We start from the raw sequence: 72089 nt of genomic DNA, 5'->3' as shown, positions 1-72089 counted from the left end.
TGAATCCTTGTTTTCTAATGTCAAACCTAATGATGATGGTGTAATGGCCCATAGTGTAACTTGCCTTATTTGGAACCGTCTGTATGTGGGTCCATCTTGTCATTGCAATGAGAGTTGTATTCGATGGGGTATTTCATGTGATCATGTTTTGTTTCCCTTTGCATGCATGCATCCATTTCATTCCATGCTTTCATTGTGTTGTTGTTTTGTGAATCCATGGTGTGGTGATGAGGTGTGATGATATGTGATGGTATGTGATGTGTTGATGAGTGGTACATTTGAAGTGGGGTGCAATTTGAAAGTTTTCAAATAGGATTCGAAACTTCTTCCCCTCTATTTATCTCAAGCTCAAGATTCACTTGCTCCATCCCTGTTTCAAAAATGCTCATGTTTTAGTATGAATTGTGGTGGATGTGATGCTATGTTTTTAGTGTTTTGAAACTTCGTTTTAGTGGTGCAAATACACTAGTGGAAAACGGGCCTTTGGCCTGGACCCTTTAGTCCCGGCCTGCCTCTGGGCCGGAACTAAAGGACCGGCCACATCACCCCAAATCGCAATGCCTCCCACGAGGCTTTGGTCAACGCCCGTATGGAGCCTTTAGTCCCGTATTGTGTCCCAAACATGGACTAAAGGCCCGACCACGTCGGCGAAATCGCAATGCCTCCCTCGAGGCTTTAGTCCCGGCCCGTAAGGAGCCTTTAGTCCCGGTTTGTGTCCCAAACCGGGACTAAAGGGCTACGTGGGGTGCAGCCCGCATGTGCGCCACCTTTAGTCCCGGTTTGTGTCTCAAACCGGGACTAAAGTCCTCTGCCTATATATAGCACAGCCCCCCTCTCCCCTCTTGCTTGCATTTTTCTTGGATGGAAGAGTGTGGGTGTGTGCTAGATCTCCATTTTTTTATGCACTATAGGTGTTTCTTGAAATGTGTGTTAGAGAGATGCCACTTCAGTTAACCGAACACAACTACGATATGAGATGCCTGAGCCACGCTTAAACCTCTTCCTCTTTGTTTCTACTTATTTTAAAAGGTTAGCAACTATATTTCCTCGTTTAGACCGTGCGGTACTAATTTTTAGGATCGTGATTGTATTTGATATACTGTCGTATAACACAGATGAGCCATCCATGGATGTACGGTGATCGACGCACAGCCGCTTACAGAGAAGGCGTGCATCCTTTTCGAGATGCAGCCCATGCGAACAAACATGGTGGTGGCTTTATATTTTGCCCATGTGTTGAATGTCGGAATGAGAAGGATTACACTTCCTCAAGAGTCATTCAGAGCCACATGCTTCGGTCCGGTTTTATGTCGGGCTATAATGTTTGGACCAAGCACGGAGAAAGAGGGGTTATGATGGAAGACGATGATGAAGAAGAAGAGAACGATGATGACAACTATCGATCTTTGTTCCCTGAGTATGCTGATACCGCAATGGAAGACAATGAAGAAGAAGATCAGGATGAAGAACAGGAACCAGATGAGCCCGCTGATGATCTTGGCCGGGTCATTTCTGATGCACAGCGATGTTGCGACACAGAAAAGGAGAGGTTGCAGTTTGAGCAGATGTTACAGGACCACAACAAATTTTTGTACCCAACTTGTGAAGATGGCCAGAAGAAGCTGGGTAGCACACTGGAATTGTTGAAGTGGAAGGCAGAGACCGGTGTGACCGACTCGTCATTCGAAAAGTTGCTGGTAATGATGAAGAAGATGCTTCCAAGAAAGAACGAATTGCCCGCCAGCATGTACGAAGCAAAGAAGCTTGTCTGCCCTCTAGGATTAGACATGCAGAAGATACATGCATGCCCTAATGACTGCATCCTCTACCGCGGTGAGAAGTACGAGAATATGGATAAATGCCCGATATGCACTTCATTGCGGTATAAGATCAGAAAATATGACCCTGGTTATATTGAGGGCGAGCCACCCAGGAAGAGGGTTCCTGCCAAGGTGATGTGGTATGCTCCTATAATACCACGGTTGAAACGTCTGTTCAGAAATAAAGATCATGCGAAGTTGTTGCGATGGCACATGGAATTTATATTCAATAAACAGATCAATTAATTCTGTTTTATAAATATTTAAAGGCTCCCAAAATTCCTTTTACATTTTATTCATATGGGTCATGATTCCCTTATGACCAGGAACATTTTGTTTTATTTTTAGCTTCAAGAGTGAAGCCTGCGTATTTAGTTTTGTCCCTGTTATGTTTTAAATAGGAAAACACCAGTGAGTTTTCCTTTTAATTATCTGGTGCATCCAGGCGGGCCTTCTCCCCCTGGCTGGCCCAACTCCTCTTGCGCATAGCCTTTCCCTGTAGACGGCGTCTTCCTCCCTCCTTCTTCCGTCAGTTTCGTCAGAGAGGAGACGAGAAAAAGAGGTGACAGCGTCTCACGAACGTCGAGGTGGCTCCCTCGCCCCTCTATATAATCTGGGCGTCCGTGCTGTGGCCTAGGGTTCCTCCTCGGCAACAGGTAATCGAGCGCCTCCTCCGCCATGGCCGAGACGTGAGAAGCTCCTCGCCGTCGCTATTGTGCCCGTGCATCCTCTCCAACCCTTCGGCGAGCACACGGGACCTCCAGGGGACCCATTCCCACAGCTAGGAGGAGCAGATCGGGTCTGCTTCCCCTACCTCGTAGTGTGTGTTTTAACTAGCATGTGTAGGTGCTTGATATATGTGTTGTTGATGTGTGTGTGTGGGTATGGTTATGTGCTATGGCACACATACATGAGGTCTAAACCCTCATGTCACCATTGGTGTTGTGGAGATGTGCAAGTGCATGTGTAGGTGATGATCTAGTGAACACACATGTGATATAGCACTATTTACCTCTGTGTGATTCCATGTAGATTTTCCTTTCAAGTTTGTGCCTATTTGTTCTATTCAAGTACCTAGGTACTATATTTGTTTTTGGGGTAGAATCATCCCAGGAATCCAATGGTGGAATCAGATTCCACTTTGGAACACTTTCTGGAAATGTCATATTTCTGTTTTGTTCAATGTTTAGAGCTTGGTTCCATGTGATGTGATGAGCCCAAGAGGATGAATCCTTGTTGTGGCAGTAGAGGGTGAACCTCTCTACAGCATGGTGGTGTTGTTTCATGCTTAGGAGTTTATATGTGCAAGTTGTGCTTAGTCAAAGTAGGCATGTGGCTGAAATTTCAGCTTAGCGAAAATCTGTGATTTTCACTAAGTGTGAGAAACTGCTGATATTTTGTTCCCTTGTATTGTGCTTGCAAAAGTTCACGTTTTGGGAATCAGCTCTTGCAATCAACTGGAAAGTTGTAGATTTTGTGTTTGTCTAGCTCTCTATCTATTTTCAGTCCATTTGACTTCCTATAGATATTGTTTTGGGTGCTGTCAAAATGCTTCAGAGCATAAATTGCTAGTGAGAATCTGAGAATTTCACAAAGTCCCTGAAAACTGGTATTTTTGGCCAAGTTAGCAGCTATAGAACTTTCTGTGTGAAACACCTTTGTATTATCTTTTTTCTCATGCTTGTAGAGGTTTTGAATAGCTTCTGCCACATATCTTATTTGGCACATTTGAGTGGTTGTAGGTGCTTTGCATGTAGCTCTCAAACTGCTATGTTGCTGCTTAGGACAGATTGTATAGTTTTGGTGTTTTGCTGCTTGTGAGTCCATAGTTGACGGTGTGGTAAGTTTCTTTGCACAACCCCATCTATACTTGTTTATTTTGTGATCTGGCAACCTGGGAATATCAGAATTATGCCATTGGAGTGTGCTAGTCGTAGAATTGATCCGTAAAACTCCATTTCTTGTTTCGTTGTTTCCGGTTGATCCTTAGCTCCGTTCGTAACGTTCTTTATATGCTTTTGCATTGTTTTCTTGTGATGCATATGTTCATGTCATCCTCATGCATGTCAAGATAGCTTAGGGTGAAGTTCTGTCCAGAAGTTTGTAGTTTCTTCTCATGCATACGCAAGTGACTAGAATAGAGATGCATATTCATTCTCATCTCATGCATCTTGTGTTTGTTGCATCATGTGGTGTTGTTGTTCATTGGATACTATTTTTTTATGTTGGGTAGAACCGGGATCGGAGAGCGAGTACGTGGATCCGGGAGAGTACGTGCAGGACGAACAAGAGCAGTTCCAAGCCGAAGACATCACAGACAAGATGACATGACCTTGATACCATCTCTAGACTTGTTGGGCCTAGGTTCACGTTTCCTTCGTCATATGCTCGCTGCCTCCCACTGAAACAATTGCCTCCTGATATTGCCATGAAACCCAAACACTTTCCCCCTCCTAGCAAATATGGAATGGCTAAGTAGGCTTGCTCAGCTTCTAATGTTAGCATTGCTAGTTGCAGGTGTATTTGTCTCATGTGATAACATGAGTTTGATATCATTATGTTAAATCTGTTATTTAATTAATGCACCTATATACTTGGTATATGATGGGAGGCCTAGCCTTTTGCCGGGTCTTTTATTCCGTTATTGCCGCCATAGTTTCCGGCTACCGGTGTTTGATTCCATAACTGATCGCTCCTAACACGTTCGGGGTTGTTATGGGGACCCCCTTGATAAATCGTGTATTGTTAAGACTTGTCCGGGAGGACCCAACATTGGTGTTAATTTGCTAATCACTTAATAATAATCTGCATAGGGAATAGCTACCCCGAGGAATTAATCAACAACCCGGGCCAGTGCTTCTCATGAGTGTTGGTCCAAACTAGAGCACCGTGCGGGGCCATCCCGGGGCAACTTGGGAGATTTCTCTAGCCACTATACGCTTCGCTTATCCGGCATGTCCTAAGACTGAGATACGCGGGTCTTATCAGGGTCGTCGGGAGGTCCTGCTAGTCCTGTCTTACCTTAGCCATATATCTTGCGTATAGGAATCCCGGTGAAGCTTTGGTTCTCCTCAGAGTTGAGGTTTTCCTCTAAGGAATCCGACGAGATCACGAGATTCGTGATAGAGGATTACTTTGTGGCCCATGACCGTTTGTGATGGACTAGTTGGAGCACCCCTGCATGGTTTAATCTTTTGGAAAGCCGTGCCCGCGGTTATGTGACAACTTGGAATATTTGTTAACATCCGGTTATAGATAACTTGAACTTAATCTAATCAAATTGCCAACTGTGTGCGTAACCGTGATTGTCCCCTTCGAAGACCTCTCTTTGATCGGGAACACGGCGTGGTTATGTTTGACGTAGGTAGGTGTTCAGGATCACTTATTGATCAGGTAGTCTTCGCCCTCTAGCATAGAACACCATCAATAACTTGTTCTACGTAAGTTAGCCACCATATATGCTTAGGATGCTGCAACCTAAACACTGAACCTTCCTTACCTAATAACTTGACTAGTTCTGGCACCGAGGTCATAGATTGCTGAGTCCCCATGTCTCATAGGTTACTTCAACACCCCAGCAGGTACACGTACGCCCGACAGAGGTGATCCCGATGGCACGCAGCTGGCATGGCAGTACCATGAGGAGAATGACCGCCTGTACGTGAACTATCCAGAAGACTGAGGCGTGGTCGTCACCGTGGGCAAGCATGCATGGTAGCATAGCCTTTTGTCTTCTTATGTAGTCTGTAGTGGAACTACCTTCTCTGAATTAATGTGTGATGTAACTCTGATATTATCTATGAGATGGGAAACGATTCCCTATTTGTCATTATATTATTATGTATGTGCTATGTTACCGTGCTTGCAAAACGCTTAGATGCGCTTCCTCCCATTTTGGGCCTCGCCCCTAAATCGGAAAGGACCGTATCTTAGTCGTTACAGATGGGGCTGGATATGAATCCACTTTGGTTGAGAAACACCCCAATGATTCAGAGTCTATCTATCTCGATGTTAAAAGCATTAAAAGTGGAGTAGAGGATATCAAAACTTTGAGTAGTAATGATGTTACTACTTTGGATTTCAATGAATTCAATTATGATAGTTGATCTTTCATTGATGCAATCCATGCTAAACTCTCCACACGCTTATAGCCAAAACAAGGCCTTTACCAATCATATCGTTGATGCTATGATGAAATCTCTTGAAGAGAAACTTGAGTTGGAAGTTTCTGTCCCTATAAAACTTCATGATGAGTGGGAACCTACTATCAAAATCAAGATCAAAAACTATAAATGTAATGCTTTGTGTGATTTGGGTGCTAGTGTTTCCGCTATTCCAAAGTCATTATGTGAAGTTCTATGCTTCAATGGGATTAATGAGTGCTCTCTTAATTTGCATCTTGCGGATTCTACTGTTAAGAAACCTATGGGAAGGATAAATGATGTTCTTATTATTGCAAGTAGGAACTATCTACCGGTAGATTTCATTGTGCTTGATATTGATTGCAATCCAACATTTCCCATCATTCTTGGTAGACCTTTCCTAAGGACTATTGGTGCTGTCATCGATATGAAGGAAGGGAATCTTAGATTTCAATTTCCATTAAATAAGGGCATGGAACATTTTCCTAGAAAGAAAATAAGATTGCCTTATGAATCCATGATGAGGGATACTTATGGTTTGAGCACCAAAGACGACGATACGTGATTCTATCGCCTTATGCCTAGCTAAGGGCGTTAAACAATAGCGCTTCTTGGGAGGCAACCCTATGAATTTATCTTTTATTTTTTGATTTTTTGTTGTGTCCAAACCATCATAATTCTGTTATGATTGTGTCTTTTGTGTTCCTTTTTGTGTTTGAGCCAAGTAAAACCTTTATGACTAGTTTTGGTGATGGTTGTTTGATCGTGCTGAAAAAGACAGAAACTTTTCGCTCACGAAATTATTTTTCATTCCTATCCAGAAAGAGCTTTTGAGTTGATTCCTTTTTCTGCTGGTTGATATGCCAATTGACCAAATTGTCGTACTTGTTCAAAAAATTTGAGATACCAGAAGTATACAAAGTATACAGATTTCTACAGACTGGTCTGTTTTTAACAGATTCTATTTTCGTTGTGTTGATTGCTTATTTTGATGAAACTATGGATAGTATCATGGGGGGGGGTACTAGCCATGGAAAAGTGAGGACACAGTAATCTAACACCAATATAAATAGAAATCAAGTTTGCTACAGTACCTAAAGAGGTGGTGGTTTGTTTTCTTATGCTAATGATATCACGAGTTTCTGTTTAAGTTTTGTGTTGTGAAGTTTTCAAGTTTTGGGTGATGTTCTCATGGACAATGGGATAAAGAGTGGAAAGAGCTCAAGCTTGGGGATGCCGAAGGCATCCCAAGCCAAATTCATGGACACAAAAAAGCCTAAGCTTGGGGATGCCCCGGGAAGGCATCACCTCTTTCGTCTTCAATCCATCGGTAACATTACTTGGAGCTATATTCTAATTCACCACATGATATGTTTTTTGCTTGGAGCGTCGTGTATTATAGGATTATTTTATTTTTGTTGTGTCGCAATCATCCTTGCTGCACACCATTTTGAGAGAGACACGCACGCATCATGAATTTGCTAGAATACTCTTTGAGCTTTGCTTATATCTTTTGAGTTAGGCAATTTAGCTCGCATGTGCTTCACTTATATCTTTTGAGCTAGATAAATTTGCTCTAGTGCTTCACTTAGATCTTTTTATAGCATGGGAGTGTCATATTTTGGAGAAATAAGAACTCTCGATCTTAGCTTATATCTTTTTGAGAGTGCTCTCTCTGAGTAACTTGGTAATTGGCTTGTGCTATGAAAGTAGTCCTAAAGTTGATAGGCATCCAAAGAGGATACAATAAAAACTTCCATATTCATGCGCATTTATTAGTAAGAGAAGTTTGATTCCTCTCAATTAGTTTTGAGATATGGATATGGTAATATTAGAGTTATGTTAGTAGGGTGTCGTGAATCTAGAAATACTTGTGTTGAAGTTAGTGATTCCCGTAGCATGCACGTATGGTGAACCGGTATGTTAGGAAGTCAGAGCATAATTGATTTATTTATTCTTATCCTTTGTCTGGCGGTCGGGATCGCGCGATGGTTAACACCTACCAACCCTTCCCCAGGGAGTATGCGTTTAGCATTTTGTTTTGATTACTAATAGAACTTTCGCAATAAGTATATGAGTTCTTCATGACTAATGTGAGTCCATGGTATAGATGCACTTTCACCTTCCACCATTGCTAGCCTCTCTAGTGCTGCGCAACTTCTGCCAGTGCACAAACCCACCATATAGCTTCCTCAAAATAGCCACCATACCTACCTATTATGGCATTTTCATAGCCATTCCGAGATATATTGCCATGCAACTTCCACCGTTCCATCTCATGACTTGTGTCGTCACTTACATATTACCATTTTATGATCGTAAGATAGCTAGCGAGATGTTTCAACGTCATACGCCAAGCTAGATCGTTGCACATCTCGGTACACTGCCGGAGGCATTTCCTATAGAGTCATCATTGCTCTAAGTGTTGAGTTGTGAGTAAATAAAAGTGTGATGATCATCATTATTAGACCATTGTCCCATGTAAGGAAAAATTAAAAGAGGCCAAAGATGCCCACCAAAAAAAAGAGAGGAGAAAATGAAAAAAAAGAGGCCAAAGAGCCCAAACAAAAAAAAGAAAAAAAAATGAGAGAAAAAGAGAGAAGGGACAATGCTACTATCTTTTTCCACACTTGTGCTTCATAATAGCACCTTGTTCTTTATGATTGAGAGTCTCCTATTTTGACACTTCCATATACTAGTGGGAATTTTCATTATATAACTTGGCTTGTATATTCCAATGATGGGCTTCCTCAAAATTGCCCTAGGTCTTCATGAGCAAGCAAGTTGGATGCACAATGCACACCGACTAGTTCCCCTTTTGACCTTTCACACACTTATAGCTCCATGTGCATCGATTGCATGGTAATCCCTACTCATTCACATTGATATCTATTGATGGGCATCTCCGTAGCCCGTTGATACGCCGAGTCGATGTGACCATCTCCTCCTTTTTGCCTCACAACCTCCACCACACTCCATTTCACCTATAGTGCTATATCCATGGCTCACGCTCACGTATTGCGTGAGAGTTGAAAAGGTTTGAGAAAGTAAGAGTGCGAAAACAATTACTTGGCCAATACCGGGGTTGTGCATGATTTAAATTCTTTGTGTGGGGATGATGGAGCATAGCCAGACTATATGATTTTGTAGGGATAACTTTCTTTGGCCTTGTTATTTCGAAAGTTCATGATCACCTTACTAGTTTTCTTGAAGTATTATTGTTTTCATGTCAATAGCAAACTATTGTTTTGAATCTTACGGTTCTGAACATCCATGTCACATGAAAGAAGTTACAAAGGACAAATATGTTAGGTAGCATTCCACATCAAAAAATCTGTCTTTACCACTTCCCTACTCGAGAACGAGGAGGAGTTAAGCTTTGGGATGCTTGATACGTCTCCAACGTATCTATAATTTTTGATGGTTCCATGCTATTAACTTGTGAAACTTTGGCTGTTTTGTATGCATATTATATCTATTTTGGGAGTAACTTATTAACTCAATGTGAAGTGCCAGTTGCTGGATTTTCCGTGTTTTTGATCTTTTTCAGAGGAGGATATAAAATGGAGTCCAAACAGAATATAACCTCCGAAAAGATTTTTTTCGGAACAAAAGATACGCAGGGAGCTTGAGAACCAAGGCAAAGGGTCCCGGGGGAGGCTACAAGCATCCTAGCCGCGGCCTGGGGGCGCCTAGCAGGCTTGTGGCCCCCTGTGGCTCCTTTGCCCTAATTCTTCCGCCTATAAATCCCCGAAAATCCTGAAACCACAGGAGAGAGCCACGAAAATACTTTTCCTACGCTGCAAGCTTCTATCTCCGCAAGATCCCATCTGGGGCACGTTCTGGTGCCCTGTCGGAGGGGGATTCGGACACGGAGGGCTTCTTCATCAACACCATTGCCTCTGCGATGATGCGTGAGTAGTTCACCATAGACCTTCGGGTCCATAGCTAGTAGCTAGATGGCTTCTTCTCTCTCTACGATCTTCAATACAAAGTTCTCCATCATCTTCATGGAGATCTCTCTGTGTAATCTTATTTTTCGGTGTGTTTGTCAAGATCCGATGAGTTGTGGATTTATGATCAGATTATCTATGATTATTATTTGAGTCTCCTCTGATCTCTTATATGCATTATTTCGTATCCTTGTAATTCTCTTCGAGTTGTGGGTTTCGTTTGGCCAACTTGATATATAATTGTAGCAATGGGAGAAGTGCTTGGTTTTGGGTTCATACCATGCAGTGACCTCCCAAGTGACAAAAGGGGTAGCAAGGCACGCATCGTGTTGTTGCCATCAAGGGTAAAAAGATGGGGTTTATATCTATTGCATGAATTTATCCCTCTACATCATGTCATCTTGCTTAAGGCGTTACTCCGTTTGTCATGAACTTAATACACTAGATGCATGCTGGATAGCGGTCGATGTGTGGAGTAATAGTAGTAGATGCAGAAATTATCGGTCTACTTGTCTCGGACATGATGCCTATATGTATGATCATTGCCTTAGATATCGTCATGACTTTGCGCGGTTCTATCAATTGCTTGAAAGTAATTTGTTCACCCACCGTATTATTTGCTATTCTGAGAGAAGCCTCTAGTGAACACTATGGCCCCCGGGTCTACTTCACATCATATTTTCAGCCTTACACTTTTACTTCGTTGCACTTTTCGCCTTCAGATCTCACTTTGGAGATGAAGACAGTATTGGTTTACTTGTCTCGGACGTGATGCCTATATGTATGATCATTGCCTTAGATATCGTCATGACTTTACGCGGTTCTATCAATTGCTCGACAGTAATTCGTTCACCCACCGTAATACTTGCTATCCTGAGAGAAGACTCTAGTGAACACTATGGACCCCGGGTCTAGTTCACATCATATTTTCAGCTCTACACTTTTACTCTGTTGCACTTTCCGCCTTCAGATCTCACTTTGCAATCAATCGTGAAGGGATTGACAACCCCTTTATAGCGTTGGGTGCAAGTTTTTTGTTTTGTGCAGGTACTTTGGAGACATGCCTTGATACTCCTACTGGATTGATTCCTTGGTTCTCAAACTGAGGGAAATACTTACTGCTACTGTGTTGCATCACCCTTTCCTCTTCAAGGTAAAAACCAACGCAAGTTCAAGAGGTAGCAATGGTGGGCAACAACATAGGTGGAAATGGGCGGCGACCCTTGGAGCGTAGGAGAGTCAGGCCCCCGCGCCCTCCCTATAAAAGAGGGAGGGGTGTGGTAGATGATGCTCATCCATCCTTCTCCTCTTCTCCAACCTAGGGATTTCCAGTTTGCTATTGTCTTCTGGCTCTTTGAGGTGGCTTCGGTTCTTGGCTATGGTGGGGAAGTGTGGGAATTCCCCCATCTTCTGTGGGGGCAGCAAGAGCTTCCCGTTTGGATCATGAAGCCCCTTTTGTCGTGGTGCCGGAGGTTGGCAGTAGTGCTTGAGGTAGGGGTGCTCGAAGGGCCCGGGGCCATCGAGGAGCTCGCGGCGGACGAGGATGGAGCGTTATGCCCGTCCCTCCTGTGGTGACGTCGGCGCTCCCGTTACCAGGGCACACCGAAGGCACGACGCTAGAGTTCGTCGTCAGGCAGCGCAGTCCTTCTCACGACCGTCTGCGCCTCCCTCACCCTTTCGCTAAGGTGATGGAGGTTCACAAGCCCATGAAGTGTGGCTCCGCGTACACGGTTGCCACGATGATGCCGTGTACAACAACGTTGAATATCCAGCGCCTCGTGTCATGTTCTTGAGGCACGGGTGGAAGACCTTCACGCGTGCCTATAACTTCATGGTGGGGCATGTTCTGTTGGAAATATGACCTAGAGGAAATAATAAAGTGGTTATTATTATATTTCCTAGTTCTTGATAATTGTCTATTATTCATGCTATAATTGTATTAACCGAAAACCGTAATACATGTGTGAATATATAGATCACAATGAGTCCCTAGTGAGCGTCTAGTTGGCTAGCTCGTTGATCAATAGATGATCATGGTTTCTTGATCATGGACACTGGATGTCATTGACAACATGATCATATCATTGGGGAATGATGTGATGGACAAGACCCAATCCTAAGCATAGCACTAGATCGTGTTGTTCGTTTGCTAAAGCTTTTCTAATGTCAAGTATCATTTCCTTAGACCATGAGATTATGCAAGTCACGAATACCGTAGGAGTTCTTTGGGTGTACCAAATGTCACAACGTAACTGGGTGATTATAAAGGTGCACTACGGGTACCTCCGAAAGTGTATGTTGGGTTACATGAATCAAGACTAGGAAGTGTAACTCCGTGTGACAGAGATGTATCTCTAGGCGTACTCGGTAATCCATCATTATATTGAGCTCAGTGTGACTAAGGAGTTAGCCACGGGATGATGTGTTACGGAACGAATAAAGAGGCTTGCCGGTAACGAGATTGAACAAGGTATGGGGATACCGATGATCGAATCTCGGGCAAGTATCATACCGGTAGACAAAGGGAATTGCATACGGGATTGATTGAATCCTTGACATCGTGGTTCATCCGATGAGATCATTGTGGAACATGTGGGGACCAACATGGATATCCAGATCCCACTGTTGGTTATTGGCCGGAGAGATGTCTCGGTCATGTCTGCATGTCTTCCGAACCAGTAGGATCTACACACTTAAGGTTCGATGACGCTAGAGTGGTAAAAGGACTAGTATGTGGTTACGGAAGGTTGTTCGGAGCCCCGTATGAGATCCCGGATGTCACAAGGAGCTCCGGAATGGTTCGGAGGTAAATATTGATACATAGGAAGTTTTGTTTTGGTCGCCGGAAAAGTTTTGGTCTCATCGGTAGTGTACCCGGAGTGCCGGGAGGGTGCCGGAGGACACCCGGGAGGGGTGTGACGACCAAAGGAGTTCATGGGATGTGGGGACCCCGACTAGCAAGTTGAGTTCGACGTGCCCAGTGACCCCAAGGATCAATGTTCACTGAACACAGATACTGAATAATAGAGTCTTACATCCAGGTACCAAACTATTACATCAAACGACCAGAAGGTCGGGTTCGAGAGCAAGGCCTAAATCCAAATAAAGGGATACATCGAGTAGCGGAAACTCGTAAGGGCTAAGTGGTGCCCATGCCATCAAGCCTACACCGACAGGGATTCTGACTCGGAAGCGTCCTAGATCGCAGGTCCGTCTCCGACGGCGTACTCATCGCGAAACTCCGGTCCTTGCATGTCTGGTCAATAACATAACCAGTGGCAAGCCAATGAGTACTTTGAATGTACTCTCAAACAGCCCATGACATATTATATGGTAATGAATAACAGTAACACATACCTCGATTGGAATGCGATGTGGTGGTATGATCAAGTATATGCAACAAGTTAAAGAACTACTTTTGAAGAACAGGTTACAGATATCATCATATCTGCTAAGGGTTGAACACACCGGGTTCACCCTATATGCCAAGTCATCGGACTTGTCATAATCTCAAGGTATTAATGAGGGCTAAATCATCTGGGTTTACCCTATATGTCAAGTCACCGAACTTGATCATATTATTGCGATTATCATGATTATAATGACACCTTTTTAACACCACACACACACACTTGGTTTATGCGGAAACTCAGGACGTAGTTTAAGCAGCACCACCCAACTGTCCTTGACCGTGGACACGGCTATTCGAATAGTTTACACTCTGCAGAGGTAGTACGCTGGACCCACGAGAAACGGAATACTTCCGTGTCATCCACGACTCGCGGTATATCACATATACCCGAGGTAAGTATCCGATCATCATCTTTCCCCTGACGATACTAGACAAAGAGATCCACTTGATTGGTACCCAGCCCACATGTTGTACGTCTTACGAGAATCGACTCTGATCTGTAACAACCATGCAGTGACCAACGGTGTGCCTGGAACTCATAATAATGGCATAGTCGTCCTATCTGGCACGACCCCATCACGAGAGTGACACCAATCACTCCCGCCGCTAGTAATGTGGCTCTTTGCTAGCACCGACCAGAGTAATCAACAAAGCCCCATCCCATAAAGGGGTATCGTGGTCGTACTGGGTAAGGTTGGGATGGTCGACACATCATAAATCTAATCCATTTCCGAAACCATAGTCACACCAAAATCACCGGTGCCTCACTTCACCAAAAGTGATTACCAACTCATCATCACCTTCGGGCATTAGTGGCACCCGACGGGGTTTTCATAAACTCTTTATTTAACTCCACATCATGCTCATGATAGAATGCTCTATTATTACTTGTCAACATGATAATATCATGACCCTCACGGGGTCAAGCTCAATGCAGTGATTCTACTCTACTAGCCAACATGACAGTAGCATGATCCTCGTAGATGGTAGGATCAAGCTCATCATGTTTGTGCTCCGAGGAGCCATGTGAATATCACTACTATAATGCAAGTGCTTCGAAGAAGTCTTCGGTACCATCACATCGGTGATGAACCGGCATCGTGATCACATGCAACGGAAAATACTTGCTATACTAGCATGCATCATTTTATTTACTTAAGTCATGGCAAAAGGGCATGCTTGCCTTGGTCAGCTAGGTATCCGGGGTCTTCGAGGTCTTCCGCTCCGGATCCTCCGTCACTCGGTAATTCTACCGTCGAGAAAGGAATAAATAAATACTAGCTTTCACTAAAACAGTTCACAAAGTGCTTTTAAAAATGTTGCAAGGCTTGAATAAATTCAGGTAATTATTTTGAAAAATGTTCCCTACTGTTTTATTAGCTAAGCATATTTATTTAAAAGCAAACAGAAGCAAACAAGTGCTTTTCAATATCATTTTATTATACCAAAATAGTTTCCGTTATTGATAACTGTCAACTATTACACAATCAAATACTACTCATTTTTTGAAAAATGGTGGTGGAAGAATTATATTTTTCTACTCTCTAAATCTTTTTATAAAAATCATTAAGTTTGCTGGATTAAAACAAAAGGAAAAGGCCAGGGAAACAGATCCAGCCGGCCCAGCCAGCAGGCCTGGCCACCAGGCGCGCGCGGGCCAGGTTCAAACCTGACCTGCGGGCCCCTGGGGTCAGCGTCAGCGGCTGCGCGCGCTGGTTGTCCCAGGAAACCGACAGGTGGGCTCCACCTGTCGGGTCCTTCTCCTACCTCTGGCTAAAGAGGTGGAGATGGACGCCGGCGAGGCTGCCGTTCTCCTCAGGCCTAGCTAGGAAGGGGAACGGGTTCCTCGTGCCTTCGCCTACCCGCTCATGGTCGGGACGTCACCGGAGGTGGTTAGGGTCGCCGGCGACGAGGTGTTCGTGGCGGAAGGGTTTCGGGTTCGTGTTGAACTAGGGGCTAGAGGTATGGATTTTCTCGGGAGAGTTAGGGGAAACGTTCCTGGTGTCGAGGGGAGTGTAATGAGAGGTCGGGCAGCGCAGGAGCCGACGTGTAGCCGGAGATCGACCGGATCTCCGAGCTGGAGGGGCCTCGGTCGATCTCGAGCACCGGGGCTCTACGAGCTCGATTGGGTGGCTAGGGAGTTTCTACTGGTTGTGCTGAAGCTGCTTGGAGGGTGCTGGAGTGCCGGGGGGTCTATTTATAGGCCAACGACGGTGACCCGACTCGGGCACGCCGGTGACTCACCGTGGCACGCGTGCAAGCACAATGAGGTGCTGGCCGCGAAACCACTGGTTCGGGACGTGGTTTAGGGCCTCCTGATGCAACGGGCGCAGAGGGAAAGTGAGTGGGGATGAACTGCAGCGACCGTGCATGCTCGGCCGTGTCGGGCGCGCACGGGCACACGTCGCCTGAGCTCTTGCGCGAGGGGGAGAGGGTCCCTGGGTAGCTTTGCAGAGCGCTGTCGGGGGAGGGGGATGCTGGGACCGGCCGGAGCGTCGGCCCCTTGCGGGTGGCTCTCTGCAGTGCGCCCAGCTCGCAGTTTTGGCATGCCACGGCATGCTGGCTCGCTCTGGGGCACTTGGGACGTGTCCTCCATGTCCTGAGTGTTGCTGGGAGTGTGCCTAGCTGCTGTGGTTTAGTGGGAGCTCTAGCTGGTCAAGGGAGCAAGGAACACTAGTGTAGCCAGTACTGTCCTGTAGGTTAGATTGGAGTTCTTGTCACTTGTGCTTGGAATTGGGGAGGGGCTGGTTGACTAGGTGCTCAGGGTGTTCTGGTGCTCTAACCCACCATGTTTGGGGCCTTGACATTGGGTAAAACAGTGGCTAGGAAGGTTTTTACCTTCCTGTCGGTAGGTGTTCGACAGTGACTTGGGGTGCTTCCACTCCACCACTATAGATGAAACTTAACAGGTTTGGTCTTGGGGTAAAAACTTGGGGTTCCACCAAATATGAGCTCCATTGAACAAGTTTGGCTTTGCAAACTTGAAAATGTCTCAAAGTGACGAGTACTGTCCCTTACAAAGGAAGTGTGGTCAAACAGAGTCTCACAAATCCCATTTTTGGTGTGGAGTCCTCATTTGGGGTGTCAAACACCTCTGCAAAGTTTCAGCTCCATTGGAGAAACTTTGCAATGTAGAGTTGTTCCAACTCTACTCTGGACAGAGAGGGTTTTCGGCTCTCTAAGTGCACTTACCCACCTTGGATCAAGGTGAGATTTTAGGTGAGCACCTAATATGGTTTGGGAGGGCTCCTGTAATTTTATGGGAATTTACTGAGATACTTTCCTTTGAAACATCTCAAAAAGCTAAAATAGACAGAAATGGTTGTCAGGGTTATACTCAAATAATATTAATATAAAATAGGGTTGAAAATCTTATGTATGGAAAATATATGTCCTTCTGAGCTTCCATGAATTTACTCAGAATTTTCTAAGGCAGGAAAGAAATTTTCCTTGTGGAATTATCATTACTGGCCTTAGAAATAGATATAGATATAAAATAGGAAAATAATATTTTAAATCACCAAAAAATGTTTTTAATGAGTGAAAATGATATTAGGATCAGATCACCAACTTTAGTTGGAAGTGCCACTTGGCTTCATGATCTAGTAGTGTATCCCAACATGATGAAGATGATCTTGATGCAAGAGAAAAAAGGTTTTTGATGAGAGCAAAAATAATAAGTTTTTCATCGGTTTGAGTCATCACACAAGCAAGCATACACTCAAACAAGGGTTGACATTGCACTCACAACATTAGTTGAAAAAGTTTTAACTAGCTCTGATTTTTGCAACACAGAAAACTTGGGATGAAAAACAGGGTGTGACAGACCTATCCCCCTTACAAGAATCTCGTCCCCGAGATTCCTAAGCTAAGCGTTAAACAACTCGGGAAATTCTGATCGGAGATAGTCTTCACGCTCCCATGTGGCTTCTGCTTCGATATGGTTTCTCCACTGAACCTTGAAAAACTTGATGGTGCGGCTTCTGGTGCAACGCTCTGCTTCGTCCAAAATGCGGATCGGTCTCTCGCGGTTGGTAAGATCCGGTTGAAGGTCAATAGCTTGATGGTCAATGTCCTTGTAAAGATCGGGACGGTTCGGCACTTGCAAACACTTCCTGAGCTGTGACACGTGAAACACGTTGTGCACACCCGAAAGTTCAGGAGGTAGCTCTAACTGATAAGCTACTTCCCCGCGCCTTGTCGTGATCTTGAAGGGTCCAATGAACCTTGGAGCTAGCTTCCCCTTGACGTGGAAGCGCTTGGTCCCCTTGAGAGGCGTGACTCGCAAGTACACTTGGTCTCCAGGAACAAACTCCACGTTTCGGCGGCGAGGGTCCGCATAGCTCTTCTGCCTTGACTTAGCTGCCTCCAAGTTCTCTCGGACAAGCTGAACCTTGTCCCCTGCTTCCTGCAGTGCTTCTGGCCCGAAAACTAGCCCTTCACTGGTTTCGGACCAATTGAGCGGGGTGCGGCATTTCCACCCATATAATGCTTCGAATGGGGCCATTTGAAGACTAGACTAGTAACTGTTGTTGTAAGAGAACTCAGCAAATGGTAGGCAGTCTTCCCACTTGGCACCATGGGCCAAAACACAAGCGTGGAGCATGTCCTCAAGTATCTGATTTACCCTCTCGGTCTGTCCGCCCGTCTGCGGGTGGAAAGCCATACTGAAGAAGAGTTTGGTTCCGAGAGCTTCTTGAAACTTCTTCCAGAATCTAGAGGTGAACTGCATGCCGCAGTCGGACACAATCTCTTTGGGAACTCCATGGAGACTCACCACTCGATGAATGTACAGACTGGCTAGCTGGCTGCCGTCGTAAGTGGTATTAACGGGGATGAAATGGGCCACCTTGGTCAAATGATCAACTACAACCCAAATGGAGTTATGACCCTTATTCGACCGGGGCAACCCGGTGATGAAGTCCATGCCGACTTTGTCCCACTTCCATTCTGGCACTTGAAGAGGTTGTAGAAATCCAGCGGGTCGTTGGTGTTCAGCTTCGACTCGCTGACATACATCGCATTTAGCGACATAGGAGCCAATTTCCCTCTTCATGCCATGCCACCAGAATCGTTCTCGGATGTCTTGGTACATCTTGGTACCACCTGGATGTATAGAGTACGGTGTGTCATCTGCCTCTTGCAGGATCAAGTCGTTAAGTTCGGCCTTATTGGGCACGCATAAGCGTTTCCCATTCCACAATACTCCTTGCTCATCAATCGAGAATCTTGGGGCTTTGCCTTCTTGTACCTTCCCCTTGAGGCCTTCGATACTCTTGTGCCCCTTCTGGGCTTCCTTGATGTCGTCTGCGAGAGTAGGCTTGACTTCGAGGTTGGCCAGGTACCCTGGTTCGACTATCTCAAGTCCTAAGCCCTCCATCTCTTCATACAAGGCGGGTAACCTTTCCTTGAGTGCGACGTTCAAGGAGCCTGCCTTCCGGCTCAGGGCATCGGCTACCACGTTCGCCTTGCCGGGATGGTACTGAATGCTGAGGTCGTAATCCTTGATTAACTCAAGCCATCTCCGCTGTCTCATGTTCAGCTCTCTCTGGGTGAAGATATACTTCAGACTTTTGTGGTCTGTATATATCTCGCATCGCTTTTCGAGAAGGTAATGTCGCCACGTCTTAAGAGCATGCACTACTGCTGCTAGCTCGAGATCATGGGTGGCGTAGTTCTCCTCATGCGGTCGCAGTTGCCGTGACAAGTATGCCACGACCCTGCCATCTTCCATCAGGACTCCACCGAGCCCGGTTCCCGAGGCATCACAATATATCATGAATTCCTTGTTGATGTCTGGGGTAGCCAATACCGGAGCGGTAGTTAGCCTCTTCTTCAACTCCTGGAAGCTTGCTTCACACGCCGGTGTCCACTCGAACTTCCGGCCTTTCTTCAAGAGTTGAGTCATAGGTCGAGCGATGCTGGAGAATCCCTCGACAAACTTGCAGTAGTATCCCGCGAGCCCGAGGAAACTCCTGACATCCTTCACGTCCTTAGGTGATTCCCAGTTGGTCACTGTAGAAATCTTGGACTGATCCACGGCTAACCCGCGTGCCGTCAGGGTATGACCCAGAAATCCAACTTCGTTCAGCCAGAACTGACACTTGCTGAATTTGGCATAAAGTTGGTGCTCTCGAAGCTTTCCCAGAACTAGCCTCACGTGTTGCTCATGCTCTTCTTCGGACTTGGAGAAGATTAGTATGTCATCGATGAACACGACGACAAACTTGTCCAAATATTCCATGAAGACCTTGTTCATGAGGTACTTGAAGTAGGCTGGGGCATTTGTCAAACCGAAGGGCATGACGGTGCATTCATACAGACCGTACCGGGTCACGAATGCAGTCTTGGGTATATCTTCTGGTCGGATCTTCAACTGGTAGTATCCCGATCGGAGACGATCTTGGAAAATACCTTGGCCCCGTTTAACTGGTCAAACAGATCTTCGATCTTGGGAAGCGGGTACTTGTTCCTAATTGTTACTTCATTAAGGGAACGGTAGTCGACGCAGAGTCGAATGGTACCATCCTTCTTTGAAACAAACAAAACAGGTGATCCCCAAGGTGACGCACTCGGACGAATGAATCCTTTCCTGAGTTGCTCATCCAGCTGTTTCTTTAGCTCTGCCAACTCCTCGGAACCCATCCTATAAGGCTTTTTATAAATAGGCCTCGATCCGGGCATAAGCTCAATGATGAACTCAATGTCTCAGTCAGGAGGCATTCCGGGTAGCTCGTCAGGAAAGACGTCCGGGTATTCACAGACTATAGGCACTCGATCAAGCTCTACCTCGGAGAGACTGTTGATTCGAGGTGCGTGAGCCGATACTGGTTCGGAGACAAACTTGACCTTGACCCCTTGGTTGCTTATCATTGTGATGGCTCTGTTGGCGCAGTCCAAATGACTCCGGTTCTTGGCCAACCAATCCATACCGAGGATTACTTCCACACCTTCTGATTTAAGCACAATGAGGTCTGCCAAGAAACTCGTCCCATTGATAACTATCTTGACCCTTCTACTCCCTAGGTTGGACCTTAATACTGCTCCCGGGGTGTGAATTGCCATCTGTCCGCAGAGTAAAGTGGGTTTTAAACCGCATTTCTCCGCAAACCCTTGAGTAACAAAAGAATGCGAAGCACCACAATCAAACAACAGTGTTGCTGGAGTTGAGTTGACGAGGAACGTACCCAGAATGCAGTCTGGGTCTTCCTGTGCTTCTTCCGCAGTGATGTGATTAATCCGGCCCCTACCATTGAACTGTTGGTTGTGGGGGGGCTAGTTCCTCCCTGGTGCACCTTGACCGGGGTTGGGTGCATTGGGACGCGGTGCGTCGGGCTTCTTGTTGGGGCACTGCCTGGAATAGTGCCCAGTCTAACCACACCCAAAGCAGGTGACTTGCCCTGGAGGGTTGGTCTTGACCCCACCGTTGTTCGGCGGTTTGACTACTGGCTTGACTTGCTGCTGAGGCAGATAATTCTGGCGGAACACCGGGTACTTGTACTGTTGCTGCTGAAAGTTGGGTCTTGTAGGTGCTGACTGCCACGGTCTTGGTCTTGCGTTACCGGGTCCTCCACTGCCTATCAGCTTGCGCTTGCGGGTGTCGTCCATTGCACGACGCTTGTCTTCCAGCATAAGCGCTTTGTTAACCAACTCGCTAAAAGTCTGGCAGTCGCAAACCACCAACTGGTATTGCAGGGACTGCTGCAATCCTTCCATGAAGCGTTCCACCTTAGCGGCCTCAGTGTTAACATCTTCAGGTGCGTACCTTGACAAGAGATTAAACTTCTACACGTACTCCTTAACAGTTCCACTGCCCTGCCTCAAGGCTCGGAATTCCCGCTTCTTAATGGTCATCCGTCCAGGCGAAATGTGAGCCGCACGAAATCCTTCCTTGAACATATCCCACGTGATGACTTGCCCTTCCCGCATGATCTGGAATCCATCCCACCATGCCCTAGCGGTGCCTCCGAGATAGTGAGAAGCATAAAGGACCTTCTCATGATCATCGGTGCACTTGACCAGCGCAAGGAGGTCTTCAATGGTGCGAGCCAGTCATCAGCGTCCAGGGGTTCAGTCGATTCCGTGAATATGGGGGGCGTAGTCCGCATGAACACAGAAAGAGTAGAGCAACGACCGCCATACTCATTCTGCGGCGGGTTGTCCACCAGGACTTGGGTCAGCTGCTGGATAGCGGCATTGCTGGCTTGATGCTCCTCTCGAAGAGCTTGAAGGAATTGAGCCATCGTCAAGTTCTCAGGAGGACGTGGTGGCGGAAGGTCTCTAGGTTGCTCGTGGTGACCTCCAGCGTGAGCTTCTCCTTCGGTTCCCTGCGGCGTCCCTGAGGAGCCGGCGCCGGGGTTGCCGAAGGTGCTGTTGCGGGTTGCATTCACCATCCTGTCATAGAAACAGACAGGTCAAAATGCCACCTTGCTCGGGAGTACAAGGATTTGCTCCTAGTAAGAGGGGGGTCCTATACGTGCATGTGCCAAGTTTTTAAAACCAAAGTTTTTGACAAACTAGAAATTGCATTCATGACAACTAGGTGACGTAGTCACTTACAGAATTCCCAAGGCAATAGGTGACATACATAAAGCACACATACGCAAATTAAAACGGGTACAAGGATACCCTATACTCGGGTACTCTGATTGCCTACGCTAAAGCGTACGCGGCGGACTGCTCAGTCTCAAAGGCGGACTCAACAGGATCCTCATCTTCATCAACATCCTCTTCCTTTATAGGAGTGGAAGAAAGAATCCTCATGTCTCGGCGTCTCTTGGGCGAGGCGGCGAATATCTCAGTGTACTCTTCCACTTTCAGGCAGCGACTCTGAAGAGGGACTGCCCGGATGGGTAACACACCACCCCTAGTGGCAACAACTGCCCTCCCTTCAGGTGCGCTTGCCTTCTTCACTTTGCGGTTCTGCATCTTCTCGGTGTGGAGCAGGCCTTTGACTAGGTGCAGCTCTTGGCGAAGCTTGACTGATTCCTTAACCAGGAAGTGTGTCAGGGTGTCTGACGAGAGACTAAAGTAGGTCTAAAACCTTAGTGGCATCCCATCCTCCGTGGCGGGGGTGTGTGTCCAACTCCCATCCACTCCTTCCTTAATGAAAGGTAGATGACGAGTGACAGGCTCATTAGCCATCTCAGGGAGGATGCTGCGGAGTTGCACGAGCGCCTCTCGTGCAGCCGTCTCCACTGCCAACATCAGCTCTCCCATCTGTGGTCCTTCAAAGAACCAACTAGACGGGGAGTCATTAGCCTTCACTACCACGTCCACGTGATAGTCCTTGGTGTCGGCGTTGACCCAGTGCTCGTGGTAGAGGAAGATGGGCGTGCGTCGTACGTGGCACTTCTCGAGACAATCCATCAGAATTAGTGGAAAGCCGGTCTCCAGAAGCGTCTCAGGTACAGCCGCCATCTACAAGGCATAGGAGAGAAGTCAGGAGGTTGTATGTGCAAGAGTCTTGTGCAAGGCTGGCGTCCTAACGTTCTCGGTTAACATCCATGCTATCTAAAGCTTCCTATAGTTAGGATGGCTCTGATACCAGTTCTGTGGGGACCCCGACTAGCAAGTCGAGTTCGCCGTGCCAAGTGACCCCAAGGATCAATGTTCACTGAACACAGATACTGAATAATAGAGTCTTACATCCAGGTACCAAACTATTACATCAAATGACCAGAAGGTCGGGTTCAAGAGCAAGGCCTAAAGCCAAATAAAGGGATACATCGAGTAGCAGAAACTCGTAAGGGCTAAGTGGTGCCCATGCAATCAAGCCTACACCGATAGGCATTCTGACTCGGAAGCATCCTAGATCGCAGGTCCGTCTCCGACGGCGTACTCACCGCCAAACTCCGGTCCTTCCATGTCTCGTCAATAACATAACCAGTGGCAAGCCAATGACTACTTTGAATGTACTCGCAAACAGCCCATGACATATTATATGGTAATGAATAACATTAACAGATACCTCGATTGGAATGCGATGTGGTGGTATGATCGAGTATATGCAACAAGTTAAAGAACTACTTTTGAAGAACAGGTTACAGATATCATCATATCTGCTAATGGTTGAACACACCGAGTTCACCCTATATGCCAAGTCATCGGACTTGTCATGATCTCAAGGTATTAATGAGGGCTAAACCATCTGGGTTTACACTATATGTCAAGTCACCGAACTTGATCATATTATTGCGATTATCATGATTATAACAACACATTTTTAACACCACACACACACACACTTGGTTCATGCGGAAACTCAGGACGTAGTTTAAGCAGCACCACCCAACTGTCCTTGACCGTGGACACGGCTATTCGAATAGTTTACACTCTGCAGAGGTAGTACGCTGGACCCACGAGAAACGGAATACTTCCGTGTCATCCACGACTCGCGGTATATCACATATACCCGAGGTAAGTATCCGATCATCATCTTTCCCCTGATGATACTAGGCAAAGAGATCCACTCGATTGGTACCCAGCCCACATGTTGTACGTCTTACGAGCACCGACTCTGGACTGTAACAACCATGCAGGGACCAACGGTGTGCCTGGAACTGATAATAATGGCATAGTCGTCCTACCTGGCACGACCCCATCACGAGAGTGACACCAATCACTCCTGCCACTAGTAATGTGGCTCTTTGCTAGCACTGACCAGAGTAATCAACAAATCCCCGTCCCATAAAGGGGTATCGTGGTCGCAATGGGTAAGGTTGGGACGGTCGACACATCATAAATCTAATCCATTTCCGAAACCATAGTCACACCAAAATCACCGGTGCCTCACTTCACCAAAAGTGATCACCAACTCATCATCACCTTCGGGCATTAGTGGCACCCGACGGGGTTTTCATAAACTCTTTATTTAACTCCACATCATGCTCATGATAGAATGCTCTATTATTACTTGTCAACATGATAATATCATGACCCTCACGGGGTCAAGCTCAATGCAGTGATTCTACTCTACTAGCCAACATGACAGTAGCATGATCCTCGTGGATGGTAGGATCAAGCTCATCATGTTTGTGCTCCGAGGAGCCATGTGAATATCACTACCATAATGCAAGTGCTTCGAAGAAGCCTTTGGTACCATCACATCGGTGATGAACCGGCATCGTGATCACATGCAACGGAAAATACTTGCTATACTAGCATGCATCATTTTATTTACTTAAGTCATGGCAAAAGGGCATGCTTGCCTTGGTCAGCTAGGTATCCGGGGTCTTCGAGGTCTTCCGCTCCGGATCCTCCGTCACTCGGTAATTCTACCGTCGAGAAAGGAATAAATAAATACTAGCTTTCACTAAAACAGTTCACAAAGTGCTTTTAAAAATGTTGCAAGGCTTGAATAAATTCAGGTTATTATTTTGAAAAAAATTCCCTACTATTTTATTAGCTAAGCATATTTATTTAAAAGCAAACAGAAGGAAACAAGTGCTTTTTAATATCATTTTATTATACCAAAATAGTTTCTGTTATTGATAAATGTCAACTATTACAGAATCAAATACTACTCATTTTTAGAAAAATACTGGTGGAAGAATTATATTTTTCTACTCGCTAAATCTTTTTATAAAAATCATTAAGTTTGCTGGATTAAAACAAAAGGAAAAGGCCAGGGAAACAGATCCAGCCGGCCCAGCCAGCAGGCCTGGCCACCAGGCGCGCGCGGGCCAGGTTCAAACCTGACCTGCGGGCCCCTGGGGTCAGCGTCAGCGGCTGCGCGTGCTGGCTGCCCCAGGACATCGACAGGTGGGCTGCACCTGTCGGGTCCTTCTCCTACCTCTGGCCAGAGAGGTGGAGATGGACGCCGGCGAGGCTGCCGTTGTCCTCAGGCCTAGCTAGGAACGGGAACGGGTTCCTCGTGCCTTCGCCTACCTGCTCGTGGTCGGGACGTCACCGGAGGTGGTCAGGGTCGCCGGCGACGAGGTGTTCGTGGGGGAAGGGTTTCGGGTTCGCGTTGAACTAGGGGCTAGAGGTATGGATTTGCTCGGGAGAGTTAGGGGAAACTTTCCTGGTGTCGAGGGGAGTGTAATGAGAGGTCGGGCAGCGCAGGAGCCGACGTGTAGCCGGAGATCGACAGGAGCTCCGAGGCGGAGGGGCCTCGGTCGATCTCGAGCACCGGGGCTCTACGAGCTCGATTGGGTGGCTAGGGAGTGTCTACTGGTTGTGCTGAAGCTGCTTGGAGGGTGCTGGAGTGCCGGGGGGGGTCTATTTATAGGCCAACGATGCTGACCCGACTTGGGCACGCAGGTGACTCACCGTGGCACGCGTGCAAGCATAGTGAGGTGCTGGTCGCGAAACCACGGGTTCGGGACGTGGTTTAGGGCCTCGTGATGCAACGACCACAGAGGGAAAGTGAGTGGGGACGAACTGCACCAACCGTGCATGCTCAGCCGCATCGGGCGCGCACGGGCACGCGTCGCCTGACCTCTTGCGTGAGGGGGAGAGGGTCCCTGGGGTAGCTTTGCACTGAGAGGCTGTCGGGGGAGTGCTTGGACACTACTGGGGAGGCTAGGACCGGCCGGAGCGTCGGCCCCTTGCGGGTGGCTCTCTGGAGTGCGCCTAGAGCGCAGTTTTGGCATGCCACGTCATGTTGGCTCGCTCTGGGGCACTTGCGATGTGTCCTCCATGTCCTGAGTGTTGCTGGGAGTGTGCCTAGCTGCTGTGGATTAGTGGGAGCTCGAGCTAGTCAAGGGAGCAAGGAACACTAGTGTAGCCAGTACTGTCCTGCAGCTTAGATTGGAGTTCTTGTCACTTGTGCTTGGAATTGGGGAGGGGTTGGTTGACTGAGTGCTCAGGGTGTTCTGGTGCTCTAACCCACCAAGTTTGGGGCCTTGACATTGGGTAAAACAGTGGCTAGGAAGGTTTTACCTTCCTGTCAGTAGGTGTTCGACAGTGACTTGGGGTGCTTCCACTCCACCACTGTAGATGAAACTTAACAGGTTTGGTCTTGGGGTAAAAACATGGGGTTCCACCAAATATGAGCTCCATTGAACAAGTTTGGCTTTGCAAACTTGAAAATGTCTCAAAGTGACCAGTACTGTCCCTTACAAAGGAAGTGTGGTCAAACAGAGTCTCACAAATCCCATTTTTGGTAGGGAGTCCTCATTTGGGGTGTTAAACACCTCTGCAAAGTTTCAGCTCCATTGGAGAAACTTTGCAATGTAGAGTTGTTCCAACTCTACTCGGGACAGAGAGGGTTTTGGGCTCTCAAAGTGCACTTACCCACCTTGGATCAAGGTGAGATTTTAGGTGAGCACCTAATATGGTTTGGGAGGGCTCCTGTAATTTTATAGGAATTTACTGAGATACTTTCCTTTGGAAACATCTCAAAAAGCTAAAACAGACAGAAATGGTTTTCAGGGTTTTACTCAAATAATATTAATATAAAATAGGGTTGAAAATCTTGTGTATGGAAAATATATGTCCTTCTGAGCTTCCATGAATTTACTCCGAATTTTCTAAGGCAGGAAAGAAACTTTCCTTGTGGAATTATCATTACTTGCCTTAGAAATAGACATAGTTATAAAATAGGAAAATAATACTTTAAATCACCAAAAAATGTTTTTAATGAGTGAAAATGATTTTAGGATCAGATCGCCAACTTTAGTTGGAAGTGCCACTTGGCTTCATGAGCTAGTAGTGTATCCCAACATGATGAAGATGATCTTGATGCAAGAGAAAAAAGGTTTTCGATGAGAGCAAAAATAATAAGTTTTTCATGGGTTTGAGTCATCACACAAGCAAGCATACACTCAAACAAGGGCTGACATTGCACTCACAACATTATTTGAAAAAGATTTAACAAGCTCTGATTTTTGCAACACAGAAAACTTGGGATGAAAAACAGGGTGTGACATGGGCTCCATACGCAAGGCCCCGGCAAGCCCTCCTTGACGGGAAGATTCCCAAGGCCTCGGCAAGACCGCTTCGCCGGGAAGACTACCTGAAGATTAGCAAGACCCCGGCGAGCTTCCCTTGCCGGTAAGACTCGCACAGCCTAGGGAGGCCCCCGGCAAGCCCTCCTTGCCGAGAAAGTGTTCAAGGCACCCGGAAAGCCTTCCTTGCCGAGGAGGTGATCAAGTCACCCGAAGGAGGCTCAAGGCCAGCAAGCCCTTGTTTGCTCGCTAGGTGTCCCCACCAGTTTCTACCACAATCCGACCGGTCCACCACACCCCTCTTGTACCAGCGCAAGGCCCAGGTGTCGATTCACCTTGGTACGTGTCGCAACCGTCTTGCGGAAGGTAAGGGGCCAGATAAGGCATTTACTGCCCCCAAAACCATCGAAGAGGTGGAGCGGTGAACACTGTTCACTGTGCATCACGTGAGCACACTATTGGTGAACCCTTTGCCTATAAAAGGAGGACCAAAGCTCATTCTTAGGGGTTGGACCTTTTTGGGATCAGAGACTCCCTAATCATCTACTAAGTTACTGTAGCAAATCACCGTATAGTAAGCCCACAATACAAACTAAGCAGGAGTAGGGTTTTACGGGCCAAGCGGCCCGAACCGTGGTAAAAACAACCTTTCCAGTGTTGATCGCTAGTTTTGCTCTCGGCGCATACCTCTCTCCCCCCGCCAAATGACCAAGGGACTCCTCGAGGTTCCCGTAGGTGTTGGTTTTCCCCGACATATTTGGCACGCAAGGTAGGGGGGCGGCGATGCTTGAGAGCTTCTTTGCGGATTTAAGCAAGTTTCGCGTCAGATCTTCAGAGATAGAGCGCACAACTGCGGTCCCTCTAAATAGGGCGCATCGGTGGTCGCTCTACTTCGCCAACGGCCTCCTAGCTCCTACGCAAGCGCTCTGCTGCGCGAGCGCGGGCTAGGGAAGACAAAGACCTCGAGATGGAACGCGCCAGGCTGACGCACCGCTCCGGGACAGTGCGCTGGTATCGAGGGTGTGCCTGGGGGCTCCGGTGCATACTCCAGCCCATGCACCTCCACGGAGAGGTACATAGCCCTCGAGAATGCACCTACGGGCCCCGGAACCCAGGCACACACTCCAGTCGAACGCTTTCCTCCCGGAAGCACCGCGTCTTCGCCAAAGGTGCACTCGGGGGCTCCGTCAGCACGGCCTGGCAAAATAGGAAAAGGAGTTATGCTCCGGCAACCTCCCCCCCTCTATACGACAGTCGAGAACTATCGGCAAATACCTTCCCAGAGGGGAAGTTGCCGGAAGGCTATAGTATCCTGCTTGTCGGGGGTCTGAAGCCCTAGCAAAAGACCCAAGCGTCGCGGGGAGAAGTGCTGCGACACGACAGATAAGTGATAAATATTTTAGATTGAGATTTCAGAGTAGATAGGTTGTTCCCTTTCGGAAAGATCCCGAACCTTGCTTGAGAAACCCTGCGCGTAGATGTAACCTTGTAAAGATGAGTGTGCCTTAGTTCTGTTTCGAACTAGTTCAACGACCTGAATGGCCATAGAGCGCCTTCATACTGTTTCGTACCCGTTGAACAGTCTAAGTGGCTGCATAGCACCTTATTTCGCCCCGAGCCACGCTCGACGATCTAATGGTTGCAGTGAGTGCGGCAAGGAGCCTTGCCGGTAACGACCCCTCAAGTGAACTGCTCAGGATCCGTTCCTCAAAGCACTAGCGGAAAGACCAGTCACGCCGGCAAGCTTCCGAAAAACCCTAAAGACGAAAGGGAAACAACATTTCATTCATTTTGTTTGAAACAAACTCAGACATATTACATGAATAATTTTTGCTACTCTAACCTATTACACTGTGTTTTGGCGAGGGACACGTCTGCCGGGCAGAAGTTCAAGAAGACAAAAGGCGGAAAGGCCCCCGGCGTGGCCAGTACTGGTCCTTCCTGAACCAACATTGCGCAGCCGAGAACGAGGCCCGCAGGGATGGCGGGAACGGAAACCAGGCAATCCCGCGGTATGCGGCAGCGTCAGTTCTTCCGGCCCGTTGTCCCAGGCTCGGGAGGAGGAGGACCGTAGACTGACGGTGATGGTTCGGCCAATGGTCAGTCCGAGGTCAGATCCTCGTACCCAGTCTTATCCTACCGAGGGTCTGACCCGTACTCGCCGTCGCTACCATATGACGCGTCCTCGTCGCTCTCCCGCGAGGAAGTGCTGTCGGTCCCGCTCGAGCTCTCTTCGCAGCAGCCGAGGCACACATCCGATCTCCCGTAAATCTTGACGGAGAGGAGGTTGTCCTCCATCATCTTGAAGCAAAGAACGTGCTCATCCCAGAGGTTATATGCACGGGCGAAGCTCTTCCACCCGCGGCCAAGGAATAGGAGCCGAGGTCCCGGCTGCTCCATAGTCACCGGGACCGCGCCATTATCGCCGCTGTGCACCTAAAGCCGCAACATCGGGGTCTTCTCTTTTCTCATCACCTTGGCGAAGGCGATGGGGGGTTGAAGCTGGGTACAAATACGACCTTGAGGTCTGACGAGGAACTCCAACGGGGTTCTTTCAATGGGAGTTCCCCCGGGAGCAAGGCCAGGAGAAGGAGGAGGTGCTAGAGTAGCACTCCGCCTCCCTCGGCCACGAGCTCCGCGGCGACCACGGCACCTCACCCCTCCGTCACCACGGATGCTTGTGCCGCCCGCCGCAGCTGCACCCCCTGAAACTGTGGCATGATCTAAGTGGGATCCCCTTTGCTGCCCTGGCGGCCGATGGTGGCGTCCCTCGTCCCCTAGCCATGATTAGGGAGAGCGCCACTTGGAGTTAGAAAAGAGTCTACAAGATGCAAGTTAGGGGTGGGAGATATTCCAGGAGCTGATGGATGAGCAGCCCCCTCCCCCCCCCCCCCGCAAACTCCCTAATTTATAGGACGAGGTGCAGGGGGCTAGCTCCCCTCACTCCAGAAACCGCCGCCGCTTTCGCCCAATCACCTGTGATCACGAGCGAAGAGGGAACCGCCCCGCTGCACAAGTGCATGCGAGCGCGGACCCTGCCACGACTGCCACCGTTATGGCCATGGACACCACGTGCCTGACCTTTACTGCGCATGCCTCACGCGTGGGAGTAACGCGTCAGGAGGTGGGGAGGCTACGATGCGTGCGTCTCTCCACCTCGCGCGTTTGACGCACGACGGGGGGAAGGGACGCCTGCAACGGCTCGAAAGCTATAGATTTCCCTGCTAAGGAAGCCCGTTCACTACTTTGGGCCTAGCACAGCAATGCCCCGCGTGCGTACATGGCCCAGGACTGGGGGCTCCTTTCGGTGCACTAGAGACTTGGGTCCCTTGTGCCCAGACTTGTGCACGGGCATCGGCAATGCCCCCGACAGTAGTGAACCGGGAAGAACAGCAGGGAGGCAATCCAAGACCCACCAAGGCCATGTCATTCCCTCGCCAAGAGGGGCGTGGGATACAAGGGCTCCAGACGCAAGGCCCCGGCAAGACCTCCTTGCCGGGAAGATTCCCAAGGCCTCGACAAGACCACTTTGCCGGGAAGACTACCTGAAGATTAGCAAGACCCCGGCGAGCTTCCCTTGACGGGAAGACACGCACAGACTAGCGATAACCCACAAGTATAGGGGATCAATTGTAGCCTTTCTCAATAAGTAAGAGTGTCGAACCCAACGAGGAGCTAAAGGTAGGACAAATATTCCCTCAAGTTCTATCGACCACCGATACAACTCTACGCACACTTTACGTTTGCTTTACCTACAACAAGTATGAAACTAGAAGTACTTTGTAGGAGTGAGAGGATCGGTTTGCAAGAAAATAAAGACCGTGTAAATGAAAACTAGGGGCTAGTTGGATAATAAAACAATTACGTTAGTTTAAAGAGTGTGGAAAAGTGGTGGTAGGAGTTGCGGAATTGTCCTTAAGCAATTGACTACGTTACTAGACCGATAACAAGTTTTATGTGGGACAATCCACTGCTAGCATGTCATCCCTTACTTTGAATTCTGTGCATTTATGATTGGAACTATTAGCAAGCATCCGCAACTACTAACGTTCATTAACGTAAAACCCAACCATAGCAATAAGATATATTGGTCCCCCTTGAATCCCGTATGCATCAATTTCTATGCTAGGTTGAAGCTTCTGTCATCCTTGCCCTCCAATACATAGTCCTATCAACATACTACTAACCCTATGGTGTGATCCACGCGTGCGCTCATATGATGGGCACCAAAGGACAGCAACATAACCACAAGCAAATTAAACCAATCATAGCAATTCATCAATCACCGATAGGACAACGAAAATCTACTCAGACATCATAGGATGGAAACACATCATTGGATAATAATATGAAACATAAAGCAACATGTTCAAGTAGAGGGTACAGCGGGTTGCGGGAGAGTAGACCGCAGAATATAGATGGGGGAAGGTGATGGAGGTGTTGGTGAAGATGACGGAGGTGTTGGTGTACATTGCCGTCACACGATGATGTCCCGGGCGGCATTCCGGTGCCGCCGGGAGAGAGGGGGAGAGAGCCCCCTTCTTCTTCTTCTTCCTTGACCTCCTCCCTAGATGGGAGAACGGTTTCCCCTATGGTCCATGGTCTCCATAGAGATGGAGGGGCGAGAGCCGCTCTGAGATTGGATCTCTCTCTCTGTGTCCTTCTGTTTATACGCTCCCAGATTCTGGCTTTCACCATTTCTTAAATTCCCGGAGATCGGTTGCTCCGATTGGGCTGAAATTTTAACACGGTTTTCTTTCGGATATTAGATTTATTGCAGCGAAAGAAGGGCCCAAACCTCCTTAGGGATTGGTCACAAGCCTGCCAGGCGCGACCCCCTCTAGGGCGCGCCTAGGGGGCTTGTGACCTCCTCGGGCATCGTTTCGCGTAGATTCTTATTCAGAAAAATCATAAATATTCCAAAAAAAATCCCCGTATGTTTTTTATTGCGTCCGGACTTCATTTGGTATGGATAATCTGTGAAACAAAAAACGTGCAACAAACAGGAACTGGCACTGGGCACTGGGTCAATATGTTAGTCCCAAAAATAGTATAAAAAGTTGCCAAAAGTATATGGAAGTTGCAGAATATTGGCATGAAACAATCAAAAATTATATATACGACGCAGACGTATCAGCATCCCCAAGCTTAATTCATGCTCGTCCTCGAGTAGGTAAATGATAAAAAAGATGATTTTTGATGTGGAATGCTACCTAGCATAATCTTGATCATATAATCTAATCATGGCATGAATACTAAAACACGAGTGATTCGAGGCAAAAGTCTATCATTTGACATAAAGACAATAATATTTCAAGCATACTAACAAAGCAATCATGTCTTCTCAAAATATCATGGCCAAAGAAAGTTATCCCTACAAGATCATATAGTCTGGCTATGCTCCATCTTCCCCACAAAACGTATTTAAATCATGCACAACCCCGGTTTTAGCCAAGCAATTGTTTCATTCTTTAGTATTCTCAAACTTTTTCAACTTTCACACAATACATGAGCGTGAGCCAGGGACATAGCACTATAGGTGGAATAGAATATGGTAGTTGTGGAGAAGACAAAAAGGAGGCGATAGTCTCACATCAACTAGGCGTATCAACGGGCTATGGAGATGCCCATCAATAGATATCAATGTGAGTGAGTAGGGATTTCCATGCGACAGATGCACAAGAGCTATAAGTGTATGAAAGTTCAAAAAGAAACTCGTGGGTGTGCATCCAACTCGCTTTCTCACGAAGACCTAGGACAATTTGAGGAAGCCCATCATTGGAATATACAAGCCAAGTTCTATAATGAAAATTTCCCACTAGTATATGAAAGTGACAACATGGGAGACTCTCTATCATGAAGATCATGGTGCTACTTTGAAGCAAAAGTGTAGTAAAGGATAGTAGCATTGTTCCTTCTCTCTATTCTCTCATTTTTTATTATATTTTCCCCTTTTTTTGTGGGCTTCTTTGGCCACTTTTTATTTATTTGGGCTTCATTCGCCTCTTTCATTACTTCCTCACACGGGAAAATGCTCTAATAATGATGATCATCACACTTTTATTTACTTACAACTCGATATTTAGAACAAAATATGACTCTATATGAATGCCTCCAGCGGTGTACCGGGATGTGCAATGATCTAGCGTAGCAATGGCATAAAAAACGGACAAGCCATGAAAACATCATGCTATCTATCTTACGATCATGCAAAGAAATATGACAATGATGGTGCGTGTCATAATAAACGGAACGATGGAAGTTGCATGGCAATATATCTCGGAATGGCTATGGAAATTCCATAATAGGTAGGTATGGTGGCTGGTTTGAGGAATGGTATATGGTGGGTGTAATGCTCCGGCAAAAGTTGCGCGGTACTAGAGAGGCTAGCAATGGTGGAAGGGGGAGAGAGCCACTACAGGTCCAGTGGGACCCATCTGCCCTATTTGCCGTCTGCCCTAGGTCTCTTTGCCGTCCACAGGAAGACGGAAAAGCCCTGGCCGATGGCAAACATTCTGTTTACCATCAGTGAGCCCTTTACCGTCCACTTTAGATCAGCTGACGGCAAAGATCTTCTTTGCCATCAGCCATCAGACGGCAAAGAACTGGCTGATGGCAAATTACTGGATTCCCGTAGTGAGCGTATAATCCATGGACTCAACATTAGTCATAAAGAACTCACATAATTATTGCAAAAAGCCTATTAGTCATCGAAACAAGGTACTACACGCATGCTTCTAAGGGAAAGGTTGGTATGAGTTAACCATCACGCGATCCCGACTTCCACACAAAGGATGACAATCAATAAATAAATCATGCTCCGACTACGTCACATAATGGTTCACCAAACGTGCATGCTACGGGAAACACAAACCTTAACATAAGTATTTCTATGAATACACAATTACTCGCTAGCATGACTCTAATATCACATCTTCATATCGCAAAACTATTGCAAGGAATCAAACATATAATGTTCAGTGATCTACAAGTTTAATGTAGGATTTTATGACTAACCATGTGAAGGACCAACTCATGTTAGCTCTCTAAATAGGTATAAGTGAAGCATGAGAGTTTAATTCTTTCTACAAAAGGTTATTATTATGCCCCACGGGCAATAATAAATATAGTTATTATTATAATTCCTGTATCAAGATAATCGTTTATTATCCATGCTGTAATTGTATTGAATGAAGACTTATATACATGTGTGGATACATAGACAAAACACTGTCCCTAGCAAGCCTCTAGTTGGCTAGCCAGTTGATCAAAGATAGTCAGGGTCTTCTGATTATGTACAAAGTGTTGTTGCTTGATAACTGGATCACGTCATTAGGAGAATCACGTGATGGACTAGACCCAAACTAATAGACGTAGCATGTTGATCGTGTCATTTTGTTGCTACTGTTTTCTGCGTGTCAAGTATTTGTTCCTATGACCATGATATCATATAACTCACTGACACCGGAGGAATGCTTTGTGTGCATCAAACGTTGCAACATAACTGGGTGACTATAAAGATGCTCTACAGGTATATCTGAAGGTGTTCGTTGAGTTAGTATGGATCGAGACTGGGATTTGTCACTCCGTGTGACGGAGAGGTATCTCGGGGCCCACTCGGTAATACAACATCACACACAAGCCTTGCAAGCAATGTGACTTAGTGTAAGTTGTAGGATCTTGTATTACAGAACGAGTAAAGAGACTTGCCGGTAAACGAGATTGAAATAGGTATGCGGATACTGACGATCGAATCTCGGGCAAGTAACGTACCGAAGGACAAAGGGAATGACATACGGGATTATATGAATCCTTGGCACTGAGGTTCAAACGATAAGATCTTCGTAGAATATGTGGGATCCAATATGGGCATCCAGGTCCCGCTATTGGATATTGACCGAGGAGTCACTCGGGTCATGTCTGCATAGTTCTGGAACACGCAGGGTCTGCACACTTAAGGTTCGACGTTGTTTTATGCGTATTTCAGTTATATGGTTGGTTACCGAATGTTGTTCGGAGTCCTGGATGAGATCACAGACGTCACGAGGGTTTCCGGAATGGTCCGGAAACGAAGATTGATATATAGGATGACCTCATTTGATTACCGGAAGGTTTTCGGAGTTACCGGGAATGTACCGGGAATGACGAATGGGTTCCGTGTGTTCACCGGGGGGGGGGGAACCCACCCCGGGGAAGCCCATAGGCCTTGGGGGTGGCGCACCAGCCCTTGGTGGTCTGGTGGGACAGCCCAAGAAGGCCCTATGCGCCAAGGATAGAAAATCAAAGAGAAAGAAAAAAAGGAGGTGGGAAAGGAGAGAAGGACTCCACTTTCCAATCCTAGTTGGACAAGGATTGGAGGAGGACTCCTCCTCCGTTGGTGGCGCAGCCCTTGGGGATCCTTGAGCCTCAAGCCAAGCCTCCCCTCCCTCCTCCTATATATATGGAGCAATTAGGGCTGATTTGAGAGAACTTTTAAAAGGCAGCCCGACCACATACCTCCACCGTTTTACCTCTAAATCGCGTTTCTGCGGAGCTCGGGCGGAGCCCTGCCGAGATCAGATCACCACCAACCTCCGGAGCGCCGTCACGCTGCCGGAGAACTCATCTACCTCTCCGTCTCTCTTGCTGGATCAAGAAAGCCGAGATCATCGTCGAGCTGTACGTGTGCTGAACGCGGAGGTGCCGTCCGTTAGGCACTAGATCGTGGGACGGATCGCGGGACGGTTCGTGGGACGGTTCGCGGGGCGGATCGAGGGACGTGAGGATGTTCCACTACATCAACCGCGTTCACTAACGCTTCTGCTGTGCGATCTACAAGGGTACGTAGATCGGAAATCCCCTCTCGTAGATGGACATCACCATGATAGGTCTTCGTGCGCGTAGGAAAATTTTTGTTTCCCATGCGATGTTCCCCGACAGTGGCATCATGAGCTAGGTTCATGCGTAGATGTCTTCTCGAGTAGAACACAAAAGTTTTGTGGGCGGTGATGTGCGTTTTGCTTCCCTCCTTAGTCGTTTCTTGATTCCGCGGTATTGTTGGATTGAAGCGGCTTGGACTGACATTACTCGTACGCTTACGAGAGACTGGTTTCATCGCTACGAGTAACCCCCTTGCTCAAAGACGACTCACAAGTGTCGGTTTCTCCAACTTTAGTTGAATCGGATTTGACCGAGGAGGTCCTTGTATAAGGTTAAATAGAAATTCATATATCTCCGTTGTGGTGTTTGCGTAAGTAAGATGCGATCCTACTAGATACCCTTGGTCACCACGTAAAACATGCAACAACAAAATTTGAGGACGTCTAACTTGTTTTTGCAGGGTATGCTTGTGATGTGATATGGCCAACGATGTGATGTGATATATTGGATGTATGAGATGATCATGTTGTAATAGATAATATCGACTTGCACGTCGATGGTACGGCAACCGGCAGGAGCCATAGGGTTGTCTTTAAACTAACGTTTGTGCTTGCAGATGCGTTTACTATTTTGCTGGGATGTAGCTTTAGTAGTAATAGCATGAGTAGCACGACAACCCCGATGGCGACACGTTGATGGAGATCATCGTGTGGCGCCGATGACAAGAAGATCGTGCCGGTGCTTTGGTGATGGTGATCAAGGAGCACGTGATGATGGCCATATCATGTCACTTATGAATTGCATGTGATGTTAATCCTTTTATGCACCTTAGTTTGCATAGAACGACGGTAGCATTATGAGGTGATCTCTCACTAAAATTTGAACACGAAATTGTGTTCTCCCGACTGTGCACCGTTGCTACAGTTTGTCATTTCGAGACACCACGTGATGATCGGGTGTGATAGACTCAACGTTCACATACAACGGGTGCAAAACAGTTGCACACGCGGAACACTCGAGTTAAGCTTGACGAGCCTAGCATGTGCAGACATGGCCTCGGAACACATGAGACCGAAAGGTCGATCATGAATCATATAGACGATATGATTAGCATAGGGATGCTTACCAATGAAACTATACTCAACTCACGTGATGATCGGACTTGAGTTAGTGTAAGTGGCTCATGAACCACTAAAATGACTAGAGAGATGTACTTTTTGAGTGGGAGTTTAGCAAGTAATTTGATTAAGTTAAACTCTAATTATCTTCAACATAGTCTAAGTCCACTTTGAATATATTTGTGTTGTAGATCATGGCTCACGCGACAGTCACCCTGAATTTTAATACGTTCCTAGAGAAAGCTAAGTTGAAAGATGATGGAAGCAACTTTGTAGACTGGGCTCGTAATCTTAAGTTGATCCTACAAGCTGGGAAGAAGGATTATGTCCTTAATGCTGCGCTAGGAGATGAACCACCCGCTACGGCTGACCAGGATGCTAAGAATGCTTGGTTAACACGTAAGGAGGACTACTCAGTAGTTCAATATGCAGTCTTGTATGGCTTAGAACCGGGACTTCATCGTCGCTTTGAGCGTCATGGAGCATATGAGATGTTCCAGGATTTCAAGTTTATCTTTCAGAAGAACGCCCAGATCGAGAGGTATGAGACCTCCGATAAATTCTATGCTTGCAAGATGGAGGAGAATTCGTATGTCAGTGAACATGTGCTCAAAATGTTTGGGTACTCAAACCGTCTAGCTGAGCTGGGGATTGAAGTCCCGCAAGAGGCTATCACTGACAGAATTCTTCAATCACTGCCGCCAAGCTATAATGGCTTTGTGTTGAACTACAACATGCAAGGGATGAACAAGTCACCCGGCGAGTTGTTTGCGATGCTGAAAGTCGCAGAGTCTGAACTCCGTAAAGAACATCAAGTGTTGATGGTGAATAAGACCACTGGTTTCAAGAGAAACGGCAAAGGCAAGAAGGGAAATTCAAAGAAGAGCGGCGAGCCTATTGCCAATCCAACGAAGAAACCCAAAGCTGGACCTAAGCCTGAAACAGAGTGCTACTATTGCAAGGTTATGGGTCACTGGAAGCGCAACTGCCCCAAGTATCTAGCTGATAAGAAGGCGGCCAAAGAAAAATCAGGTATATTTGATATACCTGTTATTGATGTGTACTTAACCAGCTCTTGTAGTAGTGCCTCGGTATTCGATACCGGTTTAGTTGCTCATATTTGCAACTCGAAACAGGAACTGCGGAATAGGCGAAGGCTGGCGAAAGATGAAGTGACGATGCGCGTAGGAAATGGTTCCAAGGTTGATGCAATCGCCGTCGGCACAGTTTCACTTCAGTTACCATCAGGATTAGTTATGAACTTGAGTAATTGTTATATAGTGCCTGCGTTGAGCATGAACATTATATCTGGATCTTGTTTATTGCGAGACGGTTACTCTTTTAAGTCAGAGAATAATGGTTGTTCTATTTCTATGAGTAACATCTTTTATGGTCATGCACCCAATGTGAGAGGATTGTTCATATTGAATCTTGATAGTGATAATACACATATACATAACATTGAGACCAAAAGAGTTAGAGTTAACAATGATAGCACCATATTTTTGTGGCACTATCGCTTAGGTCATATTGGTGGAAAGCGCATGAAGAAACTCCATGCTGATGGACTTTTGGAGTCACTTGACTTTGATTCACTTGACACGTGCGAACCATGCCTCATGGGCAAGATGACTAAAACACCGTTCTCCGGAACAATGGAGCGTGCCAGTGACTTGTTGGAAATCATACATACCGATGTGTGCGGTCCGATGAGCGTAGAGGCACGCGGAGGATATCGTTATTTTCTCACCTTCACTGACGATTTGAGTAGATATGGTTATGTCTACTTAATGAAGCACAAGTCTGAAACATTTGAAAAAGTTCAAGCAATTTCAGAGTGAAGTTGAAAATCATCGTAACAAGAAGATCAAGTTCCTACGGTCTGATCATGGTGGTGAATATCTGAGTTTCGAGTTTGGTGCTCACTTAAGACAATGTGTAATTATTTCACAGTTGACACCGCCTGGAACACCGCAGCGTAATGGTGTGTCCGAACGTCGTAATCGTAATTTATTAGAGATGGTGCGATCTATGATGTCTCTTACCGATTCGTCGTTATCGTTTTGGGGTTATGCATTAGACACAGCTGCATTCACTTTAAATAGGGCACCATCGAAATACGTTGAGACGACACCATACGAACTGTGGTATGGCAAAAGGCCAAAGTTGTCGTTTCTTAAAGTTTGGGGATGGGATGCTTATGTCAAAAAGCTTCAGCCTGAAAAGCTGGAACCCAAAGCGGAAATGTGCATCTTCATAGGTTACCCAAAAGAGACAGTTGGGTACACCTTCTATCTCAAATCCGAGGGCAAAGTGTTTTTTGCTAAAAAAAGAGCTTTTCTCGAGAAGGAGTTTTGTCTCGAGAGAATTGAGTGGGAGGAAGATAGAACATGATGAGGTTGTTGAACCTCTCATCCCTCTGGATGGTGGCGCAGGGCAAGGGGAAACCCCTGTCGTTGCGACGCCGTTTGAGGAGGAAGTTAATGATGATGATCATGAAACTCCGGTTCAAATTCCTATCGAACCAAGCAGGTCGACGAGACCACGTGCTGCTCTAGAGTGGTACGATAATCCCGTTTTGTCAATCATGTTGTTAGACAACAATGAACCTGCAAATTATAAGGAAGCAATGGTGGGCCCAGATTCCAACAAATGGCTGGAGGCCATGAAGTCCGAGATAGGATCCATGTATGAAAACAAAGTGTGGACTTTTGAAGTACTACGTGAGGGCCGCAAGGCTATTTAGAACAAATGGATCTTTAAGAAGAAGACGGACGCTGACGGCAATGTGACCGTTTATAAATCTCGACTTGTGGCAAAGGGTTTTTCACAAGTTCAAGGAGTTGACTACGATGAGACATTCTCACCCGTAGCGATGCTTAAGTCCGTCAGAATCATGTTAGCAATAGCTGCATTTTTCGATTATGAAATCTGGCAGATGGATGTCAAAACGGCGTTCCTTAACGGTTTCCTTAAGGAAGAGTTGTATATGATGCAACCCGAATGTTTTGTCGATCCTAAGAATGCTAACAAGGTATGCAAGCTCCAGCGATCCATTTATGGACTGGTGCAAGCATCTCGGAGTTTGAACAAATGCTTTGATGAGGTGATCAAGGCATTTGGGTTTAAACAAGTGATTGGAGAATCTTGTATTTACAAGAAAGTGAGTGGGAGCTCTGTGGCGTTTCTAATATCATTTGTGGATGACATATTGCTGATTGGGAAAAACGTAGAGTTTTTGGAGAGCATAAAGGATTACTTGAATAAAAGTTTCTCTATGAAGGACCTAGGAGAAGCTGCTTACATTCTAGGCATTAAGATCTACAGGGATAGATCGAAACGCCTGATAGGACTTTCACAAAGCACATACCTTGATAAAGTTTTGAAGAGGTTCAAAATGGAACAGTCCAAGAAAGGGTTCTTGCCCGGTTTACAAGGTACGAGATTGAGTAAGACTCAGTGCCCAGCAACTGATAAAGATAGTGAGCATATGAGCACCGTCCCCTATTCTTCAGCCATAGGATCTATCATGTATGCAATGCCGTGCACTAGACTGGACATTAGCCTGGCCATAAGTATGGCAGGCAGGTTCCAGAGTAATCCAGGAGTGGATCACTAGACGGCGGTCAAGAATATCCTGAAGTACCTGAAAAGGACTAAGGAGATGTTTCTCGTGTATGGAGGTGACGAAGAGCTCGCCGTAAACGGTTATGTCGATGCAAGCTTTGACACAGATCCAAACGACTCTAAGTCACAGACCGGATACGTATTTATTCTTAATGGGGGTGCGGTAAGCTGGTGCAGTTCCAAGCAAAGCGTCGTAGTAGATTCTACATGTGAAGCGGAGTACATGGCTGCCTCGGAGGCGGCTAAGGAGGGTGTCTGGATGAAGCATTTCATGACGGATCTTGGAGTGGTGCCAAGCGCAATGAATCCAATAACCTTGTTCCGTGACAACACGGGTGCCATTGCCTTAGCAAAGGAACCACGGTTTCACAAGAAGACCAGACACATCAAACGACGCTTAAACCTCATCCACGACTACATCGAAGGGGAGGACGTAAATATATGCAAAGTGCACACGGATCTGAATGTAGCAGAGCCGCTGACTAAACCTCTTTCACGGGCAAAGCATGATCAACACCAGAACTGTATGGGTGTTAGATTTATTACAATGTAATTCGCATGATGATGTCAGGGCTAGATTATTGACTCTAGTGCAAGTGGGAGACTGTTGGAATTATGCCCTAGAGGCAATAATAAATATAGTTATTATTATAATTCCTGTATCAAGATAATCTTTTATTATCCATGTTGTAATTGTATTGAATGAAGACTTATATACATGTGTGGATACATAGACAAAACACTGTCCCTAGCAAGCCTCTAGTTGGCTAGACAATTGATCAAAGATAGTCAGGGTCTTCTGATTATGTACAAAGTGTTGTTGCTTGATAACTGGATCACGTCATTAGGAGAATCACGTGATGGACTAGACCCAAACTAATAGACGTAGCATGTTGATCGTGTCATTTTGTTGCTACTGTTTTCTGCGTGTCAAGTATTTGTTCCTATGACTATGAGATCGTATAACTCACTTACACCAGAGGAATGCTTTGTGTGTATCAAACGTCGCAACGTAACTGGGTGACTATAAAGATGCTCTACAGGTATATCCGAAGGTGTTCGTTGAGTTAGTATGGATTGAGACTGGGATTTGTCACTCCGTGTGACGGAGAGGTATCTCGGCGGCCACTCGGTAATACAACATCACACACAAGCCTTGCAAGCAATGTGACTTAGTGTAAGTTGCGGGATCTTGTATTACGGAACGAGTAAAGAGACTTGCCGGTAAACGAGATTGAAATAGGTATGCGGATGCTGACGATCGAAACTCGGGCAAGTAACATACCGAAGGACAAAAGGAATGACATACGGGATTATATGAATCCTTGGCACTGAGGTTCAAATGATAAGATCTTCGTAGAATATGTGGGATCCAATATGGGCATCCATGTCCCGCTATTGGATATTGACCGAGGAGACACTCGGGTCATGTCTGCATAGTTCTCGAACCCGCAGGGTCTGCACACTTAAGGTTCGACGTTGTTTTATGTGTATTTGAGTTATATGGTTGGTTACCGAATGTTGTTCGGAGTCCCGGATGATATCACGGACGTCATGAGGGTTTCCGGAATAGTCCGGAAATGAAGATTGATATATAGGATGACCTCATTTGATTACCGGAAGGTTTTCGGAGTTACCGGGAATGTACCGGGAATGACGAACGGGTTCCGGGTGTTCACTTGGGGGGGGCAACCCACCCCGGGGAAGCGCATAGGCCTTGGGGGTGGCGCACCAGTCCTTGGTGGGCTGGTGGGACAGCCCAAGAAGGCCCTATGCGCCAAGGATAGAAAATCAAAGAGAAAGAAAAAAAAGGAGGTGGGAAAGGAGAGAAGGACTCCACTTTCCAATCCTAGTTGGAATAGGATTGGAGGAGGACTCCTCCTCCCTTGGTGGTGCAGCCCTTGGGGCTCCTTGAGCCTCAAGGCAAGCCTCCCCTCCCTCCTCCTATATGTATGGAGCAATTAGGGCTGATTTGAGAGAACTTTTAAAAGGCAGCCCGACCACATACCTCCACGGTTTTACCTCTAGATCGCGTTTTTGCGGAGCTCGGGCGGAGCCCTGCCGAGATCAGATCACCACCAAGCTCTGGAGCACCGTCACGCTGCCGGAGAACTCATCTACCTCTCCGTCTCTCTTGCTAGATCAAGAAGGCCGAGATCATCGTCGAGCTGTACGTGTGCTGAACGCGGAGGTGCCGTTCGTTAGGCACTAGATCGTGGAACGGATCGCGGGACGGTTCATGGGACGGTTCGCGGGGCGGGTCGAGGGACGTGAGGACGTTCCACTACATCAACCGCGTTCACTAACGCTTCTGCTGTGCGATCTACAAGGGTACGTAGATAGGAAATCCCCTCTCGTAGATGGACATCACCATGATAGGTCTTCGTGCGCGTAGGAAATTTTTTGTTTCCCATGCGACGTTACCCAACATGCCCCGCTCTAGAAAATATAAGTGAAGCAGAATAGCATTCTACAAATGGTAGTTTTCTATATGTAGGGAAACAGGCAATCCAAACTTCAAATGATATAAGTGAAGCACATGAAGCATTCTATAAAGCCATACTCAAAAGATATAAGTGAAGTGCAAAGAACATTCTGTATATCAACCAAGGACTATCTCATACCAGCATGGTGCATAAAAGAAAAAGGAAAAATAAACACAAAAGACGCTCCAAGCATTTGCACATATCATGTGACGAATAAAAATATAGCTCCGACTAAAATTACCGAAAGATTGTAGACGAAAGAGGGGATGTCTTCCGGGGCATACCCAAGCTTAGACGCTTGAGTTTTCCTTGAATATTACCTTGGGGTGCCTCGGGCATCCCCAAGCTTAGGCTCTTGCGTCTCCTTATTCCTTCATCCATCGTGGTCTCTACCAAAACTTGAAAACTGCAATCACACAAAACTCAACAAAACCTTCGTGAGATCCATTAGTATGATAAAGTAAATCACCACTTTAAGTACTGTTGTGAACTCATTCCAAATTCACATTAGCATTATATATACCATACTCCAACTTCACCATGGTTCATACCCCCCGATACTACCCATAGATTCATCAAAATAAGAGAACAATGCATAGAAAACAGAATCTGTCAAAAACAGAACAGCCTGTAGTAATCTGAACACATAACATACTTCGGATACTCCAAAAATTCTGAACAAATTTTGATAATTATTGCAATTTGTATATCAATCAGCAGCAAAAATAATCAACTCAGTAGCACTCTCTGTATAGAAATATGAAATAATTTCGTGAGTGCAAAGTTTCTATCTTTTTCAGCATGATCAAACAACTATCACCCAAACTTATCATAAAGGCTTTACTTGGCACATTATTTTTATAATACAATGGAATTGTACAAGGGGATAATTATTTTTGCGAGAAACTTCCATGAAAAATTCTACATTGTTTCCATGAGCATGAACACAGGTGTTCAAGGTCGACCCTCACTTCCGCAATGCATTACCTTTCAATCGCTTCTCTTTTTGAAAAAGTTTTAAGTTCCCCTCTATATATATTTTTTTAAACTATATAAAAGAACTCAACAGAAATAAATGACTCTCCAAAATTTCCGGGTTGTGTCCCAGGCAGCACTTTCTTTGAAGCCATTAAGCTAGGCATAAAGTGCTCAAGTAATGGATCCACCCGGATCCCAAGGTATATCGAAGCCAATTTTAATTAACAATGATTTGTAATTTAATAGTGAGCACAAGGTAACATATATCATGCAATGATGAAGTCTAACTCTCTTCCTATGCATTGGCATGACATAAAAGAACAATTCATGCACATCAAGTAAAGGCCAATACATAGCATAAGCGGTTTCTTGCAATTTTATCGTATTGGAAACGTAGAGAGGTAGAGATGTAGTTCCCCTCTCATAATAATTGCAAGTAGGAGGAGCAAGCACATGCATATTATATTCATCAAAATCATCATGTGTAAAAGTAGAAGGCAACCCATCTATGTAATCCCTAGTTCCCCTCTCCCTAGTGTAGTTGGGAGAGTTTAAAAAGATAATAGGACTATCATAAGTGGGTGCGATAGCAGCAATTTCATGTTTAACATAAGGAACTATAGCAAGTTCATCTTCATAAGCATCATTCATATTGGCATCATGGCCACAAGCATAGCAAGCATCAAGTTCATCAAAAATGGATATTTCAAACGAATCGAAGGGATCATAGCAATCAACATAACATTGATCCTTCGGTAAGAACGAAGGGAAATTAAACAATGTATGAGTTGAAGAGTTATTCTCATTAGAAGGTGGGCACGGGTAGCTAGTCCGCTCTTCCTCCTTTTGTTCTTCGCTCTCCACATGATATTTTTCATCTAATGAGCTCACAATTTCAGCATTTTCTTCTTCCACAGTTTCCTGCAAAATATTAGTCTCTTCTTGGGCAGCGTAGAATTTCTCCATAAATCGATAAATATGGGAATTATATTCATAATTAGTGTATACAATAACGAATCATAACCAAATTTCCAAATCGGTAAACAACATCATCATTATCATCACACCCTTTAAATAGAGCTTCAATTTCATAAGCACCCATAAAAGCAACAAACTCTTCTATTTGTTCCACATCATAGTAATCATATATACCAATAGCATAAGAAGCCAAGGTTTCATTAGCATTAAATTTACAAGAGAAGGGAAGGTGTTTAGCCTTCATCATAGAGCAACAAGTAATATCATATCTCAAGCATAGCTCCCAAGCATACCATTTCAGCATATGAATTTGATCCCATAATAGTTTCCCTTTTTGAGTCAAGCGATAATCCCTAAAGTATTCACCTTGATCCAACGTGTATCCCGTTATATAATTGAATGGGGTTTTCTCAGGATTATTAAAGAAGTGCGTAACATTTTCCACATAACGAGCACCAGGGGTTTTAGGAGGTTCCCCATCTCCATGAGTAGCAAATAAACCTAATTTTTTTGGTATTTCGTGTTCCATATCCATAAATAAAGATAGAGAACAACTTAGAACAACAAATAAATCTACTTAGTGATAAAGAAAACAAGCACACACGAGAATATTCACCCCACGCTATTGCTCCCCGGCAACGGCGCCAGAAAAAGGTCTTGATAACCCACAAGTATAGGGGATAAATTGTAGCCTTTCTCGATAAGTAAGAGTGTCGAACCCAACGAGGAGCTAAAGGTAGGACAAATATTCCCTCAAGTTCTATCGACCACCGATACAACTCTACGGACACTTTATGTTCGCTTTACGTAGAACAAGTATGAAACTAGAAGTACTTTATAGGAGTGAGAGGATAGGTTTGCAATAAAATAAAGAACACATAAATAAAAACTAGGGGCTGGTTATATAAAGAAACAATTATGTTAGTTTAAAGAGTATGGAAAAGTGGTGGTAGGAGTTGCGGAATTGTCCCTAAGCAATTGACTACGTTACTAGACCGATGGCAAGTTTTATGTGGGAGAGGCCACTGCTAGCATGTCATCCCTTACTTGGAATTCTATGCACTTATCATTGGAACTATTAGCAAGCATCCGCAACTACTAACGTTCATTAAGGTAAAACCAAACCATAGCAATAAGATATATTGGTCCCCCTTAAATCCCGTATGCATCAATTTCTATGCTAGGCTGAAGCTTGTGTCACCCTTGCCCTCCAATACATAGTCCTGCCAACATACTACTAACCCTATGGTGTGATCCACGGGCGCGCTCATATGATGGGTACCAAAGGACAGCAACGTAACCACAAGAAAATTAAACCAATCATAGCAATTCATCAATCACCAATAGGACAACGAAAATCTACTCAGACATCATAGGATGGCAACACATCATTGGATAATAATATGAAGCATAAAGCACCATGTTCAAGTAGAGGGTACAGCGGGTTGCGGGAGAGTGGACCTCTGAATATAGATGGGGGAAGGTAATGGAGGTGTTGGTGAAGATGACAGAGGTGTTGGTGTAGATCGCCGTCACACAATGATGTCCCGGGCGGTATTCCGGTGCCGCCGGGAGAGAGGGGTAGAGAGCCCCCCTTCTTCATCTTCTTCCTTGACCTCCTCCCTAGATGGGAGAAGGGTTTCCCCTCTGGTCCATGGTCTCCATGGAGGCGGAGGGGCGAGAGCCCCTCCGAGATTGGATCTCTCTCTCTGTGTCCTTCTGTTTGTGCGCTCCCAGATTTTGGTTTTCACCGTTTCTTAAATTCACGGAGATCCGTAACTCCGATTGGGCTGAAATTTTAACACAATTTTATTCCGGATAATAGCTTTATTGAATCTAAAGAAGGTCCCCAACCTCATTAGGAATTGGTCACAAGCCTGCCAGGCGCGGCCCCCCCCTCTAGGGCGCGCCTAGGGGCTTGTGACCTCCTCGGGCATCATTTCGCGTAGATTCTTCTTCCCAAAAATCATAAATATTCCAAAAAAAATCCCTGTAGGTTTTTTATTATGTTTGGAATTCGTTTGGTATGGATAATCTGCGAAACAAAAAACATGCAACAAGCAGGAACTGGATCAATATGGCAAAAATATGTTAGTCCCAAAAATAGTATAAATAGTTGCCAAAAGTATATATAAGTTGTAGAATATTGGCATGAAACAATCAAAAATTATAGATACAACAGAGACGTATCAACTGACGAGGACCCCGGCAATCCCTCCTTGTCGGGAAAGTGTTCAAGGCCCCCGGCAAGCCTTCCATGCCGAGGAGGTGATCAATTCACCCGAAGGAGGCTCCAGGCCAGCAAGCCCCTGTTCGCTCGCCACGTGTCCCCACCAGTTTCTACCACAATCCGACCGCTCCAGCACACCCCTCGTGTGCCAGCGCAAGGCCCAGGTGGCGATTCACCTGGGTACGTGTCGCAACCGTCTTCCAGCAGGTCAGGGGCCACACAAGGCATTTACTGCCCCCGAAACCACCGAAGAGGTAGAGCGGTGAACATTGTTCACCATGTATCCCGTGAGCACACTGTTGGTGACCCCTTTGCCTATAAAAGGAGGCCCAAAGCTCATTCTTATGGGTTGGACCTTTTTGGGATCAGAGACTCCATAATAATATACTAAGGTACTGTAGCAAAATCACCCTACAGTAAGCCCACAATACAAACTAAGCAGGTGAAGGGTTTTACGCGCCAAGCGGCCCGAACCGGGGTAAAAATAACCTTGCCGGTGTTGATCGCTAGTTCTGCTCTCCACGCATACCTCTCTCTCCCAGCCAAACGGTCAAGGGACTCCTCAAGTTTCCCATAGGTGTTGGTTTTCCCCGACACCATGTGTCTAGGGATAAGGAGATAAGGCAAAAAGGGGTTTCAAAAGGAAGGGATCCACCTCCCTTGTGGGAGGTGGACTCCTCCCTAGTTCGGCCGAACCTCTCCTCCTTGGAGGAGGGGCCAATGCAGCATCCCTCTCCCTCCTCCTATATATACTTGAAGTTTTGGCCCTTTTGAGACACACAATTGATATCTCCCAAGGCGCAGCCTACCTCTCTCTTCTTCCTCCTCCGCTGCGCTTGGTGAAGCCCTGCCGGAGAACCACATAGCTCCACCGCTACCACGTCGTCGTGCTGCCGGAGCTCTCCCTCAACTTCTCCACTCTCCTTGCTAGATCAAGAAGGAGGAGACATCACCGGGCTGTACGTGTGTTGAACACGGAGGTGCCGTGGTTCAGCACATAGATCGGAATCCACCGCGATCTGAATCGCTCCGAGTACGACTCCGACAACCGCGTTCATAGCAACGCTTCCACTTAGCGCACTTCAAAGGTATGAAGGTGCTCTACAACCTCTCATGTCGCTGGTTTCTCCATAGATAGATCCTTGCATGGCGTAGGATTTTTTTTTAAATTACTACGATCCCCAACAGTGGCATCCGAGCCAAGGTTCTTTGTGTAGATTCAATGCATGAGTAGAACACAAAACTTGAGGGCGCTGTTTTGTCAATTTGCTTACCGTTACTAGTCTTATATTGATTCGGCAGCATCGTGGGATGAAGCGGCTTGGACCGAGTTTACACGTACCCTTACTTGAGACTGGTTCCACCGAACGACATGCACTTCTTGCATAAGGTTGCTAGCGGGTGTCTATCTCTTCCACTTTAGTCGGATCGGATTCGATGAAGAGGGTCCTTATGAAGGGTAAATAGCATTGGCATATCAACGTTGTGGTTGTCACATCGGTAAGAAACTTTCTTCCTAGAAACCCTAACCAGCCACGTAAAACTTGCTACAACAATTAGAGGACGTCTAACTTGTTTTTGCAGGGTATGCTATGTGATGTGATATGGCCAAAAGGATGTGATGTTACGTATGTGATGTATGAGATTGATCATGTTCTTGTAATAGGATTCACGACTTGCATGTCGATGAGTATGACAACCCGCAGGACCCATATGAGTTGTCTTTATTTATTGTATAAGATGCAACGCCATGTTGATTACTTTACTTTATCGCTAATAGTTAGCTATACTAGTAGAAGTAATAGTTGGCATGATGACTCCATGGAGACACAATGATGGAGATCATGGTGTCATGCTGGTGATAATGATGATCATGGTGCCCCGAAGATGGAGATCAAAGGAGCAAGATGATATTGGCCATATCATGTCACTATATGATTGCGTGTGATGTTTATCATGTTTTACATCTTATTGCTTAGAACGATGTTAGCAAAGATAAGATGACCCCTCATAAAATTTTGAGATATGTATTCCTCTAAGTGTGCACTGTTGCGAAGGTTTGTTGTTTCAAAGCACCATGTGTTGATCGGGTGTGATAGATCCTAACGTTTGCATACAACGGGTGTAAGCCAGTTTACACACGCAAAACACTGAGGTTGACTCGACGAGCCTAGCATGTACAGACATGTCCTCGAATACGGGAGATTGAAAGGTCGAACATGAGTCGTATGGTTGATACGATCAGCATAGAGATGCTCACCATTGATGACTAGTCCATCTCACGTGATGATCGAACACGGACTAGTCGACGTGGATCATGTAACAATTGGATGACTAGAGGGATGTCGATCTAAGTGGGAGTTCATTAGTAATTTGATTGGATGAAGTTAATTATCATGAACTTAGTATAAAAGTGTCTTTACAAATATTGTAGATCCAATGGCCAATGCAAATGTCCCATTCAACTTCAACGCGTTCCTAGAGAAAACCAAGTTGTAAGACGATGGGAGCAACTATGCGGATTGGGCTCGTAACTTCAAGCTTATCGTCATGGCTTCCAAGAAGGCATATGTCCTTGATGCACCGGTAGGTGATCCTCCCATTCCCGTGGAGACCCAGGACGTTAGGAACGTCTGGCAGTCATGGAGTGATGACTACTCTCTCATTCAGTGCGGCATGCTTTACAGTTTAGAACAAGGGCTCCAAAGGCGTTTTGAGCAACATGGAGCATATGAGATGTTCGAGGAGCTGAAACTTGTTTTTCAATCTTAGGCCCAGGTCGAGAGATATGAAGTCTTCGACAAGTTCTTTCGCTGTAAGATGGAGGAGAATAGTTCTGTCAGTGAGCACATACTCCCAATGTCTGGGTTGCACAACCGCTTGACTCAAGTAGGAGTTGAACTTCTAGATGATGCAGTCATTAAAATAATCCTCCAGTCGCTTTCACCTAGCTATAAAGGCTTTGTGATGAATTACAACATGCAAGGGATGGAGAAGACTATTCCCGACTTGTATTCAATGCTGAAATCTCCGGAGGTAGAAATCAAGAAAGAGCATCAAGTGTTGATGGTTAATAAGACCACCAGTTTTAAGAAGGTCAAGGGTAAGAAAAGCTACAAGAAAGACGGCAAAGAATTTTCCACGCCCGGTAAGCCAGTTGCCGGGAAGAAGTCAAAGAAAGGACCCAAGCCTAAGACTGAGTGCTATTACTGCAAGGGAACCGGTCACTGAAAGCGGAATTTCCCCAAGTACTTAGCGGACAAGAAGGCCGGCAACGTCAAAGGTATATGTGATATACTTGTTATTGATGTGTACCTTACCAGCACTCGTAGTAGCTCCAGGGTATTTGATAACGGTGTTGTTGCTCACATTTGGAACTCTAAGTAGGAACTGTGAAACAAGCGTAGGCTGGCTAAGGACGAGGTGACGATGCACGTCGGGAACGGTTCCAAGGTCGATGTGATCGCCGTCGACACACTACCTCTACATCTACTTTCCGGATTAGTTATAAACTTTAATAATTGTTATTTAGTACCATCTTTAAGCATGAACATTGTAACGGGATCTCGCTTGATGCAAGATGGGTACTCATTTAAATCTAAGAATAATGGTTGTTCCATTTATATGAGTGGTATGTTTTATGGTCATGCCCTGCTGGTAAATGATTTATTCCTGATGAATCTCGATCGTGATGATGCACACATTCATAGTGTGAGTGCTAAAAGATGTAAGGTTGATAATGATAGTCCCACATACTTGTGGCAGTGCGGCCTTGGTCATATCGGTGTAAAGCGCATGAAGGAACTCCATATTGATGGACTTTTGGAGTCTCTTGATTTTGAATCATTTGACACATGCGAGCCGTGCCTCATGGGCAGGATGACCAATACACTGTTCTCTGGAATAATGGAACGAGCAACCTACTTGTTGGAAATAATACATACCGATGTATGCGGTCCAATGAGTGTTGAAGCTCGCGGTGGCTATCGTTATGTTCTCACCCTCACTGATGATTTGAGTAGATATAGGTATGTCTACTTAATGAAGAGCAAGTATGAAACCTTTGAAAAGTTCAAGAAATTTCAGAATGAGGTGGAGAATCAACGTGACAAGAAAATAAAGTTTCTACATTCTGATCGTGCGGGAGAATATTTGAGTCACGAGTTTGGCACACGCCTAAGAAAATGTGGAGTTGTTTCACAACTCACGCCGCTTGGTACACCGTAGCGTAACGGTGTGTCTGAACATCGTAATCGCACTCTATTGGATATGGTACGATCTATGATGTCTCTTATCGATTTACTGCTATCATTTTGGGGCTATGCATTGGAAACTACCGCATTCACTTTAAATAAGGCACCGTCTAAATACGTTGAGACGACACCGTATGAATTATGGTTTGGCAAGAAACCTAAGCTGTCGTTTGTGAAAATTTGGGGCTGCAATGCTTATGTGAAGAAACTTCAATCGGAGAAGCTCGAACCGAAAGCAGAAAAATGCTTCTTCATAGGATACCCTAAGGAAACTATTGGGTACACCTTCTATCTTAGATCAGAAGGCAAAGTATTTCTTTCCAAGAACGGATCCTTTCTAGAGAAAGAGTTTCTCTCAAAATATGTAAGTGGGAGGAAAATAGTACTTGATGAGGTAATTGTACCTCCTCTCGAACCGGAGAGTAGCGCAGCAAAAGAAAATGTTTCTGAGGCGCCTGCACCGGCTAGAGATGAAGTTAATGATGCTGATCATGAGACTTCGGAACAAGTTGCTTTTGAACCTCGAAGGTCGACAAGGGTACGTTCCTCACCAGAGTGGTACGACAACCCTCTCATGGAAATCATGTTGTTGGACAACTGTGAACCTTTGAACTATGAAGAAGCGATGGCGGGCCCGGATTCCAACAAATGGCTTGAGGCCATGAAATCCGAGATAGGATCCATGTATGAGAACAAAGTATGGACTTTGGTGGACTTGCCCGATGATCGGCGAACCATAGAAAATAAATGGATCTTCAAGAAGAAGACTGATGCGGATGGCAATGTGACCATCTATAAATCTCGACTTGTCGCTAAGGGTTATCGACAAGTTCAAGGGGTTGACTACGATGAGACCTTCTCACCCATAGCGATGCTAAGTCGGTCCGAATCATGTTAGCAATTGCCGCGTTTTATGATTATGAAATCTGGCAAATGGACGTCAAAACAACATTCTTGAACGGCTTTCTTAAAGAATAATTGTATATGCTACAACCGGAAGGTTTTGTCGAAATAGCAATGCAAACAAGGTATGCAACCTCCAGTACTCCATCTATGGGCTGGTGCAAGCATCTCGGAGTTCGAACATTCTCTTTGATGAGGTGATCAAAGCGTTTGGGTTTATACCGACTTATGGAGAAGCCTGTATTTACAAGAAAGTGAGTGCGAGCTCTATAACATTTCTCAAATTATATGTGGATGACGTATTTTTGACGGGAAATGATACAGAACTATTGGAAAGCATAAAGGCCTATTTGGATAAGAGTTTTTCAGTGAAGGACCTTGGAGAAGTTGCTTACATATTAGGCATCAAGATCTATAGAGATAGGTCGAGACGCCTCATAAGTCTTTCACAAAGCACAACCTTGACAAGATATTGAAGAAGTTCAATATGGATAAGGCTAAGTAGGGGTTCTTGCGTCCATTACAAGGTGTGAGGATGAGTGCGACTCAACGACCGACCACGTCAAAAGATATAGAGAATATGAGTACCATCCCCTATGCTTCAGCCATAGGCTCTATTATGTATGCCATGTTGTGTACCAGACCTCATGCGAACCTTGCCATAAGTCTGGTAGGGAGGTACCAGAGTGATCCAGGAGTGGATCACTGGACAACGGTCAAGAATATCCTAAAGTACCTGAAAAGGACTAAATACATGTTTCTCGTATATGGAGGTGCCGAAGAGCTCGTCGTAAAGGGTTATGTCTATTCTAGCTTCGACACACATCCAGATGACTCCAAGTCACAAACGGATAAGTGTATATTTTGCATAATGGGGCAGTTAGCTGGTGCAGTTGCAAGGAAAGCGTCGTGGTAGCATCTACACGTGAAGCGGATTACATCGCTGCTTCAGAAGCAGCACATGAAGGAATTTGCATGAAGGAGTTCATCACCGACCTAGGAGTGATTCCAAGTGCGTCGGACCCGATGAATCTGTTCTGTGACAACACTGGAGCTATTGCCATTGCAAAGGAGCCCAGGTTTCACAAGAAGACCAAGCACATCAAGCACCGCTTCAACTCCATTGTTGGATACATCTAGGATGGAGATATAGATATTTGTAAAGTACATACGAATCTGAATGTTGCATACCCTTGACTAAACCTCTTCCATGGGAAAAACCTGATCAGCACCAAAACTCTGGGTGTACGATTCATCACAATGTACCTAGATTATTGACTCTAGTGCAAGTGGGAGACTGTTGGAAATATGCCCTAGAGGCAATAATAAAGTGGTTATTATTATATTTCCTAGTTCATGATAATTGTCTATTATTCATGCTATAATTGTATTAACCGGAAACAGTCATACATGTGTGAATATATAGATCACAATGAGTCCCTAGTGAGCCTCTAGTTGGCTAGCTCGTTGATCAATAGATGATCATGGTTTCTTGATCATGGACATTGGATGTCATTGATAATGAGATCACATCATTGGGGAATGATGTGATGGACAAGACCCAATCCTAAGCATAGCAGTAGATCGTGTTGTTCGTCTGTTAAAGCTTTTATAATGTCAAGTATCATTTCCTTATATCATGAGATTGTGGAACTCCCGGATACCGTAGGAGCGCGTTGGGTGTACCAAATGTCACAACGTAACTGGGTGATTATAAAGGTTCACTACGGGTATCTCCGAAAGTGTCTGTTGGGTTGTACAAATCAAGACTGGGATTTGTCACTTCGTGTGACGGAGAGGTATCTCTGGGCCCACTCCGTAATCCATCATCATATTGAGCTCAGTGTGACTAAGGAGTTAGCCACGGGATGATGTGTTATGGAACGAGTAAAGAGGCTTGCCAGTAACGAGATTGAACAAGGTATGGGGATACCGACGATCGAATCTCGGGCAAGTATCATACCGGTAGACAAAGGGAATTCCATACGGGGTTGATTGAATCCTTGACATCGTGGTTCATCCAATGAGATAATCATGGAACATGTGGGAACTAACATGGATATCCAGATCCCGTTGTTAGTTATTGGCCGGAGAGATGTCTCGGTCATGACTGCATGTCTCCCGAACCCGTTGGGTCTACACACTTAATGTTCGATGACGCTAGATTTGTAAAGGGAATAGTATGTGGTTTCTGAAGGTTGTTCGGAGTCCCGGATGAGATCCTGGACGTCACGAGGATCTGCAGAATGGTCTGTAGGTAAAGATTGATATATAGGAAGTCCTGTTTTGGTCACGGGAAAAGTTTCAAGCTCATCGGTAGTGTAGCGGGAGTGCCGAGAGGGTGCCGGAGGACCCCCGAGAGGGGTGTGACGACGAAAGGAGGTCATGGGCTTTTAGAGGAGGTGGACCAGCCCTTATCGGGCTTGCCAAGGCCTTCCCTAAAGTCCCATGCATCTAGGGATAAGGAGATAAGGCAATAAGAGGTTTTCAAAGGAAGGGATCCACCTCCCTTGTGGGAGGTGGACTCCTCCCTAGTTCGGTCGAACCTCTCCTCCTTAGAGGAGGGGACAAGGAAGCCCTCCCTCTCCCTCCTCCTATATATAATTGAGGTTTTGGACCTTTTGAGACACATGATTGAACTCTCCCAAGGTACAACCCTACCTCTCTCTTCTTCCTCCTCCGCAGCGCTTGGCGAAGCCATGCGGGAGAACCACATAGCTCCACCGCCACCACGCCGTCGTGCTGTCGGAGCTCTCCGTCAACTTCTCCTTTCTCCTTGCTGGATCAATAAGGAGGAGACATCATCGGGTTGTACGTGTGTTGAACACGGAGGTGCCGTGGTTCGGCACATAGACCGGAATCCACCGTGATTTGAATCGCTGCGAGTATGACTCCATCAACCGCGTTCATAGTAACTCTTTCGGTTAGCGAGCTTCAAAGGTATGAAGGTGCTCTACAACCTCTCACATTGCTGGTTTCTCCATAGATAGATCCTTGCATGGCGTAGGAATATTCTTGAAATTACTGCGATCCCCAACATGTTCTCCGCTTCAGGATGGTGGAGGCATACATGCTTTTTGCCAAGATCTATGGGCACTCAGGAGCTCGTCTTGGCTGCTGTGAAGAAAGCTCAAGTGATGTCGAAAGTTCCTCCTCGAGCAACAGTGACTAGGAGGACAGTGCTGACAAGGATGGTGACAACGAGTCCCCGGCCGTCAAGTCGGAGCACGACGGCTCGGGTTCTAGCTAACCGGTATCCACCGGTCAAACCATCACTGTCACCTCACGCCCCTCCCCCACCCGACAAGAAGGTGTTGTAGGGGCTCCGTGGCCCGGACGCGACCCAGCTCGGGATCTAGTTGGGCCCCAGTAGACCTTGTGGACTTCGGCTTCGTCTTCAACACCGGTGGGTACGCCAAGCCTAGTCCATCTGGTTCTCGCGGTGCTAGGCTAGGCTTTTTTTTGGGCCTCTCCATGCCTTCTTCTTCTCATCCATTCGATCCCTCAGAGGAGAGGGACAAGAAAGGAATTACGATGAACCTATCTTTTTATAAAGAAAAAGGTTGTAGTATTTCGTTAAATTTTTACTAGTAGAAATGTAAAGTATTTTATTCATTTTCCACTGAAGAAATGAATAAAATGATCATCGTTCATCTTCGACGAGCACTATCCCTTTGTCCTCCTATCCGCATTGTGTTGTATGTTTCTGCCGCACGGGGTTCCTCACTGGGTTGGCATAAGGTGCAAGTTTCGAAGGGGGAGCAAGCCCCCTTGCGACAAATGATCATCGTCCCCCGGCAAGGCCCCTTGTCGGTATCGGCATAGTCGTCCTCCCAAGGCTAATGAGCAACAAGAGACGAAGGACGGTACGTCCCAACAAGGGTCCCTATCATGCAGAGAGTTCCATCGCACACAAAAAAAAGGAGCAACAAGGGTTTACTCAAAGGAAAGAACGAAACCAAAATGAAGATATTGTAGTTTAAACTTATCTCTTTGTTGGAAGCCCCCTTGAAGGTGTGATGGTTTCCCTTCCTTGTCATTGCGTTGTTTCCCATTCACCTAGAGGCAAAACACGTAGATCAAAGGAGAGGTTCCGTCCTCTTGAAGAGAGGGGACACCCGGTAACAAGGATCACAAGTCCATCAACCACTCTTAATGACTCGTAAACTAGGGCAATAGTGACATCATAACACAAGTAGATGCGTAATGCATGACGCGTATGCAAATGATGATATGATGCAATGCCTAGCTTTAATTATGCACATGGTCTGCACCTGGCTTTGTACAAAAGGGTTAGATACAACTTTGAAAATGCTTGTACAAAAGGTGGTTGCCAGGGACTGGGCCCGACAACTGCGCCTTACGAGTAGAACTTACGAAGATGCTCAATATTCCATGAGCTAAGCACTTTGATGCCATCTTCGGTCTCCAGACGGACTGCGCCATGCCTGGTTACTCGTACTACCCGGTAAGGGCCTTCCCACTTTGGTGTCAACTTGTTGAAACCCTTGGCGAACTGAGCGTGCCTAAGGACAGGGTCGCCTTCCTCAAAGCTCCAGGCGTGGACCCTGCGGCTATGGTAGTGGCGCAAGGCTTGATCATAGCGTGTAACACGTGTAGCAACCCGGAGATAATTTCCTCAAGGAACGTGACATCGTCATGCCACAGCTACGGTTGCTCTACTTCATCGTAGGCAAGAACTTGAGGTGACCCGTATATGAGTTCCGTGGGGATAACTTCTTCTACCCCATACACTAAGGAGAAAGGTGTCTGGCCGCTAGCTCGATATGGTGTCGTTTTGAGGGACCAAAGACCCACCGACAGCTCATCAATCCATCGATTGCCGCATCTTCGCAGTCTATCAAAAGTTCTTGTTCCGAGCCCTCACAACACTTCAGCATTCACCCTCTCGACTTTCACATTGCTCCTTGGGTGAGCAACAGAGGCGAAGGAGACCTTGCTTCCTAGGCTTTGGATGTGGTGCATGAATGTGCGGCTCATGAACTGGGTGATGTTGTCAGTGATTACTCTGTTGGGTATCCCAAAGTGCGACACTAGTCCCTTCATGAACATGATATCGGACTACGCGGTCACCTTTTGCACTGGCTCTATGTCTCGCCATTTCATGAACTTGTCGATTGCTACATATAATAACTTGAAAACCCCGGCAGTGCATGGGAAGGGGCCCAGGATATTGAGCGCCTAAACCGAGAATGGCCAGGATAGAGGGATCGTCTGGAGGTCTTGCCCTAGATGATGGATGTTCTTGGCATGGAACTGGCAGGCTTCACACTTGGTGACCAGCTCAGTTGCATCTTATGGGGACGTGGGCAAATAGAAACCCTGGCGGAAAGCTTTCCCGACAAGGGACCTTGATCCTATGTGTGACTCACACATGCCTTTGTGTATCTCTGCCAACAGCTTTAGTCCTTCTTCCCATCAGATGCACCTTAATTTCACACTGTTGGATCTCCTTCTGTACAGAGTGTCATCCACAAACTAGTACATACAAGATGAGCAGGCTACTCTTTCAGCCTCTTCTTGTTCTTCGGGAAGTTCTCATGTCTGAAGGAATTGGATGATGTGCTGCGCCCAAGCCAGATCCTGTGGCTCGGCGGGAAGGATTAAAGTCATTTTCGCGTTCTTGGGAGTGCTTGCCTCTACCGTGAGAACCTCGGGTTCGCAGGAGGGGGAAGCTCACTAGGCGAAATGGAACCACCTCCGATAGCTTCTCTATCGGGGGCTTTAGGAAGCTCTATTGGGAAATGTTTTCCGGAGTTCAATTTTCTTCTCTTCTTGGTCATCATCCATGGGGATACGGACGGTTGAGTGAGGTGATGGACAAAAACCCCTGGTTCCACATGAAGCTTCTGCGCGACACACTTTGAATAGTGATCGACAATGTTGTTTTCTGCACGTGCCGCATGTCTTACGTGGAGCCTGTCAAAGCGTTCTTCCAACTCTCTCACTTCCTCAATGTAAGCCTCCATCAACAAACTTTGATAATCATTGTTGTCCTGTTTTACCACAAGCTGGGAGTCTTATCTGATGATCAGCTTCTTGATCCCCAACTCCACCACTATTGTGAGTCCCCCAAGGAGCCCTTCATATTCGGCGTTGTTGTTGGTAGCTTCTTCCTAGGGAAAATGCATTTGGACCACATACTTGAGATGCTCTCTGGCGTGGGTGATGAGGAGCACACCTACCCCGGCACCCTGGAGTGAGAAGGCACCATCAAAGTACATGACCCATTCCTTCGGTTTTTCCCTACCGGGGAGAGTGGTTTCTTGGACTTCTTCATCTAGTGGGCGTCCATTCGGCAATGAACTCTGCTAGTGCACTGCTCTGGATGGTGAAACTGCTTTGGTACTTCAACCCAAAACTTGACAGCTCCAGCACCCACTCGAATATCCTGTGTGTGGCTTCGGGGTTCCTCAAGGTGCGATGAAGTGGGAAGCGGGTGACAACCGTGATCTCACGGGCTTGGAAGTAGTGGTGCAGCTTCCTCGAGGCCATGATAAGGCCGAAGATCAGCTTTCGTACTCCAGAGTACCTTCATCTAGCCCCCTGTAACAAGGAGCTAGCAAAGTACATTGGCCTGTGCACCACCTTCTTCTTCGCCAGTTCCTTGGAGCCCTCATTGCTAGCCTGTGGGGTTTGCCAACAGGATCTACCATGGCAGCTGCATCCTCATTCAACTCCCGCTGTGCCACCAAGGACGCGCTAACCATCTGATTCGTTGCTGCCAGGTAAAGTAGCAACGACTCTTGTGGCTTGGGGGCAACTAAGGTGGGAGCGGAAGAAAGATATGCTTTCAGATCTTGTAGCACCGCGTCTGCTTTCGGGGTCCACTTCATAGGGCCAGCCTTCTTGAGGATTTTGAAGAACGGCAAGGCTCATTTGGCGGATTTGGAAATGAATCTGCTCAATGCGACAACGCATCTGGTCAGGCGCCTCACATCCTTAACTGTCTTGGGTGCTTGTATGTGCTCGATAGCTTTGGTCTTGTCGAGGTTGGCTTGAATCCCTCGTTGTGACACAAAGAACCCAAGTAGCTTTCCAGACGGGACACGAAACACATACTTCTTAGGGTTGAGCTTTAGGTTGATCTTGTGCAGGTTCGTAAATGTCTCTTCTAGGTCTTGCACAAGGGTAGCTTCGTCTTTGGTCTTGACCACTATGTCGTCCATGTAAGCTTCCATATTCTTGTGCAGTTGGGGTCCAAATTCAATTTGCACTGCCCTGGCAAAGGTAGAACCAGCGCTCTTAAACCTGAAGGGCATTCATATGAAGCAGTCTGTGCCGCATGGGTTAATGAATGAGGTCTTTTCCTCATCCTCTTTGGCCATGAATATCTGGTGGTATCCAGAATATGTGTCCAGAAAGGAAAGTCGACCGCACCCAGAAGTGGCATCAACTATCTGATCAATGCACGTCATGGGAGATGGTTCCTTCAGGCATGGTTTGTTTAAATATGTGAAATCAATGCAAAGCTTCCATTTCCCATTAGCCTTGTGCACCACTACTGTGTTAGCTAACCACATTGGAGGCAATACTCCTCGGAGAAAACCAGCTGCTTCCCGCTTCTTGATTTCTTCGGCGATAAACTGTTGCCTCTCCAAGGCTTGTTTTCTAACCTTCTGGTTGACGGGTCTGGCGTGAGGGCAGACAACAAGGTGGTACTCAATTACCTCTCTAGGAACACCAGGGATGTTAGAAGGTTGTGAGGCAAACACATTGAAATTCGCCCGTAGAAAGGCAACGAGCACACTTTCCTTGCGAGGACCTTCTTCGTCGCAGGGTAGGAGACCTTGGACTTCCCGCTAGTGGAACTCTCTGGAAGGTCATAGACGGGTAGAGCACACTCCACGGGGGCGCGCTTTCTGGAATCCTTGCCGTTGTTTCCGCTAGACTTCTTCTCCTTCTTCTGTCTGCTTGTAGGAGCGGATTCTCCTACGGCTTCAACTGCCACCATGTCTCAATACATCTGATCTATGAGAATTATGGTGTCCTTCTTGTCAGGTGGGATGGAAATTATTTCCATGGGGCCTTGCATCTTCAGAACATTGTAAGCATACTGGGATGCTCCCATGAATTTTGCCAAGAACGGCAACCAAGGATTCCTTTGGATGGGAGGGAGAGGTCGACCACATCGAATACGACCTTTTCATCCCGGTAGTTGAGCTCTCCACCGAATGTAACCGGCAAGGTTATTTTTCCCTTTGGTTGGCCTCTACCTAGGTTGAACCCTTGGAATGAACCCGTCGGCTTGAGATTGGTGTTAGCGATCTATAGACTCTTCACCACATCAGTAGAAATCAGGTTCATCCCTACCGCGCCGTCAACTAACATCTTACTAACCTTGAGGTTGCATCCTGATAGAGAAACCAATAGTGGCAGACACCCGACCATGGTAACACGGTACGGGTGATCCTCCTCATCAAATATGATGGGCGTGCGGGACCACTCGAGTGGTCTTCGAGACCAAGCCATTGGCTCCATGGTGTAAACCTCGCGCACCCACTGCTTGAGCTGGTGGCAAGAGGAGTGCAAGGATGCACCCCTGTCAACAAACATGGCATCGGTTGCCTTCAGGAACTCCCTGTCGTTGGAACTCCATCGTCTTCGTCGTCATTTGCGTCATCATCTTCTTTCCTATCGCGGCCTATGGCAGGCTTTTCGTTTTGCTGCGGGGCCTTGCCGCGGCGGCCTGCTCTACCACTGTGGTCCTTCCCGACAACATTATCTTGGCCCTTCTCCTTGCCGCACTTCTCGTATTCCGCCTTCTTCTTCTCAGCAAGTTGCTCGACTTTGCGGCATTCCTGGAGATCATGGCCGTTGGTGCGATGGATCTTAAAGTATGGCGCGTTAGACTCTCTGGCTTTCTCTACCACAACGGCCACCTGGCAATCAGCGCACGAAGCATCTCCCTTGTGGGGGGTCTCGGCTTTTGTCTCCTTACCTGCGTTGAGAATGCCAGAGCCTTCGACAGCCAACACTGCCTTGCCCTTGCGCTTCTTGCTATGCTTCTAGTTCCTCCCCTTTGATCCGGGGGCATTATCGTCATCATCAGAGTCGACTCCGATGCCTTCCTCCTCTCCGAGGAGTCGCCCTCCTTCTTCAGCATGTGCACACTTGTGCGCCAACGTATACAGATTGTTGACTGTCTTCGGGAGTTTGACGTTCATCTTGGCCCACATCCTTGCTACTTCTTGAGCTCGCATTGATTTTCCCTTGAAGAGGAAAGGGTGATGCAGCGAAGTAGATAAGTATATCCCTCGGTTTGTTGAGAACCAAGGTATCAATCCAGTAGGAGGAACAAGCAAGGCCCAATCGTAGTACCTACACAAACAATCAAACACTTGCACCCAACGCTAAACAGGGGTTGTCAATCCCTTCAGAGTTATTTGCAAGGATGAGATCTGATAGACATAAATATAAAACATTGCGGAAATAAAAGTAAATAAATTACAACAAGATATTTTTGGTTTATAGACCTGAAAGTATAATATGGAAATTAGACCCGGGGGCCATAGGTTTCACTAGAGGCTTCTATCTTGAAGGAAAATAATATGGTGGGCGAACAAATTACTATCAAACAATTGATAGAAAAGCGAATAATTATGAAGACATCCAAGGCAATGATTATGCATATAGGCATCACGTCCGTGTCAAGTAGACCGAAACGATTCTGCATCTACTACTATTACTCCACACATCGACTGACTCATGTCTGCATCTAGAGTATTAAGTTCATGAAGAACAGAGTAACACATTAAGTAAGATGACATGATGTAGAGGGATAGACTCAAGCAATATGATGAAAACCCCATCTTTTTATCCTCGATGGCAACAATACAATACGTGCCTCACTACACCTACTATGTCACTGGGTGACGACACCGCAAGATTGAACCCAAAACTAAGCACTTCTCCCATTGCAATAATTACCAATCTAGTTGGCCAAACCAAATCAATAACTCGAAGAGACTTGTTAAGATATGAAATAATGCATATTAGAATTTAGAAGAGATTCAAATAATATTCATAGATAATCTGAACATAAACTCACAATTCATCAGATCTCGACAAACACACCGCAAAAGAGTATTACATCGGATAGATCTCCATGAAGATCATGAAGAACATGGTATTAAAGATCAAAGAGAGAGAAGAAGACATCTAGCTACTAGCTATGGAACCGTTGGTCTGTGGTGAACTACTCACCCATCATCATAGGGGCAATGGAGTTGTTGTAGATGCCCTCCATGATCAATTCTCTCTCCGGTAGACTACCGGAAAAGGTTCCCAGATTGGATCTCACAGGAACAGAGGCTCTCGGCGGTGGAAAATTATTTTCGTGGCTCTATCTTGCGATATGGGAATATTTGGAAATTTATAGGCCGAAGAATAGGGTTAGGAGACCTGTAGGGACTTTTGACACACGAACACGTCACGTGTATGCACTGAAACTCACGTCGAAAGAGACCCAAGCCACAACTCGATAGGCAAGAGAGTCGGTGGATGCTTTTGAGGACCAAAGCCCCACACGCCCGGGAGGGTAACCGTCAGGGAGTGCGGCGGCTATGCGCTGCCCTAGGTCGATTCGCTCACCCCCATAGCCTCAGGATTCGCAGCTCTCAAACTTGAGGAACATCTAGAAAGGAGAGATAAAATACGATGGAGAGATAAAATGTAGATGAAAAAGTAGTATATTGATGTTTCGGTTGTGTGTTATTTTAATCGGCCAACACCTCCAATATATATAGGGGCGGCTGGACTTCTCGTACAAGCAAAGGATTCATCTAGGCTTTCCATACAAGTAAATTACAGCAAATCACGTCCTAGAGTCCTAATTTTAGTCTAATTCAGATTCAGCCCAAATCTGACCCAATCTTCTATCTTGATCCTTGCGTGGACCGTGGAATCTGCATATGACCTCCTATGGAGACGGTCCAAACATCAATTTTGTGTGCCTCTTCGAGGCCAACAATCCATATGTTGATCACTTTCCCAACTAAAGTCATCTCGAATACTTCACGAGGTCATCTTTAACTTCGAATCAGCCTCGGTCATGTAGCAGACTGGACCGTCCGAGTGTTGTAGCGTCCCTGCAAGCCGTTTACTACCTCAAATGATAATGTCCTTAAAAACAGTTTATCATTTCGATGTTATGAACAACTTTCTTGTTGAACACTTTTCCATCTGAGGCCATCTAGATGACCATACAAGCCAATCTTTACCTTCTCGTTGAATCACTCGTATTTGGAGCCCTTTAGTGAGTGAAATTTCTCACTCGGATATCAATTTTTCCACTCGGAATTCATGTATCTAGATTCCTTGACCGAAATTCCACTAGTATTTGGAAACTTTTCACTCGGTCATCAAGCCTTCACTCGGATAGCTATATTTTCACTCATATGATAAGCTTTTCACTCGGATTTCCCGAATGTAAACACAGCCTGAACTCGTTTGCGCCTCTGCATGTTGCATACGACATCAGATTGAGATGATTTGTATACAAAAATCGATCAGCTCGACAAGACAAAGACAATCCATGTAGATCATTCCTTCATCCCAGGTTGTTTCGGAGGCGTAATCGACCAAAAAAACCACTCATAACATCCAAACATCACAATCCAAGTGTAATTTGGCCATTGAAATTATGTTGAATGGCGATGGCCTAAACATCAAGGTTGTTTCACTCGGCAATATGATTTTCTCGTATAAAAAACCTTCTCATTTGAGTCCATCTTTACTGCATTTTGCATCGTGCCAAAATGAGGTGTCAACACATGCCCCCCTGTTTTTCGGTAAGGCTTGCATGCCGAAAAATAATTTGCACTACATTTGTTCTAAGGACGATGTCAACACTCCATCGGCCATCTATATTTCTGAGGTCAATAATTATGTATCGGCCATATTCATTGTAAGGGTGATAATCACATATCGTCCATTGCCTAATTAGGCTTCTTGCTATACACTCGGGTGGTACTTCTTCAAATATCTGCCATTGAGAGCTTGAGGTAGTAATACTCCTTGTATGGATTCCTCCAAATATGAATTTCCAGGAACTATTCTTGCAATCCTAAAAGGACCTTACCAGTTTGGAGACCACTTCCCAAATTTTCTATCTATAGAACCAATCGGCAGAATTACTTTCCACACAAGATCGCCAACTTGAAAATTCTTCAACTTGACCTTTTTATTGTAAGCCCTTGTTACCCTCAACTTGTCCTTCTCTATGGACTTCAATGCAGCCAAACGTTTATCCGCTACTTCATCAATATTTTCCATCATAAAATCATAAAAGTCTACCACCGGTAAATCATTTTTTTGGCTATTCTCAAAGCACTCATGTTTACTTCTACTGGTAGAACAACCTCTTGACCGTATACTAGCTCATACGGAGTTACCTTTGTAGCACCATGGCTTGAGATTCCATGTGCCCATATAGCCTCAGACAACAACTCATGCCATTTTCTTGGATTATCCTCAATCTTCTTCTGGATGAGCTTAATCAATATTTTGTTGCTAGATTCAGCTTATGCATTAGCTTGGGCATAATACGGAGATGAATTGAGCAACTTTATGTTGTATAACTCGGCAAATTCTCTAACTTGATGTGACATGAAAGATCAACCTTGATATGTAGTCAATGTGTGAGGAATGCCGAATCTATGAATAATGTGTCCAGTTATGAATTGAATTACCTCTGTATGCATCATGTTCTTGAGAGGTACTGCTTCAGACCATTTAGTGAAATAATCGGTTGCAACCAACACGAACTGATGCCCCTTTGAAGAAGATTGTTGAATTTTTCCAATGAAGTCTAAACCCCATCCTCTAAAAGTACAGGGCTTGATAATAGGATGTAACATAGAAGCAGGAGCCAAATGAATATCACCAACTTTTTGACAAGCTTCACATCCTTTATAATACCTGAAGCAATCATTAATCATCGTCGGCTAGTAAAACCTATCACGTCGCAACAACCACTTCCTCTTGGGAGCCGACTGTTGAGTTCCACAAATACCTTCATGTACCTCTCCCATAGCAATTATAGATTGATCTTTGTCCAAGCTCTTCAAAACAATATCATCAACTGTTTGGCGATAAAGTTCATTATCCCTCATCAAATATTTGGAAGCTATACACCGAACAGCCCTGTCCACCCTTTCACTCGGATCACACAAGTAGTCAATAATGGGTTTCCTCCAGTCTAGATTTCCACTTGTACTAGATTTTTTGTTAGTGGCCGAAGTTGTATGTTCTCGTTCGGCCTCTCTCATGCTGGCAAAGCTATACATCGGATTTTTAGAAATATGAAACATGCCATGATCAACATGATAGCCGGATGCTTGTTGTGCCAAATCATTCGCTCTCCAATTGTCATGTCTAGATATATGAGCAATGCTAAAATAATCCAAAGCGGAAATTATATCTAGACATTTGTCAAGATAAATATTAAGTGATTCGTCAATACATTGAAAAACACTGGATATTTGTTGTACCACTAATAACGAATCACCAAAAGCCTCAATATGTGTAGCGCCTACAACTATCAACATCCCTAGGCCGAATAATAGTGCTTCATATTCGGCTTGATTATCTGTGCAAAAATATTCTAATCGACACGAGGCTTCAAAAACAGCACCTTGGGGAGATATATAAACAATACCAACACATTGGCCATTGCTACAAACTGAACCATCAAAATGTAATCTCCACGGTGATGACCCACAAGTATAGAGGATCAATCGTAGTCCTTTCTATAAGTAAGAGTGTCGAACCCAACGAGGAGCAGAAGGATCTCGCTAGTGGTTTTCAGCAAGGAAAAATCTGTAGGCACTGAAATTGTTGGTAACAAGTGATTGTGTGGTGAGATGATTCGTAGCAAGCAACAAGTAACAAAAGTGGAAACAGTGTAGCAAGGTGGCCCAATCCCTTTTGTAGGAAGGGACAAGCCTGGACAAAGTCTTATAGGAGGAAAAACGCTCCCGAGGACACACGGGAATTTCTGTCATGCTAGTTTTCATCATGTTCATATGATTCGCGTTCGTTACTTTGATAGATTGATATGTGGGTGGACCGGCGCTTGGGTACTGCCCTTACTTGGACAAGCATCCCACTTATGATTAACCCCTCTTGCAAGCATCCGCAACTACGAAAGAAGAATTAACACAAAGTCTAACCATAGCATTAAACTAGTGGATGCAAATCAGCCCCTTACAAAGTAACGCATTAACTAGGGTTTAAGCTTCTGTCACTCTAGCAACCCATCATCTACTTACTACTTCTCAATGCCTTCCTCTAGGCCCAAATAATGGTGAAGTGTTATGTAGTCGACGTTCACATAACACCACTAGAACAGCATATCAAAATACCGAACGAATACCAAATTCACATAATTATTATTAGCATGACTTATCCCATGTCCTCGGGAACAAAAGTAACTACTCACAAAGCATAATCATAATCATAATCAGAGGTGTAATGAGTAGCATCAAGGATCTGAACATAAACTCTTCCACCAAGTAATCCAACTAGCGTCAACTACAAAGAGTAATCAACACTACTCGCAACCTTACAAGTACCAATCGGAGTCGCGAGAGGGAGATTGGTTACAAGTCATGAACTAGGGTTTGGAGATGAGATGGTGGTGACAAAGATGTTGATGGTGATGAGTCCCCTCCGATGAGAGGAGTGTTGGTGATGACGATGGCGACGATTTCCCTCTCCGGGAGGGAAGTTTCCCCGGCAGGATCGTCCTGCCGGAGCTCTAGATTGGTTGTGCTCAAGTTCTGCTTCGTGGCGGCGGCGAAACCACGAAAAAGCTCCCGTATGATTTTTTTTCTAGATGAAACCCTCCATATAGCAAAAGAGGGGGGCCAGTGGGCTAGTAGGGTGCCCACAAGCCCCCATGGCCCGATCTGGGGGGTGGCCGGGCCGTGCAGGCTTGTGGCAACCCCCTGGCGCCCCTCTGGCGCTTCTTCGGCCCAGTATTTTTTATATATTTGGAAAAAAACATGTGCTGATTTTCACGGCGTTTGGAGTTGCGCAGAATAGATGTCTCAACTTTGCTCCACTTTCAGGTCAGAATTCCAGTTGCCGGTATTCTCCGTCTTCATGTAAACCTTGCAAAATAAGAGAGAAAAGGCATAAGTATAGTACCGTGAAGTGAAATAACAACCAAAGAAGCGATAAATATCAACATGAAAACTTGATGCAAAATGGACGTATCAACTCCCCCAAGCTTATACCTCACTTGTCCTCAAGCGAAAGCCGAGCTCAATAAATATGTCCACATGTTTAGGGAGAGAGCTGTCGACAAAACAAGATACGAACATGCATGCATCATGATCATGATTAGAACAATAATACCACATATAATCTCTCATGCTAAAGTGGTAATTCCTTCACAAAGTAAAGCATGGATCAAGAACCTTACCGAGAAGTAACAACCGATAGCCTTTAGTCATTGAAGCAATTGCAATTTATCACGACATCAGAAACAGTCAAATAAGATCTTGTAAAGCAAATCCACATACTCAATCATTCTTTCGTTCTCTACAATTGCTACAACTCACGTGGTACTCATGAGATCAAAGTCTCAGCTGAACACAGGGAAATATAGGGGCTTATATTTGCCTCCTAACTGCTTACCTCAAGGGTCAACAATAATGATTCATGGATACCTACCTCCAAGTTGACATATGAATATAGATCTTTCCCAAGCATGTGACGGTAGCCAAGACAAAGGCAAAATAAGGAATTGGTGAAGATCACCATGACTCTTTCAAGGGCAAAAAGTAAAGGTACAAGATAGGCCCGTCGCAGAGGGAAGCATAGGTTGTCATGCGCTTTTGAGGTTTGGATGCGTGTGCTCTTAGTCCGGAGGAACGTCACTCTATATTGCCTCCTATGATAAAGAACTTTATTATGTAGTCTGTCTCTTTTATGTCTTCCTCATCACAGGTTCGTATAAAACTTATTTTCCACACACTAATAGATCATACATATTAGAGAGCAATTTTTATTGTTTGCACCGATGATAACTTACTTGAGTGATCTTATTCAATCCATAGGTAGGTATGGTGGACACTCATGGCAAAATTGGTTTGAAGGTTTATGGATGCACAAGTAGTATCTCTACTTAGTGCGGGAGTTTGGCTAATATGAGGTGGAAGCAATCGTCACATGCTAAGGGATCCCTAATCATATAACATTGTTCACAGACAAGCAGACACAATTCATTACGTTCTCTTCCTTGTCCAACATCTACTTCTAGGCATGCAATAGTTTGGCAAGTGTTCACAATCATAGATGGTGTCAGAGATGATATATTTATATGTGAACCTCTCCTTCTTTATCACTTCCTAATAATTGCAACAATGACCCAGGTCTACGTTTGCCTACCCTCAACAAGTTTCAATCCTCATTCTTTTTATGTGTGAAGCCATCACTTCCCATAAGATCATTACATGATCTTTCATGCTTTTGTTCTATTCTCACTCTTTTGATCATGGCAAGAGGCAAAGCCCTTCAACTAAGACACTCTTTATTATATGGCTCACGAGCAAGAATACATCAGGGGTGACACAAGACTAAAACACTAAGACTTCTAAACTACTAGAGAGAAACAAAACTGAAAAGGAAAACTAAAAAAAGGTAAAGGAAAAAAGATGTGATGGTGATACGATACCGGGGCAACTCCCCCAAGCTTGGCACAAGCCAAGGGTATTGCCCATACCAATGCTCAGTTGTCTTCCTTTGGTGGTGATGGTGGTGTTGTTGCAGAGGTCTTGAGCTTGTCTAATTTCCACTTGAGCATAAAATTCTGCTCTCTTAGATCATCATTTTCCTCCTCAAGCTTCAACAACCTTTGGCATAATTTCTGCTTACTCACTTGCAAGAAATGAGAAGGGATAAACAATTTCTTACACTTCTTCATTGAGTAAGGGAGGCTCGACTTCTTGAACTCCACATGAGTGCATCCAGGTTGAGATAGAGGAGCCTCCTCTTCATCGGAACTCGTTTGTTCCTTCCCCTCGGGATCATAGTCTTCTTCCTCATCAGTGGTCCAGCCATATGGTTCCAAGTCCCCATAGACCTTGGGGTTAGCAAGGTAATCAGCCACATAGCTCTCCCCTTATGAATCCTGAGAAGACATCTTGACCTAGATCTACGGCAGAAAACAAGCTCGAAACGAGAAACACAAGAGATCTGCGTGATGCAGGGGTCAGACTGAACGACAGTATATATAATGATTTTTTCCAGACCAGAAGTACCCTGCATGAAAACAGAGTCCGGGAGGCGCACGAGGTGGCCGCAAGCACTCGCGGCCCGGCCAGGGGGTGGGCCCGCGCCGTGCAGGCTTATCGCCTCCTCCCGCACTTTCCGGACTACTTCCAATATTTTTATTTTTTCAAACATTCCAAAACGGAGAAAATTTCCTATGGGGAACGTTTTGGACTTTGTTTTCTTACCAAATCACATACCTCTTCGTTTTCGGAGTCTGAAACAGGCTGATAAATGTCCCTTATGTATTCTTCCGGAGTTATGGTATTGATGATATTGCTTTCAACATTTATGGGAGTACTTGAGATATAATGCTTTATTCTCTACCCATTTACCACTCTCCGACAATTACCTTCCGTGTTGTTGATCTTGATAGCACCGGAACGATATACTTCCTCAACAACATAGGGACCTTCCCATTTAGAGAGAAGTTTGCGTGCAAAGAATCTTAAACGGGAGTTATATAGCAAAACATAATCACCTACATTGAACTCACGCTTTTGTATCCTCTTGTCATGCCACCTCTTAACCTTCTCTTTGAAGATCTTGGCATTCTCATATGCTTGAGTTCTCCGCTCATTAATATGCACAAGTGTGGAAAAGTGGTAACATTGTCCCTTCTCTCTTTTTCTCTCATTTTTTTTGGTGGGCTCTATGGCCTCTTTTTCTATTTATTTTTATTTTGGTGGGATTCTTTGGCCTCTTTTATTTCCTCACACGGGACAATGCTCCATTAATGATGATCATCACACTTTCAACTCAAAACTTAGAGCAACGATGAGTCTATATGGAATGTCTTCGGTAGTGTACCGTGGCAATGATCTAGCATGTCATAGACACTAATGGAAACATCATGCTAGCTATCTTACGATTGTGCAATGGCAATGCAGACGTGATGGCACATGTCATGGTGGTAGTTGCATGGCAATATATCTCGGAATGACTTTGAAAAAGCCATAGTAGGTAGGTATGGTGTCTGTTTTGAGGGAGGCTAATGGTGGGTTTTGTGCACCGGCGAAAGTTGCACCGCACTAAGAAGATAGTGATGGTGGAAGGTGAAAGTGCATCTAAACCATGGACTCAACATTAGTCATTAAGAACTCATATACTTGTTGCAAAAGTTTTATTTGTAATCGAAAGAAAGCATTCAACGCATACTCCTAGGGGAAGGGTTGGTAGGTATAAACCATCGCGCGATCCCGACCGCCACGCAAAGGATGGCAATCAATAGACTAATCATGCTCAGATTTCATCACATAGGGGTTCACCATACGTGCATGCTACGGGAATCACTAACTTCAATACAAGTATTTCTAGATCCACAACACCTTATTAGCATAACTTCAATATTACCATAACCACAACTCAAAACTAATTGAGATGAATCAAAGTTCTCTAACTATTCAATGCACATGAAGGTGGAAGTTTTCGTATCCCTTTGGATAACTACCCCTTTTGAGACTACTTTCAAACCATAGGTCAACTACCAAGCCACGCACCGCTGTGCTCTAAAAGATATAAGTGAAGCACATAGAGCAAAAGTATCTAGCTCAAAAGATATAAGTGAAGCACATGTGAGCTGAATTGTCTACCAAAAGATATAAGTGAAGCTCGACAAAATCACGGTGAGTGCATGTCTCTCCCTCTAGGTGTTCAGCAAGGATGATTGTGACAAAAAAAGCCTCCTACGATACAAGACGCTCCAAGCAAAAACACATAACATGTGGTGAATAAAAATATAGCCCCAAGTAACGTTACTGATGGATTGAAGACGAGAGAGGGGATGCCTTCCTGGGGGATCCCCAAGCTTAGGCTTTTAGGGCATCCTTGAATCTCTTGGGGTGCCTTGGGCATCCCCAAGCTTGAGCTCTTGCCACTCTTTATCTCTTTGTCCATAAGAACTTAACCCAAAACTTGAAAACTTCACAACACGAAACTTAAACAGAAACTCGTGATAACATTAGTATGAGAAAGAAAACTACCATTTCCTTAGGTACTGTAGCAAATTTAAATTCTACTTGTGCTGATGTTGGGTTACTGTATTTTCAATCTTTCATGGCTAATACCCCCCAATACTATCCATAGTTTCATCAAAATAAGCAACCAACACAACAAAAACAGAATCTGTTAACAGCAG

Source organism: Hordeum vulgare, chromosome 4H (assembly GCF_904849725.1).
Source record: "Hordeum vulgare subsp. vulgare chromosome 4H, MorexV3_pseudomolecules_assembly, whole genome shotgun sequence".
Taxonomy (NCBI): domain Eukaryota; kingdom Viridiplantae; phylum Streptophyta; class Magnoliopsida; order Poales; family Poaceae; genus Hordeum; species Hordeum vulgare.
This window is presented reverse-complemented; position numbering follows the sequence as displayed.